We start from the raw sequence: 72,089 nt of genomic DNA on the forward strand, positions 1-72,089 counted from the left end.
TAGATGGTCTAAATAATATGGTATAAAATACATCATTTTTAATATTTGAAATCTTAATATATATGTATATATATTACATCTATGATGGTCAAGGTCAAGATGATTAATTTGAAAGTTTTTCGATGCCAAAACTGAAATTTTAGATGAGTTTTGAGGTGAGGCTTTACGCCTTTATATTAACCTTTTCCGATATTGAAAGACTCAAAAGTGATTATGGATAGGTTGGCAACAGTCCAGCCTCGAGCTTGGCCCTTAGACGCTAGTCTAGGCTTGCCGCTTGGAAGGGGTCGTAGAGGCCCTAGCCCAAAGCCAGGCCTAATAGACCCAAAAGAAAAAACAAATGAATAAGAGAGCCAGGTTGGACTTACCATGTCATAACCCTTGACCCAAGCCCATCGTGTTCAGGGCCTCAGGCCATGGTAGCCACCCCTCAAGCGATGGTGGCTCGATCCTCAAGTCATATTTGGTTGCCAAGGCTCTAGTTTTTCAAGCCGAGCCTGGCCGTCCAACTCATTGCTAGCTTTAAGGACATCTCTAAAGCCAAACTGAATCGGGTTTAAATTGAAATCCACCACCTTCAAGTCCGGATTTTTCTGGAGCCATTGTAGACATGGCATTTAATGGAAAAAGTTCGTATAGAGCCGAGGCTCTAAACAATCAACTTAAAGCTCACATTAAAAATTTCAAGTTGTTTTGATACCCAACTATCTTCAAACTAATCGTCTCGACATCAAGATACATGAACATGATGAAAAAAAAAAAAATTTAAAGTTTTGAAAATATTGCTAACATATTTTTTTACTGTCAATGTTCAAAACATTCAAGTTTTCATAAATCTACATTATTTGTGAATCTTTAAATTTTATAATTAGAGATGAAAAGATATTTTAAGGCCATCACATAAAAAATTCTATTATTATTGAAACCACATTACTCGATACTATTCAAAAGAGCGTACTATTCAAAAGAGCGTTTTACTTCGATTGTTTAGAGCCTCAACTTTCTACAAACTCGCACCCTCAATTAATTCCAAATATTATCACTCCTCACTCATTCTCTCTCCTCTACTGTTCTTTGTAAACTATAATAACTACCGAAGATCCACTCATTCCATCAAAATCACTTAAAAAATTTAATTAACACAATAATCACATTAAAAACTGGAATTAGTATCGTTATTTTAATATTCTGGATATCACTTAATATCATATCTCCTGTGGCTGCAACGGTCACCCATTCGACAGGTATTTGTTATTGTTTGCAGAGAGAGATAAAAGCCTGTGAGATTTTGTTAGGACTTGGGATTTTAGGGTAGGGTTTTCGCAGGAAGATGCAGTTCAGAGAAAGCGTGTGGTTAAAGCCTCTGCTTCTTTCTCGTGAGGCCCGTGTCCATGCCTCGAAGGAGCTTGGGCTACGGCCTCCTACCTCGTTGCGAGAGCCTGGATCTCAACAGGAGCCGTCCGATCAAAGGAGGGGAAGATTTCCATGAAGATCGTTCACGGGAGGGACCATCTGGGCCATCCGTTGCTCCTGCAACTGGTTTTGCTCTGCTTCGCCATGGAAATATGGACTCTGGGGATAATTTTGGTAATCGGACGGTTTTTGGTGATTATAACGCTGAGAAGCAAGTTTTTGGCATAAATTACAGTGGAAATCCTGTCTCCTCAATGAAAAATGGTGAGGATAAATGTGGTCGAGTATTTATGGAGAATTATGGGAAAAATTCATTTCCTGAGATCGATTTTGGTGACAATGATGGGGTGTTCTCAGATGTAAACTACAGTGGAGATCATGTCCCTGTGATTGGTTTTGGTCAGAATAAGTCTGATGAGGTGCTTTCGGGTATATATTACAGTAGAAAATCCAAAACTTTGATGACAAATAGTAGTGGAGAGAAGTGGGGTGGAACATTTTTGGCAAATTCTGGTATAGACACTTCCATTGCTTTGTCTCCAAGGGATTTTCGTGAAAATAAACCTGATCAGGTGTTTATCGGTGTAAATTCTGGGAAAAATGGTGTATTGCCAAAGATTTATATGGGAGATTACTATAATCGCGAAATGTTAAGGGTTAAATCCAATGGAAAATTTCGAAATAATTCCTCTCAGGTGCTTTTGGATGATTCTGATGTCAATCCACTTTTAGCCAGGAACTTCTTGGAAAATAAATTTGATCAGTTGCTTGAAAAACAATATGATGAGGTGCTTTTAGGAAGTGGTTCTAGCGAAAATTGGGCTTCAGGGATGGATTTCAATGAAACTTGGTATAATAGGGGACCTGTGGTGGAAGACCCAGGTAGAAATAAAGTTCAACAATTAGGTTGTCAGTTTCATAGGATATTAGATGGAAGCGACTGTGAAGCTAACCTTAATCTGGATTTACTTCCCAGCCGCTTTGGGGGGATGTATATAAAGGATGATGGACTGAGAGCTAGTGTGTTGAGGACTCAAGAGAGCTATTGGTTACAGATGGCGCACGCAAGACATTTGGCCATGCTGGTTAATGAGGAGAACAATTTGCAAGAGTACGGTAGCAAGGTGGAGGCAGTCTCCTATCGTTTTTGGGTATGTCTTTGTGGCTTTTGTTTTCATATTTCCATGAAAAGACTACTCTTGATGAAATCACCAATTGAATTTGAAATATTAAGTTGATTAGAATGAAAAGTTTCAGATTTGATATCCTTTGTTGAGCGGAAGTAGAGGAATTGTATGCTATCATGGATGATAAATCGTTTGAATTTTATATATTTGATATGCTTCTTAGTGGTTGTAGAATAGAATGCTTTTATTGAGTGATGGATTGCTTGGAATTTGTGCTTCCTTCAAAATTTGAATTTTTGGACTATTGGAAAAGTGGACTAGTTCCTAGGAGTTTCCAGCTGAAGCACTTTGGTTACTGCACTCCCCATGTTTCACAGTTTGCTTTGATGTGTAGAGATTCATATGATATAACCAGTGTTTAGAGATTCGTCTTGGCTGAGGTACTTGGCCCTTAGCCAAGGTGAATGATTCGGGCGAGTCCGAGTGGGCAAGTCCCCTGTACAGCGAAAAAAAGCTCTGGAAAAATTTAAATAATAAAATGAGGTAGATTCTTTTTGGTCCTGTTAGATTCTTTTTGTACATCTTCAGTATACTTCGTAAGGGGATAATCTTATAACCCCATTTTGTATACGGTCTGCTGACCTATTCTTTTTTACCGGGAGTCGTTGGTGTTAGTTACTCTTGGATTATACCTCTTCTCTTGTATCCCTCTCTTCTTTTCAATACAATTGTTAACAGTTATAAAAAAAATAATAATAAAATGAAGGTAATAAAAGTAAAATAAAACCAAACGCAACATTAAAAAGTCCAAACAAGCTTAAAAATTATAGAAAAAATGGACCTAAAAAAATTGATTTATAGATGGGGAGAGTTGAAAAACAAATTTCATAAAAAGGAAAATATAAAAATAGTAATTATAGCAAAAAACACTCACCAATCATCGCCAAAAACATCCAAATCCTATAAAAAAATTATACACAATTCCCATATTTTTTAAATTTTTTTTATATATTTTATAATTTTTTCTTATGTACCTACAATTAGGGGAACTCAATCTCTGCCATAGGGCGAGTTTGAGTAACTTGGTCTAGTATGAGGGGACTCGACTGAGTCCCGTAACATTAGATGTAACTGTGAACAGATGCAGGAGGTGTTTACGTCGTACATACTGGGAAAAGTCTCTTTTCTATGAATGGCAGCATTAACTCCATTTTGTTTCCATGAATCAGTGCCCATATTTATTAATTTGTTTAGAGAGTGTTAACCCAAATAGTTGGGAAAAGGCTCTAATGTTGATGATGATGATGGTGATCATGTTTAGAGATTGTTAACTCATGGCAATAATTCTAATGTTTCTTTCTTTTAGTGCTTTCGGCTTCTTTTTTCATATGGTACTGTTGTGTAGGCATGTCTCTTGGATGATAGGGTTTAAGAATTTTTCAATGAGATTGGGGCTCTTTTTAAAGGCCTCAAGTGTGAGTTAATAGTTTCTTGGCGCTGACCATATTTGATGGTGAGTTGCTTTGAGTCATCAACTGGCCAGTTGGGAGTGTCTTTGGATGAATGAGGTTCTTTATCCTGTCTAATGTATTCTACAAAATTTTTTTTTGAAGAGTCTAGGTTGTGCTGAGATTGACATAGGATAGAGAGCAATTGAATTGACAGATTTGATTTGGTTCTCTTTGGGGTGGCTGGATGTGGCATGAAGAGCAGAGATGTGGTGGATTAGCATCTTTGAGGATCCTATGGGCATAAATGAGGATATGGCATGAGAGAAGCTGAGATAGTCACCGGGGTTAATCAGTTTTGGCTCTTTGGGAGAAGGCGTTGATGTGGTACAAAGATCAGAGGAAAGAAACATGGCTAACCTGCCATAACTCATAGGAGGTGCAAAATGGGGTCTTTATAGAAGGGGATTTGGGGTTTTATGGGTGTTTGGTCTTCTGGTGAATGGTGGCTGGACATAGAGCAAGGATTGCATAAAATGAGTCTGGGTGTATGTTATGATGGTGGCAAGGGGGATGGGTGAAAGGACGATAGCTGACAACAAAGGTCTATTTAAAGAAAGTGGAGTACAGATATAGATGAGATGAAGGGGGTTGGGTACATGCATCTTGAGATGGTCGAGCTCAGTTTCCCAAGATGAGGATAGATGTCAGAATAGAAAAGTGGAGGAGGGGTGGTTGGGGAAAGGGCGGCAGTTTGTGTGGAGGGACAAAACATGGAGTCAAGTGAAGGGTAGTGGGTTAAGGGTAGAAAGGAGCCATTCACGACGCATGTACCTGAGCTGCTGAGCTGGTGGTAAGATGGTGGAGGCACCATTCACAATGCAAAAGGCGATATGTCTGGTCACTGAGAGGACTGGAGTAATGAGAGGCATACAGTAGGGTATAGTGGAAAGAGAACTTAATGTTATGGCAGTGACAACTTGCAACTGGTGAATAATGGTTGGGTGTAGAGCCAGGATTGCATAAAAGGAGTCTGGGTGTATGTTATGATGGTTTGTCAGATCTATTTAGAGAAAGTGGAGTACAGGTATGGATGAGATGAAATGATTCGGGACATGCATCTTGATATGGTGCATCTCAGTTTCCCAAGATGAGGATAGATGTGGAAATAGAAATGTGGGGGAAGGGCTGTTGGAGAAATGGTGCCAGTTTGTGTGGAGTAGGAAAAATGGGGGCAGGTAGGGTGGTGGCTTCAGGGCAGAAAGGAGCCATTCACGATGCATGTACCTGATTTGTTGAACTAGTGGTGATGTTTTGGAGGCACCATTCACAATGCAGAAAGGAGTCATGTCTAGTCGCTGAGAGGGGGTGGAGGAACAAGAGGGCATACAAGGGTGTATAATGAGGAGAGAAGTGAGTGTTATGGCAGTAAACAACTTGCAATTGGGATCGCTTGATAGGAAGGAGTATAAGCCTGGAGAGAAGATCGCAATCTTTGGTTAGAACAATACAAGGCAAGGTGTGGAGCCATTTGTGCAAATAGGATTGAGTTGTTTGATGTAGTAAATATGTGCTTTTGATGGTAACTCTGGGCATGTGTAACAAGAAGATGTGGTGTTACAATGAGCTGAATGGATAATAATTAAATGAAGGAGTTTGGTGTGCAGAAGATACTGAAGGAGAGCAAACGGGCATGGGATGCCTTATGGTGATGTTGACACATGGAGTTCTAGCATGTCAAATGTGGTAAAGGGAAATGAAAGAATGGCTTAATGCCACTGTGATCCTTGTGATTCGCAAGGACAGGGTAAGTGACATGCGAAGAGAGGTGGTTAGATGTGTAAGATGCGTAACATGTAAAAGATGATTGATGTGATATCTGAAGTGATTGACATGGGCTTTTGACAAGGCTATGCTTGGATAATGTTTAGAAAAGAGGCAATGGGGTTTATGGCAAAAGTTTCTAATGAGATTATCTATGAAGGGACAAAAGGGGTATAGATTGAGGGAAGCTGGAGGCTAGATTGTTAGGGAGGGGCGTTTTGGCTTTGGTTCAAATGGGTCTTTGAAAGGTTGCACCAATTTGATGGGTTACTTCAGTGTTTTTCCTTTTGTTTTGATGTACTTGTACTCAAATTTTCTTCAACATTTGAATTTAGTTGGTTTCCAAAAAAGTAGGAAGTCTATGAAAGGGCATATAGTTTAATTCATAGTTACTGGAATCTCTCACCCAAAGTTGCGATTCCGATTCGTAATCCCTATTCCCCAATTCCAACAAGGAATCTTCATAGAAACTGTTTCAATGAAGTCAGGAATATTGATTCCTTGTTTTAGGAATCTCGATTACAACACTTACAAAATCTTGTTTCTAATATCTACATTTGTTGAATCTGGATTCCACATGTAATGATATTCAAATCAATTGTTTTCAAATCCAGATTCCTAAACATCAAGTACCGTGATTCGTAGATGCGAGAAACCCCGAATTAATCAAACATTGAATCTTGCTGCCACCCTCATCGAATCTCAATCTGGGTTTTTTGGGATCGTAATACCACAAATTCAAATACTAATGTTTTAGGTGCATAAATCTGTAACTTATGGATTGGTTTAAATATATATAAATTTCAATTTGAATCATTTGGAAACATGACTGGAGTGTGTAATAAAAATTGTGCAATGAAAGCACTGTATCTTTTGTTTTTTTATCCTATCATATGTAGTCTCCTACTATCTTCTAACATCAAAATCTTTGTGAACGTAATATGCAATCTCCTACTATCTTCTAAATCTCAAAATCTCTATCACTCTTTATCCATTTGTACGCTTCATGTTTAGACTTGCAAATTTTCCCTTGACGTGTGGTACAATTTGAATGTAAGCAAAGTAAAGGAAAATAACAATTCAAAGAACCTGGTTTGCAAGATCATGAAGGCTTGGTATTTCTTAAAGGTAATCGGAATAAGGATTTAGGTTTGATGCCAGTCACGTTTCTAATAGTGCTAGGACTGGCTCGGATCACGGTTCTAAATAGTGCTAGGATTGGCTGCCTTTTTTTAAAGGAAAATGTTTATATAAGTGCGAGGCTCTAAACAATCAAATTAGTGCGCACCTCAAAAATTTCATTAGAATAGGTTGTTTTGATGCCCAAATATCCTCAAATTGATCATATCAACCTCAAGATGCATGGACATGAGAAAAAAAATAGATTTCAAGTTTTGGAAATAGTGCATCTTGTACGGCATTTTAGGACTGTCAGTTTTCAAGATTTTCAAGTTTTCATAGATCTGCTTGATCTACACTATATTTTTTAAGCTTTAAATTTTATAATTAGAGATGAAAATATAATTTAAGGCTATCAAGAAAATACTGATGAGAATTTCACTCTCTGCACATCATCTTGGAGGCATGGAGGTTTCATTTTTGGCTTTAAAAGGGATGTTTCTCATGGTCTCATTCTTGTTGTATCCTTGTTCCTGATAGCATGGATTAGATTAATGGTAGAGAGTCATTGATACAAGATTGTTATTGAGCTGAAGGAGAATGTTTAAACTTTTTCCCATATAATAATGGTTCCCCTAGCCTGTGAAAAAGAACAACACAGGAACAAAATGCACTTCATTTCACTTTTTAGAGACCCCCATTGAGTTAGTGTGATTCTACATTGAAAGTACTTGATTCTTGCCTATGAGGTAGGCACTCTCAGTGTCATGTATGGCATTTTCTTTTCAAGATTTGCTGTCGCTACTCCCCACAATACTCCTCCCATGCTGTCTCTGGCTTCTAAGGGTGGTATGCTTCCAATCAAATGAAGAAAATATAATAAATTCACATGCTGCAACCACTCCCCTTTTTGTACGTAAGGATCCAAAAGATGCCAGACATGCGATCGTACCCACTTCCTTTACCGATCAACGCAGCCTTACTACAGCCATAACCATGTAATGATTCCATATAGACTGGTCAATCTTAAAAACAGCCTTATTCAACGTCGACCAGTTCTGATAAATGTAGTTAAACATTCACATTTGTCCTTCCACAAATTTTCAAAAACAAAAAAAGACATCGTTTAGACTCTTCCCTTAGTTTAGCATCTGTATTTTCATGTTCTCTTTTAGTTTCCTTTAATCTTCCTTCTATTATGGAAAACTAATGGATTTTTCTCCACTGGGTTGATCATTAGGTGGACATGCTCATGACACTATATTTTGTAGCAGAGAGAGATGTAGGACAGTAACCTTCTCATGGGTGTGACAAATCAAAGTCTCACTTACTTAACGAATGAGTTGATTATGATTTGTTTGTGCAATCAATTGACATACTGGTGGATTAAGAATTTCCACTTGGTTGATTGTTGTGCAATTTCATGGGTTTTACAATAACACAGATCTATTTTATAGATTGAGATAATGGCGAGTAATTTATTCTTCATTCTTTGTGTATGCTCTCAGGTGAATGGATGCCTATCATACTTTGATAGGATATCTGACGGATTTTACAATATTATGGGAATGAATCCATATCTATGGATGATGTGCAATGAGATGGAGGAAAGAACATGCTTGCCATCTCTAGCATCATTGAAAGAAGTAGATCCAAATAACTCATTTTTAGAGGTGGTTCTTGTTGATAAAGAACGCGATTCCCACCTAAAGGAACTCCTGGACGAAGCACTATATCTGTACAATGCTACAGTAAGCACCTTAGAGCTGGTGAATAAACTTGGCAGACTTGTTTGCATCTCTATGGGGTACGTATTGACGAGTTTTGAATTTTGACTTACTATTAATTAGAATATATCCAATTTAATGTGCCAATGCTATGTCTTAAGTTTTCTTGAAATTTGAAGGGGCACTTTTCCACTGGAGCATGATCTCTTTATGCACTGGCAAGTGTCTAACAAAAAATTACGGGATTGTCAAGGCTGCTGTGTATTGCCAATAGGGAGCCTCTCCATGGGACTCTGCAGGCACCGTTCCATTTTGTTCAAGGTGGCTATCAAAACCTGAATGTTAACAGCCTTCTCTATATGTATTTGACATTGTATGCAACTTGGTATCTTACTACTGTTACTTTTCATTTATACTTGTCTCCTTATGAAGATATTAAATTTTTAACAAAGATGGCTTTCTTATTCAATTAATTGAACATGTTGTACGAGCCTTGCACACAATCAGTTAAATGAGAACCTCTTGCATCCAAAATACACATAATTATTAACTCATGACATCAAATGATTCATGACACGTAGTTTGAAGATCCTTCAGCTCCCTAACTTTTGGTGAGGGCCAGGGGTGTGGATGAACCACAAATCCACAACACAATTCACACTATGTGCGTCTTCACACACTGGGACCAAAATCCCAAGAACGACATTGAAAATGGGTTTTTTCTTTTGTGAGTGCGAATTGACTCTGCTGCCAGTTTTCCTTAGTATGATTTGAGGTGAATCTTGCTCTATTTCTTCGCTCTCATAGGAGAAGGAAACTGGTCTTGCAAAAACCTGCTCTAACCTATAATACAATGTAGAAAACCATAGAAAAAACAAACAGGTTCAGGAAAATCAGTGAAATGTTTCCTTCATTGATTTATGAATGATAATATACGCATATATGCAATAATGAACTTTTTTTCGTTATGTTATACGGTATATGCAACTATAAACTTGTTTTATGCCTTGGGTCTATGAACTATGCACAAACACCTATATGTGGCACACTTCATAAAAGTTACACAAGTATCAATGTAAAGTATAATGTTGTGCCTGGTGCAACGCGCCAATTATAAACTGATTAAACTTGTTGTATGCAATTATAAACTTGTTACATGCAAGTAACATTTTCTGGCTAAGTTACATGCAATTATAAACTTGCTTTATGCCTCGAGTATGTGAACTATTCCCAAATACCTAATTGCTGCATGCTGTAATAAAAGTTACATAAGTAATAAACTAATAATGTAAATTACAGTGCTGTGCCTCGTGTAACATATCTATAAGAATCATCAGCCTTTTCATTTGTACCAAGGATACTTCTTCTTCCCAGTGCTATATGTTATGTTTCAATGTCTATCCATCAACTACAGGTCCCTAACTTAGTAGGCGTTGGAAAACATTTAAGTTATAACTCTAGTGCTAGCCTTTAGAGAATATGCAGATTGGATGTCTCCCTTGGAACAAGAAATTGACAAACTGCTTCCAACCTTGGCTTGATAGGGCACTGATGTTGTTACTTTTCAATGCATTAAAGAAGGAAATGTTTTGGCAAGGCCCTGGCAGCCAAAACACCCCTTCCCCCCCTTTCCCTTCTTTCCTCCCCCTCAGGATCCATCTTTCTGATAGTATGAGGACACAAAATTCCAACTAAACCCTTGCTAATTCATTTCACCCTAAAAAGGGATGGATTTTTAGCTTCTATTGTGCAAATTTTATTGATCTGGGGTCCATTGAATGGATAGTCTAGATCAGATGTTGAGATAAAAATCGAGATGGACAAATTTTTAGGGCCTCATTCCATCTTTTTTTCCATGATCTTGGTATTGGAGGTTAAGAGGATGGATCTGCAGGTTTTTGGGGCCTCAATTCATCAAAAAGGTGGACTGAGGATGGTTGGGCGCCTTAAAACTGGACCCAATGAAGAAACTAGTTTCCTCAATTTAGTTGTACATGCTTTCCTTTATTATGCAGCGCAACCAATTGGTGTTCTCTTTTTGTTATACATCTGCAGGCACTGGCTGATCATATAGGTTTGCCATGTCGAATTGCTCGAGGTTGCACCTATTGTGCATCAGAATATGCTTCATCATGCCTGGTTAAATTTAGATTTGACAGGTAAGCGGAGTTCGCTTCTTCAAATTTCTTGTCTGAATACCATTTTTCTTTACTTTTTTTTCCCTTTTTTTTTTATTACCAAGGAAATGTAATATGTGTGCAGTACAAAATTACTCCTTATTAGTCGTGAATCTGTAATCTAGTCAATTAATTATTATACTCTAAAGCTGATTGATTTAAAATTTTGATTTGTCAGATGCATCTTTTACAAATTATTTAATTGGAGTCTAGAATTTAGATTATTTTGACCTGTCAGGGTAGTATAGTAGTTTATTGGTTTAAGTTTAGGGTAATATAGTAGTTTATTGGTTAAGTTTTTTTTAGTTGCTAGTCCGATTATACTTTCTTTTATTGCTATCCCTTCTTTCCTCTGTCATAATCTTTAAGTACTTGAGCTTATCAATCGGTTTGTATGTTAAAGAACTCTATTGCAACTGGTAGATCAAATTGGAATGCTGACCATTTCCACAGTTGTCCTTGTTACCGTATTTCAAAATCAACTTCCATATAGGGTTGTATCATTTAGTTCTTTCTTTCTATGATTTGTTGTTCTAAGAACAACCAATACTGTTCTTGTGTTGTATTTGTTCATTTGGGGTCAAAATACTTAGGAAAGGCTGAGCGTGGTGTTGCATTTCCTTGTACTTTGTTCTAGATGCACTAGCTGCATTCATTTTCTTTTCCTTTTATCATCTAGACATTCTGGAATAGAAATATTTTGTAACATTTATACTTCAGTGTAGTTTGAAAAGATTCCATTCAATGGAATCTTCTCAAACTACACCGAAGTGATCCAATATGCAGTTCTTCACATTCCACCGCTTCCTTGTTCATATGCAATGCTTATTGTGAAACGGGATGAACAGCAGGTATGGAATGTGAGCAACTTAATCACCCATTTGTGAGGTCAAATCTGGACAGATTATTATAATGTGATCCAAGACTAAATTATGATTTTCTTGGAGTACCTAATCCCATGGCCTTCTCTGCTCAACAAAATAATGAAATTTTTTTTTTTTTTGAGGCTGGTTTCTTTGGATTTAAATATTACAAGAACTAAAGTGATTATATTTATTGCTCACATATATTTTCTTTGTTTCTCATTTAATAGGGAGTATGTTATTGATCTGGTTGCGGATCCGGGAATGGTCCATAACCCAGGCGCGTTCATCAACGGTCCTTCACCCTCACCAATGTTTTCTCCTTTTCGAATTCCAAATATGAAACATCGTCAACAAGCATATGCAGATAGCGCCTTCTTTGAGCACAAGATTGTGATTTCAGGGGATACTCAGAATCTTGGTGGTATGGTCTTTCATACCTGTCATTGATTGCATTCAATCTCAAGGGTAAACCGGGGTCTTTCGCCGTTCACATTTTTTTGTTCACTGCTGACTTAACATGCATAGTGATTCATAATTGTCAGTGCTTTTTCCCAACTAATTGGGGTTGGCTACACGAATCCCAGTCCACCATTCTGCTCTATTAAGGGCCATACACTCAGTGAGGCCATAAGTCTCCATATCTTGTCTCACTACTTCCAACCATGTCCTTTTGGGCCTACCATATGAGTTGTGCTTGAGTTGAACTTCTAAAAGTTTGAGAAATATATACTCATTTGATATTGCAACTTGTCTGCTGAAAAAGTGTTGTTGCAATCTTTAACTCTTCCTATCATGTAAAAATTGTATGCTGTCATGTTTTTCTGATCATTTAATGTTGTTTTCCCCCCAAATAGGACTCCAGTTTCTTATATGTTATGTGCTCTTTCTAATTTCAAGGGCATTTTACTTTCCCTTTTGTTTTCTTTTTCTCTGGATTGTATAGTGTTTTTTATGGAGCTTTTTAGACATTTGAACTAGTGATAATGTATTCATTCTTCCTCACATTTTTCCTTTGACACTCTATTCCCTAGTTGTCGCTTTTCTTCCTGTTGAATGCCAAATTGTGCTGATTTAGTTATCTATTGATTTTGTTTGTAATGGCATTATTTTCTTGTGATCCTTTGTATAGTAATGCCACAATACCACGATTTAATCAATTCTAGTCTTATCATGCATGGAATAATTTTTGGGTGAATGCGTTCAGTGATCTGTTTTAATTTTTATTGTTGTATCTACGATAAACTTGATTTTCCTGAAGTTTAGCAGATCTGAACTGTTATGTTATTGTGCATGCAGCTCATGTCGCAGGGTCGGTGGAGCTTGATTGTGTCAATAGGGGCAACTTTAGTGGGGAATCATGTGTTACACAATGTAGTAATCCACAGTGTGTTCCAGTTATTAAGAACAGCATTGTCAAGTCCAAGTTAGAAATGCCTAACCAGAGGGATCAAGAGCATGTGAAGAAAGTCAAGAGTTGTGAGGGCTTGAACAATCTTTCCACCACTGTTCCAGGTTATTTGAACCTTGAACCCTCTCTTGCCATGGATTGGCTTGAGATCTCATGGGATGAGTTGCATATCAAGGAGCGCATTGGTGCAGGTATCTTTATGCTTATATCCAAGTTTATCAATCATCAAACATGGTGGTGGAGATTCCTGCAGCTACATTCTTCATATCATGTGAAAGCTCCAGGTGACTTTGTTGATCATTTCATTTTTTGATTCACAGGTTCTTTTGGCACTGTTCATCGTGCTGAATGGCATGGATCGGTTAGTAGCTTTCTCATCAATTTTTCATTAGCTTTTTTTTTTCTTTGAAGAAAACTTTTTATTAGCTTTGTCTTTCTGTGTTCTTGCTTTTGTGCCCTATCATGTTATATTTTCTGTATTCTCTTCTGCATTTATGGCTTGTATAAAGTGTTCTTTCTATGCTTAGCCAAATGAGACTTTCTACATGATGATTTTGCATTGATCTCTAGACATTCATTGATACTTGGGAATATGTAAACTTTGAATAAGTCTTGTACTCCACAGTTCTTTCTAACAATATTCCAGTTTGCTACAGTTTGAATGTGAACAGTAAATGCTTTACCATTTCAATTACTGATTACTAGATGCTCTACCTTCTCAAGTTCTTTTTTTTTCTTTTTGGGGGAAATTGGTGGCAATAATAATAATATATAGGTAATTACAAAATGTGCTCAAAAGGAGTAAAGGTCTCTTCTACAAAAAATGGTTCTGTACAATGAAAAAAAGAGAATCAAAGGAGAGTGATAGGCTATCCAGAAGATGAAGACTCTGCCAATCGATTGAAGTGACAGAGGGCAAAGAGAAGAAAGGAGAGAAATGGTGTCAAGAGAGGGAGAGTGGGAGAAAACTGAGAAATGAAAGGCGGTGAAGACATAGGGATAGGGAGATAGGTTAGGAACATAGGGAGAGTGAGATATATTAGGAAGATAGGGACAGGGAGAGTGGAGAGATAGTGCAGATGGAGTTCTGTACAATTTATAAAAAGAAGCTAGAAGTGAAGAAGCACGAGAAAAGGAAAGAAGGGCCGCCGGGGGGTGGGGTTGAGGTGAAAGTGGATGCCACCCACAAACTACTGATCACTGGTATAGGAAGAGAAGTTGAGGATATCCCAAGACCTATAGAACTTTAATTCCAAAGGGGACTAGAACAGAGAGAAGGAGGACGGCCCACAAGCCAGGTGCTTAGAGTGAGAAAGAGCGGCAGCCCACAAACTAGGCTCTCAGAGCAAGAGAGAAAAGGAGAACGGGCAGCCCAAGCCTGGTGCTTGAAGTGAGAAAAAAAAGCCAGCTGCCAAAAACCGGGCACTCAGTGCAAAATTGAGAGGGGAAGAGAGAGAGAGAGAGAGAGAGAGAGAGAGATTGATGGGATAAGAGGCGAGGATGAGAAAAGAAGAGAAAGGAGAAGACAAGCTTCAGAGATTAGCGGGGGCCCCAAGTCAGCAACACACTCCTTAGCTAAAGCTTCGACCTCCATATTAGACTCCCACCAAATATGATGGAAGCCGACTCAAAAATGCCTGCACAGATGTAAGATGCGGTAAAAAACAGAATGAAGGCACCAAGGGCATTAACTTCTGTTGCCCCAACAATAATATTAACATTATTCCCTTCCACAATGAGATTCTGCTCCCAACTAGGGTCAAACCTAGTGCGTCTTTTGAGCAAAGCATTGGCCTCAGCCCATGTGGAATCCCCAGTATCAAGGAAGTCAGTGAAGGAGAAGATAGTATTACCCTTGTTATCTCTGAAAATTCCCCCAAAACCACGGAGTCACTGGTTTCCAAGGAACAGCTGTCAAAATTTAATTGGATGGAGCCCTAGTATTGGGGGGGGGGGGGGGGGGGGGGGGGGTTGGGGGGTTCACAGGGGAGAGGGCTTAGGGGATTTGAACTTGATGATGTCTGGCCAATGAGAAACGAAGGTCTGCTTTAGCCAGGTGTTTAAGCGGTTTGAAGTTTTGCCAACATGAGGTACATGGTGGCCTAGGTAATATTGTGAAAAGGATGAAATTTGTATCTTTTTTTATCGGATCTTTCATATTATGTTATGGACTTTGGGGCCATGTTGTACTTTTTAGTGTTTGTCAAACAAAGCATTATTCACTTCTTCAGAGATAGAGGATTTCATGTACATTGCTTAAAGAACCGTTGTCTATCCAAACAATTCTTCATACACCAGTTTGGTAATATATTTTTAGGAAAGCAGCCATTTTCTCCGATTTACTTTCTTCGTTTGAGGTTTTTGTGCATTTACTTTATTTTCCTTCCATTTTTATCTCTAGTTGACTGACCTGTACTTAGGTCTTTAAGAAGATGCATTTCTCTTACTGAATATGTGTTGTGCAGGATGTTGCTGTTAAGGTTCTCACTGACCAGGATTTTCATGAAGATCAGTTGAAGGAGTTTCTAAGAGAGGTAATTCAACTTAGTGCTGACCATATTACTCTTACTGTTTTGAAACTTTAGTCTTGTTGATATTCGACATTTGGTTTTGTTCTTGTGGAAGTCGTAAATTTGAATTTCTGAAGGATCAACTAGCTGTGTGGATGTGTACAACCCCCTTTAGTGCTTTTGAAATCTATCTCTATCCGAACCTTTTCAATGGTTTAATATGGCTTGGAGTTAATTATTCAAGAATTCTTTTTGGTATTTATAAGAGACTTGGTTGTCTCCTTTTTGTAAATTTAGACTTGAGAGATGAATTGGTGTAATGGTACTCTCATATCATTTTTGTTATCTGTCATGAAATATAATTGGCATGCCTCCTTAAAATGCTGACCATCTTGCTGTAATGAAATTTCTATGTTTTTTGTTCATTGAGGCCCCAGTTGGTCACCTTAGCAATCATATCAAAGACCTTGGCCACCTTTATTCCTGAAAAACCGTTGTCTAAAGTAGTCGTAGTCATATCGAGGAAGTCCACCACTTTTAGGAATAAACAATATTTTTTCCTTTTAGTCACACGGGAGGTTTGAGGGCAGTTTGGCAACATGCGGGGTTTACGCAAAATAGGTTCCCTATGTGAATAGTGGGGGATGCCTATGAATCTTAAATGGGTGAAAGGAAATATTGGTTTTATTGCTGAAAAATGCTCCCATATGGGGCCTTACCTTATTACGCTGTGATTTTCATTGTGCTTCCACTTGTCTGTCTCAAAACCTCTAAGTTTGATATGGAGAAGTGCTTGGTGACAATGCAGATGTAGCCCCCTAGGACTAAAGCTGCATCCGATTTCTCCATGATTTTGGGTGTTTTGAGATTCAAAAACTCGGCAGATCCATTTGCTTGCCTACCACGACCATGGATCTGGAAAACGAAAACGAAAAATGATTTGGAGCCCTAAAAATGGTCCATTTTGACTGCTGTTTCAAGACTCTCAACATCTGTTCTGGACCATATGTTCCAGATCGACGTGATTGGGAGCTTTCTAGGAGCTCCTAAAACCTTTTTTAATAGGGCGTAAATGGAATTGCATGTGGATTATAGTGGTTTTGGCCTTTTGGGTCGTCAATCCATCAAATAATGGAGTTTTGAGGTGCTGTTTTAGTGCCCTGGATGAAGCCACATCATCACCAAAACCACACCCCTGTACTATCTCCCACATCTGCTTCAGTCAACATACTTATCAACTTCCTTATCAAGAAATGGTCTAAAGTCCATGTTGGCAGAAGTTTGTGTATCACTGAACCCTTGAACCCCTTTTTCAGGCCCTTATCTACATGAAACTCCAGTCCAGCACTCCTGACCTCTCTTCATATCTGGTTATTGGATTTTTAGGTTTGGCCTAATGACACCTCATTGTGACTGACCATCTGACTGTTCCAGCCTTAATCACACATGCCTTATTCTTTGATAAGTAACCTATCCTCTCATGCTTAATTCTAAGAAATATTTTTGGTTTTGCCCCAGCTTTAAAAACACTATTGTTCCTCTCCAATCCTTTCCCACTATTTCTTTATTATTCTTTAATGAAGATATTCCTTGATCGTGGCCCACTTGCCACCATGCTTAGCAGCATGATTCACTTCCTTTCTTTCTAGGGCAGGTTGGTGGAAGTCGGCCCTAGCCTTTAGAAAAAACACAGCTGTGAAGCTCTTAAATGTGTCGGAATTAAACTTAATGTGATGTTGCCTTCATACAATCTCGGCAACATTGAAATATGTGAGAAATGGAAGCAGCCAATTATGGAGCAAGTAGAATCTTTCATGTTAACATTCTTCATCTAGGTGGTACTTTTGTCTGCCTTGAAATGAGGTTTACCCTAAAGAGAACAATATATGATATGTGCATATGTACTAGGTATAAAGATTTAATTAGATTTAGAATAATTTTTGTGAATATCCTCCCAAAGTGCGTTATTTAAGGAATCTACAAATTTTTTACATTATTATGGTCGTACCCAAGTTTTTCGCTTCTTTTAAAGGACAACATTGCCCCTACTTAAGATCCTGAAGTTCCGAAGTTTAACATTTGTGATAAAACACTTAGACCTCTTTTTAGGTCGTTGTAAGGCTTACAAATACTTCGGATTTTGAAATTTTGAAGTTTCCTAAACTTAGATTGTGAAAATCAAAAGTTTTCTGTGTATCCAGCAAACCCACATGCTTGCTGATGGCTAGAGAGAAACTTTCAAAGAGAACTTTGGATTTTCAAAATCCAAACTAAGGGAGTTTGGGAAAAAACAAAAAATCCAGAAAATGGGTATGAACGTAATCTTCATATTTTCAGGGGGATCTTTTTAATAATTGTAATTTAAAGGGATATTTTTTGTAAATTTCTCTTAGATTTACAGATGTTACTATATCCCTTATCAATCTATTAGGATCATCAACAATGCAATAGAAGTTCAATATCATTGAGCACACGACCTTGAATATTTACGTCTTAGAGGGCATCTGGTCATTGTTGGTGGATGGATAGGTAAAAAGGATTAGATTAATGAATGTTTTCTTTACTCACTAATGAAATGTTATATCCATTAAGAAAGACAAAAAAAAGAAATTTATGATTTCTTCTTCACTCTTCTTAGCCAATTTACCCAGCTAATTAACTCCTGAATCCTTGTAGGTTGCAATAATGAAGCGTGTACGCCATCCAAATGTTGTTCTTTTTATGGGTGCTGTAACAAAGCCTCCACATCTTTCAATAGTAACAGAATATTTACCCAGGTAAACCTGGTCCATCACTCCTTATTTATAGAAATAGGGAGATAAAAAATGGAAAGATAGAAAGAATGCCATGGATAGCCTGTTTGTGGTTTTTGGTGAAGCATCCACCCTCCATTCTCAATGCTGATGATGGAGATTAAGTGTATGGAGGTCAATGCCCATCATCAGGAAGCATGGGTAACCTCAACTGCCCAATGCAGAGAACTGCTGATGGCTGTCTTGGCTGCGTACCATACATAAGGCTTTATATGCTATGCCTGATGTTCTTTCTTTTGGTTAAATGAGGAAAATCCTTTAGTCTTTGGCTTCATTGAGTTATCAATAGTCTTGAGAAACTTTCACCTTAATTCAGGGGTAGCCTCTACCGTCTAATACATCGAACTGCTGGAAACGAGATCTTAGACAAAAGGAGGCGATTGCGCATGGTTCTCGATGTGGTCAGTACATGTGAAGTTGTGGTGTTTTGTTAATTTATGTAATCATGATAACATTTTATTATAGGAATTTGTCTGTTTCTTTTCATCGAAATAAAAATCATTCCGTCTATGTTTTAATTCAGGCTAAGGTTATCAACTACCTTCACTGCCTTAATCCTCCCATAGTTCACTGGGATTTGAAATCTCCAAATCTGTTGGTGGACAAGAATTGGGCTGTAAAGGTAAGAGCTAATGAATTTCGTGGACATCTCTCTCTCTCTCTCTCTCTCTCTCTCTCTCTCTCTCTCTCTCTCTCTCTCTCTCTCTCTCTCTCCGATTCTCAAGAGCACTTGTGTGCAGGTTTGTGACTTTGGCTTGTCCAGATTCAAGGCGAACACATTTATTTCTGCCAAATCTGTAGCTGGCACTGTAAGGTTTTCCTTCTGTCATGTCGTAATATAAACGTTTCACTAGTGAGGCTTCAATATTGATTGTTGCATCATCTATATCTCAGCAATATTTTCGGTTGATAAGATGTTAAAGCATTGTTAGCTTGAACAAACAATATTGAATAGTATTGGTTTTCTCTTTCACTTTCAGCCTGAATGGATGGCTCCAGAGTTTCTTCGTGGGGAGCCTACAAATGAGAAATCTGATGTGTACAGCTTTGGTGTCATCTTATGGGAGCTTGTGACCATGCAACAGCCTTGGAGTGGACTTAGCCCTGCACAAGTGCTCTCTCTCTCTCTCTCTCTCTCTCTCTCTCTCTCTCAATTGCATGTATGTTTTGAAGACTCCTGCTTTTTTCTTTTTGCTTCTGTAAGCGAGAGTAACTAGGTTAAGTTTCAGGTAGTTGGTGCGGTTGCCTTCCAAAACAGGAGACTACCTATCCCTCAGAATACAAGTCCAGTGTTGACTGCCATCATGGAGTCCTGTTGGGCCAAGTAAGTCTAGCTGAAACTCAGTTGTAGCCATTGCACGTTTTCCCTCCTAATACTAATTGTTGCTGCACGTAACTTGTCCTAAACTTTTACTGTCAGATAAATATTGATATTTCATGAGAGATTGGTTGTTCTTGTCCTAATGAAAGCATTAATTGGTAGGACTTACACATATGAGACAGAGAGGGAAAGGTGGTATATGTGTTTCGATATCAGCCGAAGACAATTCATGGGAATATTGATTGGTAGCTTACAGTATTTCATATAAAATGAGATCAATTTTTCCCTTTCATTTTTGAATGGCAAACATTTTACGTAGTTTCAATTCCTCAAAATATTATTGATTTGGCTGTCATGCCTATTTCAGTCTTGACCTAATGTCACATTTGAGTTTTGGACAACATTCATAGAAATTTTGATGACTAATGCATTACTTTGTCTGTCAGTAACAACTTTCTCTTTTTTTTCTTTAAACACAAGTTCATTGAGTTTCCTCTCTATATAAATATAATAGGCTGATATATTTGACTGGCATTATAAACATAATGCTCTGATATATTTTACTGGCATATTGGCAGTGATCCAAAGCAGCGTCCATCATTCACAACTATAGTTGACTCGCTCAAGAAACTACTCAGGTCCCCTCAACTTGTAAATATGGGAAGCCCCTAAAGAAGTCCAGGGGGTGCTTTCATTTAATCAGACCACTGGTACCTGGAATGATGCCTTCATCAACCATCCTCAACTCTGGTACATTGTTTTTTCAACTGCAAATTCCCCTTCCCCCCAATTGTTTGAAATGTAAATGCAGAGTGGTTCTCTAGGAATTTTTCAGAAGGGAAAATAGGGTTCAAAATAAGAGAGCGAGAGAGAGAGAGAGAGAGAGAGAGAGAGGATATGTACTTATTTTGTTACTCTTGTCAAATAAATAAATAAGAGAGAGGATATGTACTTCCTTTTCCAGATTATTATGGTTTGTAATAATTAATTTTTGGTCAAAAAAAATAAGAGAGGATATGTACTCCTTTTCCAGATTATTATGGTATGTAATAATTAATTTTCGCTGAGTGAATAAATAAAGGAAAAGTATATAAAGAGATCATTTATTTTTAGTACAAGGAGGTTACAATTATTTTTGTCTGTCAAATTTCAAATCAAGGGATTGTAAGAGTATCATTGACTAGACTGATGTGCCAAAACAAATTTCTCGAACTTTGTAATACACTCATCTAATAGTTAGGAGTAATTGTGACTTTATATTAAAGATAAAACTAGTCTCATAGTATATAATTTCATTAGTAAATGTAAAGTATATAGATTACTTCTTGGAGAAATTGCCATTTCATAGTGCTGTTTGAAAATTTGATGATCTTATTTTATAGATTACTTCTCTTTATTCAGCTTCTCTGTCTGCTTCTAACACCCTCAATTTCTTCTAGGATGGTTTCTCTTTTTACTTCAATTATTTGAGGGCATCCAAACTCTAATCTTTCGCTCTTGTGTTTCTCTCTCATGTTCCAAAAAGAGAAAAATCATAAAACCAAGATTTGCTTGGAGGTTTTATGGGCAATGATCTCAACTTTTAAGCTGGTTTCTTTGGGCTTTGGGGTTTTGGCCTAGGAGCTTTTGGTGTTTTTTGAGGTTTTTGGCTCCCGGAGGCATTGTAGGTTTTAATGGGCTGGGGGGAAGTAAAAAGAAATAGGTTTTGAAAGAAAAATTTTGAAGTTTTTCAAATGCTCATTTGAAAATGTTGCAAGTTTTTTTAATGACAAGCTTTTTTTAATTTAACATCCAAACTAGGTATTAGTTTTTGGAAAAAAAATTGGTTTTTGCCATAATAAATTTGGAAAATTTAAGTAAATAGAAAATTAGATTTAAAACAAAGAAGATAAATAATTCTTTTTGTAATATTTATAATTTTTCCTTGTTCCATGCAAATTTGGGTTCTTAAGAAGAAATATCCCTATAATATCCGGTAGAAAGCTAATATTTTGAGAATCACTTTGGATGATACTTCTGAAAATTTTCCAAAGGGAACTTAGGGCCTAGTCAACTGTTTTATTTTTAAACTATACATTTTTTATTTCTAAACTTAAATGTTTGAGAAATATTTCGTAAAGAAGCTAATATGTCACTCTTCGATCGTCATTCATTCGCACCGAGTAGGTCAGAAGGCTTTTGTTATTAGCCAAAAGATTTCCTGCTCTTGCAGGAGCATGTTGTGATTTTGCTCCTTCAAATAAAAATCAAGGTCACTATTGTTTGGAGCCCAAAGTTTAGGAGAGCAACATCCGAAACCTAAAAGCCAAACTCAAAAAAATAAAAAAAACTCGCTTTATGTGCCTCAAAAAATAATGTCCCGAGATTGATTAGGAATTGTCCAATTTTAGAGGGCAAAATAATTACGTTTAGATGTTTCCTAATTTTGAATAAAAAAACAATTGCTCCCAAATAGCTCTTTGCCCAAGGGGTTATTGTGCAGTATATTCCTATGTGAGCATTGCTCTTGTTATTAATACTGAATTGCTTCAAAGAAGTAAATGTAGCCCCTTGCAGGAAGCTTGCTATATATTTACTCACTGGGTAAAAGACCTACTCACTCCTTTGGTAAAAGACCTACTCATAATGATTTTTTTTGATGAAATTTTCAGATACACTTTTGAATCATTAGATGAAAATTTCCAAGAGAGGGAGAGAACAATTAAAAACAACTACGATCACCTTGTTCCGAAAATGAACTTATTGTATCTTTTCCCTTAAATAAAAACATCTATATTATGAGCTACGAGTAAAATCCTTGGAAGAAAATTACTTAATGAACGCAGGAGGGGGGGGCGGGGTTTGGTTTGGTTTGGTGGCGCTTAACGATTTGCAATGCTACATCTCAAGCTTAATTCCTGCCAAAGTTAATCATATTTGTCGTTCCCATCTCTCCACGCTATGTCCCAGGCTCAATAATTTATTGAGCAACCTTTCAATAATCGAACTCCTGCAAATATATATTCAAAGGTACTTGCTTGCTTCTCATGGTGAAGCTCTCCACCACTTTTAATCTCTCTATCTCTAAATTCAAGGGCCTTTTGAACAATGCAGGTTATAAGGGGAGAGAAATTCTTCCCTCAAAGCTAATCCCTATTCAATGCCATTATTTGTTCATGCCATATTCATAGTCATTGCTTCTCTCTCTAAAAACCCACAAGTTGCCAATTTAGTGAGATACAATGGCAGAGAGAGGATACACATTTTGGGTTTTAGTTGCAACCAGGTTTAGGAGATAAAAGGGTACGGTTTTAGTGGTTTTTCTGGTTAGGGGCTGTGATGGTAAGAGGTTTGGATAGCCGGTCACAAGAGGGCAGGTTCGAGTTCTGAAAATGGCCGGCATAAAACTTAAAAGCAATGTTAGGACCATGGCCATTTCAGTTCACCCCTCCAAAGATCCTGCCTAGGCACCAAGTTATAGTGAGTTTTTTGGTCCTTTGATTTGGTTTGTAAAAAAATATATATATATATTTTATAAAAAAAAATTTCAATAATGGTTATATTAAAGAAGAAAAATGAAGATAGCTCCATGTGCTCACTGTGAGCACCACTAGCTTATCACCGTAAAATAAATTTGTTGGACAGTTATGAAGAGGACGTATTTACGGCACGTAAATATTATTTTCTCTTGTAGATTTGCTTTGTTGACCCGATTTGGAGAAGTCGACCAAGAAGACTTAAAAAGATTAGGGTTTCGGCTTCCCACCAGAAGCAGCTCTAGGGTTTTGGAGAAGAAAACAAAGCAAACATGGGCTTTTGAATTGGATCCAAAACGAGAATTTGCAGAGAAAGAAAACTAAGCATTTCCGGTTCGAAGTAGAAAGAAGAAAAAACCAGGGAGGAAAGAGATCAAGGTTTCTTCTTCTTACCAGAGGAAGCAGCAAAAGCTTTGGGTTTTTTCTTTTTTTATCAATTTTGAACCAGAGCAAGGAGGAGGAGGAGAAAGCATAACCAAGAGAACCTTCACAATTAGGGTTTTTCCAATCCTGCAACTCAATCTAATGGAGCTTGAAACTGGAACTCTCGTCCAAGGCCTTGTGCTGATATTTGCCCTGGCCCTAGCTTTCTTGGCCTACAACTTCCCTGCTCGCGTCCTAGCTCCGTTGCGAGCTCGAGGTCGTTCATCGGCTCAAGCCAAACGCCACTTTATTCAGGGGGCTCAGCTTCTCGCTCAAGCTCGCTCTGCTCCCTCTAAAAAGGACTCTCTCTCGTTAGCCAGGTCCTCACTCAATCAAGCTGATCAAGCCCTGACTCTAGATCCAAAAGACGCAGCAGCTCACATTCTCAAAGCCCTAGGTCTGCAACTTTTGGGGCAACTTCCTCAAGCCCTAGCCTCTTTGGACAATGCGCTCTCTCCTCCTGCTCTGAAAAGCCTAGCTAAATCTGAAAGGGCCGATGCTTTGTTTAAGAGAGCGGAGATTAGGCTTAAAATGGAGCCCAAGAGTCGACATAGGGCCGAGCTAGCCATGGCTGATCTTCTTGCTGGTATTACGATGAAGGAGCTAGAGAATTCTAGGGTTTTTTGCATGTTGGGAGACTGTTATTTGAGGAAGGAGATGGTGGATGAAGCTAAGAAGGCCTTTGAGAATGCTTTGAGGCTTGAACCTTCGAGTGAGGAGGCAAAGGCTGGGCTTGCTAGCATCTCATGAGGATTTGGGGTTTTATTTTCTTGCTGGTTTTAGCGTTTTGGGAAGAACTGGGGTTTGCGGTGATTAGGGTTTTCAGATAAATTAAGTTAATCTTCAGGGGATGGAGGCTATGGATTTTGATCATTCATAAGAATCAGTTCTTCTCTGACCATGAAATAATTAGTGTTTTCTTGTGAGATCTGAGAGCTGGTTTTCTTCAAAGTTGCACGAATATTGCTATGTTGTAATAATGAGGGTTTTCATGGGATCTGAGATCACCCGTTTCCATCAAATTGAGAATTTGTGGTAGGGTTTTCATGGGATCTGAGATCACTGGTTTCCATCTAAATTGAGTATTTATCGTTTAGGATTTATATGAGGAAATTTTTACTTGATCATCCCTAAGAATTAGGTTTCTTTGGCCCCTGAGAACTGGTTCTGTTCGACTTGTGTTGGAGGACTTTAGAATGCTGTGATCATTAATGAGAGCTAAATCTTCTCTTCAGATTTTGAGAACCAAAGAACTGGTTTTGTCAGATGGGTTACCAATAAGTGGTTTCCTGTCCAATGAAACTAGGGTTTTGGGGAATGGTACTTAGATTCTCAGTATATTATTTTGCCTTTGCAGAACATGAGCTCAGAGAAATTGTTCCAAAGAAGTTGCATTTTTTGGAGAAATTTGAAATCTGAAAACTTGAGTTTAACTCAGCTTCCATCAATTGGATTTTGGTTACCGAAGCAAATTATCATCTATGGAGATCTTTCAAAACTGAGACTTGTGTTATTGTTATCATTTTGGCTCCCCAAAATGGCTTACTATTTCCTGTTTCTATGTTTGTGATTGTATCCATGAACAATGTAAGTTTGTAATATTTATTGAGAATTTTGATTTCTTCGTTTCTGTGACTATATCTTCTTTTTTTTGGGGTAATTCAGTGGGGAAGACCGATCCCTACCCTTTTTTTCAATTAGTTTAGGATTTAGTTTTTTTGAAGGTGTTAGTGGCGGGTTGTTGGCGGGAATGGAAATCAAGGAATAGAAATCAAAACCTAGTGACTAAGGTGTGGGGGTACTACCACCATGACCCAGGATTCAATCTTTACTTGAGAATTGAGTAACTGCTTTCTTTTCTAGTATGTGGTTATTTTGCTCTTTTTCTGTAACTTTTTATCAGTCTTTTTTCTTCTTCGTTTTTTCGATATTTTAATGGTCGGAATTGAACTTGAGATAGAGCGCTGCTAAACCTCAGCCGCTAATCACTCAAGCTCAAGCCCAATTCCTACTTAAATGAATCTTCTACAATGTAATGCTCTGCAATACTCTCTCTCTGTGGATGGTATGACATAATTCAAAGGATTGTGGTGTATGCTGCTCAAAGCGTCATCCACTATCCATTCCCTCTAATAAATGGTTCGAATAAATATTATCTATGGCTACATGTTAGTCCCACCAACTCATGTCAAAGGACATGACATTTCCTAGTTTTGAATTGAGGAACTATGTTCGAGAATGATAGGAGCTGGAATCGAACTCGAACAGGAGGAGAAATTCAACTTGTCACTTGGGTCCATATTATCGATATCCAAGTGAATTTTAGCATCCCACTCAGGTTGATTCCCGATTATTGCTGCACTCAATCAACAAGAGGTCCATTTAAGAGTAGCTTGGACTGCACTATTTGGGAGTACAGGCCCTTCTATTATTACTTACTAACAAAAGTAAACTTTATATCTCTCCATTTGCATGATTTACATGAATTTGAAGACACTTGGTTGTTTGCCGTAAATCAGATGGTGAGAAGTGAGTCAACAATTTCATATATTAATACAGCTAAAAAACACAATTGGCGTGCCTATGACATGGTTCGCGGCTCACTCGTTGTGTGGTATTGAGATCAGATAGCAATGGATCTTTGGACATATGTAAAGTACTTGTAATAAGTACTGACACCTCCCTTAACGAAACACCATGTAAATATGCTCATAACTCGGGGGTACCAAAAGATAAAAACAGTTTTCTCAGTTACTTCCAAATGACTCAATTCTTTAATGAAGGTGCTCTGCCTTAATTGGAACTCGTTTGTATGCTTTTCCTTGTTCCTGCTAATCAGATGATGAAAATGAAGTCCCATTGCAGATATCGTACAGGGGTACACCATATGAAACTATGCTCACTCAGTTAAGGAGATTAGCCGCATTGCCCCATAATTACATCCGAGGAGAAAGCATCAGAAAAGGAATGAAAGCAATGAAACCTCTCAAATGTCACCTCTCAAGAGCCTGAGAAACCTCCCCAGAAATACATTGTAGAAATAGGTTGAACCTCCCAAGAGATATGACGTAGAAAAAGATTGTACCTTAACCATTTGCAAGCATGAGAAATTACCCAAATAATAATTTCATTTTATAAGATTAAAAAAACCAATGTACAAAATAGAACCATTTATCTAATCCAATATCATTCTACAGAGACGCCATCAAGCCACTTAAGATTGGGAAGGGCTTTAATCAATATAGTTCTACACTTTTCATAATTTCCAGGGTTCCCTGCAATATCTAACTGAGTCAAAGGCATGTTTTTAAATATCAATATCAGTTCCCAATTATCTGATCTGACCTCTTGATCCCCCACAAAGGCTTTGGAATCCCAAGTGACTCCAGGTGCATGGGTGAGAGGAGAAGAGCAGGTGTACCTTGTCGTGTCGATGGAGTGGCCGCCTATCTCATTGTGAGATATATCCAATACCCTTAAACTATTTATCAGTTTCAGAGGTTCCAATGATGTGAAACTTCCGAACTGATTGTGGCTTAAATTCAAGCAAGTTAGCAGTTGCATTGACTCCATACCTGTAACAAAGTAATCAGCGTCTCACAATCACACATCCCAACCACCAGCATCCAACGCATGCACCCCCCCCCCCCCCACACACACACACACACAAACACATATGCAAGCAGCACCCTGACCACCATCATTCACAATTCAGAGGACACCAGAGTGAACTACTGGCTACAGATCCAGGTCAACCACAGATGGTCTACTCTGTTAAGGTATAAAGTAACCCAAATGCTAATCAAATATAATTACTGTAAATTTGCTAAACTGGACAGCAAATCTTCTCCTTCCAACAAAATGAAAGCTACCATCTTTATTTCAAATAGATGAATGCGAGCTACTTATCCAAAAGAAAAAGACGCTCTTTATTTGATAGAGGTCAATGAATGCAAATTCAAGTGTTCTTCTCTTTTTTTTTTCTAATAGTTAATTTAAGCTTTCAGGGAAAATCGATGATCAAAGAAGGCCCACATCCTAGCACAACTACATAAGAGCAAGGGAGGAAAATAGTCTAAAATGGAGATAAATGTCAAACTGCTTCCTATTTGCAACTAGGCTTATTTACAGCTTTACCATCGCAAGCTGTAAAGCAGCTCTTTTAGTGAACACCTGAAGGGCCAGTTTGGATATTTCTGCTAGACCAAACACCAACAATTTTAAAACCACGAGGTTTTCAAAATTTGGAACAGTTTAAGGAGTCAACCCTCAAATTATAAAAGTAAGATGCACGTCAAAAGCCACCACAAAAAGTGCTTCCAGTGCAAGAAAAACCCTCAAATTGATCTCAACCTCGAGATGTATGGATATGAAGCAAAAAGAAATTCAAATCCTAAAAATAGTGGATCATGGAACACATTATCGGGACCTTCCATTTTTAATATTTTCAAGTAGATAAATCTGCTTGATTTGCCCCATTTTTTTAGCTTTAAATTTTATAATTATGGGCGGAAATAAACTTTCAAGCCATAGTAGAGGTTTCCGGCACTAACATGCATCCTGCAGTAGGGTTTGGTGAGGTGCCTTACATTTGATTAAGGTTCACACTTCACACCTTATGTAAACCGTACCCCAGGAGTTTATATAAGATGACAATCATATATTATAAAAAACATTCAAACAACCCATCAGAGAAAGTTGTTTCAAAGCTAGAAAACCCTTCAATTGATCATCTCGACCTCGACATATATGGATATGAAAAAAAAGAATTTTAAGTCCTAAAAATAGTGCATCTTGCAACACATTAGCTGGACCATCCATTTTTAAGAATTTCAAGTAATTATAGATATGCTTAATCTGTACCGTTTTTAGAGCTTTTTCATAATAGGGGTAAAAAAAGATTTTTAGGCCATCGTAGGGGGTTTCTGACACTCGAACTGCATCTGTCGGTAAGGTCTAAAGGTGTACCTTAATCTTGAATGTTGAAATTCTGAAGGTATCTAAAGTAAAGAGGTAACTCCGCCATGGCAGTCTCGAGCCAGTCATGCCAATCCCAAGCCCGATAAAAGAGGAGGGTTGTGTTAGGTAAGCAACCAGCGTAAAACTTTGCCACATCTTTTTATGAAGGAAAATTGTTTCATGCTGACTGGACCACATTTCTAAATATGCGGTCCAAAAAGTATAAAGCATCCATCTTAAAGATGGATACAAGTAGGTGTTCCATCTAAAAACAATGGAAACTAACGATCCAAATGTTTTCTTACTAGAATTATTATTTCTAGTTCTTAAAATTTATTTATTTTTTCATATTCATGATCTCCATGTTAGAGATTACATGTCCTTAACAATTAAGTCTTAAAAATCCATCTCAAAAATAGATTTATTAAGAGGCCTGCATTTCTACATGTGCAGGCTTGGCCGCATAGAAACCGGGCCCTTTTATGAATCTTGAATCTATTGGTGTGCCTGAGAATTTGGCCAGAATAGTGGAACAAGATTCATGTAACCGACTCTAAATGGTTGGGACAAGGCTCGGATGATGATGATGATCTAAAAGTAAAGAGTAGTGCTCATTTAAATGACGCAGAGAAAGGGAACCACTCCAAGTTAGGAGGTGGGAACTAAACTCCTGCTTTTTGCACTTTTCAAACAAATGTGCAGATCCCCAAAGTAAAGTTGTCAGTGCACATCAACACATACCCGAGCCAAAAACATCTGCGGGCCATAACCTACATGTAAATATTGCAATTGGTAGCAAGTGAATCTATGACTTATATTAACATGGTAATCACCACTTGACTTATATTAGAAAGATAATCAGAGATGAGGCTGACATTGTTTATGCTTTGCACTAAACCAAAAAAAAGAAAAATTTGTTTTTTGCTTTGGGAGTTGGGTGGTATCTAGATGGCCTCATGGCCGTTATCTAGGTTTCTATAGTGGGATAGGCACATCATTCCTTCTGATAGCTGGGATGTGTGTCAAAATGCACGTGCATGTGTGAGTGTGAGTGTGTGTGTGTGTATGTGTGTGTGAGAGAGAGAGAGAGAGTGGGAGGGGGAAGAGAAAAATTCTTGGACTTCCTAGCAGTTCGGAGAATTTCTTAGGGGGAAGTTGCCCCTTTGTAAAATACTCATTAGTGTGAAGCACCAAACCAAGTCACATATGTTAGCTGAAGTTGGTCCCATCTATCAAGAGAGTATGCACACATTAACTGCCCTTAAATATTAACTTCTTAAGCCTTAAGAGCAATAAAATATTATTTCTCCTGTAATAAAACGATAAGTTCAAATGCTGCCAACTATCTCAATCAAAGATAAAATGGTAAGTTTAAATGGTGATAATAACTCGGATAGTATCCATGTAAATTCAATTCATAACGAAATTTTAAAGCTTCCAGTTATCATCGTGATAGAAAACTTCCCTTAAAATAACATGTTTGTGATCTACAAGCAAAATTAGCAATTCGAATCTGAAAAGAAATCTGTGACTCACCTAAAACTTGCTCTAAAATCTCAATAAAGAAAATGAGGAGCAATTTACAAGGAATCAATATGGATATGTTAGAGCTATTAAAATGGATAACGATTTACGATATATTGATCTTATATACATCCAAATTATTGTCAATTTCATCCTTTATAAGACATTTAACATAATTGTTTTTCTTATCTTGTACAACTTGAATTCATGTTACTAATCTTCATAAAAACATATTCTACAATAAATAGTATATTAATTTAACATGCAAAAGTCCTGCTAAATATCACATAAATTCAAGATAAAAAAGACAAACACAATAAGATCCTGATAAATTCCCTACAGGTAATATCCCAAAAAGGGAACAATGAGCATGAGGCACCTATTCTGCCAAACTTTCTCTCAATCATATACTTGACAACAGGAAAACTATGAGTTTTGGTTTCCAAAAACCTGTAATACCAACCAATGTGCAAAGGTAACATTTGCCACCCATGGGAGAGGTATTGTCGTTATCATCTTTCTTTGTCCTCCAAAATTTCTCTACACGTTTCAAGTTCAAAATGCTCAAGATCTAAAACCAAACATTTACCTCTTCATGCACACAGTTAAAACCTTTCAGAATTAGCAGCATGGTGCTTCCTTGGTGTAGCAAAGAATTTTACTTCAAGAAAAATTTCGAGATACCAAGCCAATACCCTCTGCAAGCTCAACGCTTCTCTAGGCAATCTTCAGACGGAGGAGCTACTTCTGCCACTTCAAGTATCAGAACTTGAAGGAGAGTTAAAAAAAATTTAGGAGGATTAAGAACCAATTTCTTACGAGAATCATGGAATGCTACAAACAAATAAAGAATACCGGGTGTTTTGTATTCTTTTGTCTCCCTCACATGTGATACTTATATGTGTTTCTGAAGTATTTGCAATTCAAATTTCTGTTTTATGCTGAGTCCATGTCACACTAAATACTGCCGACAAGTCATGGACACCCTTTGCATTGTCCTTTCTTCAAAAGGCAAAAAAAAAAACACAAATATGTTCCTCATTCAAGCCTCTCAAATATGACAATGGAAGAATGCAAATCAGAAAGCATACCTATACTGTCAGGACAAATCATTAACAACCATTATATCCATTTGGCTATTTGCAACAGGCAATGTAGCAAAGAAGAAAAAGGAGATAATATATCAAAGCCACTATAACTATGACAAGAGGTTAAAGTTATAAGTACAGGTCCGAAGGTACCAACATTTGTAAGACCTTGCATGCATAGAAACCAGGGGGGTACCACTGCAGGTCTTCAGAACCAGGGGGGTACAGATACCAAGAACAACCAAGAGATAATTCATATAATGATACAGTAGATCATATAATGATGAAGACACTGACCTTCAATTGATCGAAGCTCATTGTGACTGAGGTCTAACATCTGGACCCACAATAAGCGCTCAAAAGAACCAATGCGTGATAGTGATAAGTTATTGAGGCGTAGCCATACATTGCTAAGACTGCCGATGGATGTTTGTTTTTCATGGTGCCAACAGTGCTTCAGTAGGGTATCCCTATCAGAAGTTACCTGCAATTTTCCATATAAGAATACGGCCATCTCTCATTGAATTTACAAAGCTTGCCACTGGTGATAATACAAGATGCAACCCATGCTTTCCTCATTTTTTTTCCTTTTTTTTTATTTTATTGTCATATTTTTTCTCCTTGGCCGAGAATGGTCTATTACATGGTATATTAAATTATTAATAACAATAGCATAAGAAAGAAATAAAAATCAAAATCATTCAAACCAGTGTTGCCTGGACACTCCATAAATCTCAGACCTGACACATGGACCATATGTGCCAGGCCATTCTACTGATTTTCAATTGTATTGACACTATATATAGAAGTGTCATCATTGTTCTATACACTAAAGTACTTGTTTTTATAACCCAAGAAGCCATATTATCAAATCCTTGTGCTTGTGAGAGGTTCTTTGAATGACTACCTTTTTTGAACTATTTTGTAGGATGCAGTTTCAAAAATTAATGTCAAGGGTAGGTTTAGAATCTGTGATCTGTTGAAGTGAACTATCTACCACCATGCAAAGTGCTTACATGTGTTGCAAACGAATAATTTTTTATATGTTAGATGATGGTCATTTAAACTAAAACATGAACATAGTAGATGAGAGAAGTCAAACTAATTAAATATTATTAAACACGGCCCAAAACAAAAGAACTCTCTCATAAAACATAAAATTATGATATTTATGTAAATATATTATAAAAATATGATATTTATGTAAATATATTATATTCACTCACTACAATGTAATTATCATATTCAGATTGTTCCACAAAGAGCCTCTATAACTTAAACACGATTTATAGTCTTGACTCTAGAATATAAATTGCACTTTGTTGAACAGTTGAATTCAACCCTGCCATCCCTCTAATGATATCAAATTATATCTGAGTCTACTGACACACCATGAAAGATGTGCAACATGCATTTTGCAAAACATTATTTTTGCATAAATAAAAGAATATATTTTTATATTCTTATTTTTCTTGCATAACATACATTTATATTTCTAAATTTTACATGTTTTATTTGTTACGCTAGTAAATTATATTTTAAAATTCTTTTAATATTTATGTGTGTGCGTGTAGAAGGTTGTATGGATGTGTCCATGTTGTACTGAGTTTTTGGGCAAAAATATACCCCTACCCACGCCTATCAAAAAACATTTTGGCACAAAGCCACACAAAAAGATCAATTTGGGTGATGAAACTACCCCCAACATGAAACTCATTTGCTATGGCGTCACCGGATTGAAACATCACCTGTCCCATGTGGCTTCTTGGAAAACTCGCCCTAACTTTGAAATATCCTCATTCCAAACTAGCTCCCCAAGTTGCTTGGGAGACAAGTAACCCTAATCTCCCCCCCTCCTCCTCCTTCACTTTGGCTCTAAATACCGATGGCTTGGCCATTTGGAGAGGGCCTTGATCATTTTTAGAGGAGAGTGACACTCAGGGCCTTGAAGAGCAAGAAATCAGCACAGAGCTATAAAAAGAAAGAAAGACAGCCCCCAAAAGAAAGACAATTCTGAGGAACCGAAAGGAATTCAGCGATCAGAGCTAGCACAATGTCTTACTTTCAGATATCAAGCACATAAACCACAATTCGACCAAGAAGAAGATTGAAATTTGAGCTTGCTGCAAAGGCACAGCAGACTTAGCAAAGGACACAGCTAAAACACGGTTCCCCATTGTCATCATCTCTCGATACAAACAGAATCATACACTGTGTCATGTCACATATCTGCAGTTCTGTGTTTTTCTTCTGTTTTGCCAGATTTCTCACGTTTTTACAGTCCAATCAAGGGTTTTCTCCCCACCAAAAAGGATCCAATTGTAACAGGCGACTGACGAGCACTTGGAACTCCTCCTGAACGCATATATAAGACGTCATAGTTTTGTGAATTTGGTGGTGAATTTTGTGTGTGTCAATGGTTTTATGTGATTGGAGTTGTATTTCATCAAATACTTCACAAAAAACCAGTTTTCACCTTACATATAGAAAAGAATCTTTTGGATTCATTATATAGAAAAAGTCAGTGTTCGAAAATTCGGCCGCCCAACCACCTAGGCGGCCTAGGCGAAAAAATTTTAAAAAAACCTAGGTGCTGTCTGGGTGGGGTCATTATGCGCCCCATCTATGGGCACCCGCCTAGGTGCTGCCCCATGACACTTTGCAGACAGGTGGAAAAAAACCCTCAGTGAGGGCCAAAAAAGGGTTTTGGGGGGTATTCTAAACCCCCAAAACAAAAACCATGGCCTTTAGAGTGAGAAAAACGCCCTAACAACCACTCCTTTGTGATTTATCGAAAGATTGATAAAATTTTTATTCGATTTCTTCCCAAAACAAAGGCAATAGTTCGTGGGTGGATTTGGAGCTCCTAGTAGTTGATTTTGAGAACTTTTAGCGGCCCAATAGACGAGGTTTTCACCGGCATCAATTTAATTTTAATATTTTAGTACTATCATATTTGAAAGAGGGTTTGATTTTATTTTGCTACAAACATATTATGTTATGAATCATGTGTTTTTTCTTTTACGATATATTTACATGTTTGTAGTTAAAAGATTGACTTTTTTTCTTTCAGGGTGAATTAGGTAAGGGGAGAGGCCCCTACCTTTCGGTAAGAATCAACCATGCGACGTAGTGTTGCTGAGATCGTCGAAGGGCTAACCAATTAAGCCCGGGCTCTTTTCCTAGAGGAGACAGGTGGAGGACCTGGATGAAGGGTTGTTATTCGGAGACAGGTGGAGGACCTGGATGAAGGGTTGTTATTCCAAACCTTTCTTCTTCATTCTCATAAATGGCACCCTTAAGGGTTTCTTTCCCTCTTCCAAGGGCCTCAGGCAAGGGGATCCTCTGTCCCTTCCTTTTTGCCATTGCAGCGGAAATTTTCAGCTAATCCTTGTCAAGTTGGACTTCTTTCAGGCTTTTTAATAGTTGTGTCAAAGGACCAGTGGTCTCGCACCTTCAATATGCCGATGATAGGTCAACTTATTAGCAACTGATAATAAGAAATTCTACCTTTTTAATAAGAAATTCTACCTTATCCATTGCAAATATAAAATACCATCAAACCCTTGGCTTTCGAAAAATAGGTCAACTTCTAGAGCCTCTGGGGCTTGGAAGTCTATTTTGTCTTCTCTCTCACGCTTCATGAGTTGTATCAAATTCCATCCAAGGGGAGGAAATAGAATTTTATTCTAGCCAGATCTCTAGCTAGGGCACACACCCTTCAAAGACTACCCTTCCCTCTATAACCTTTCAATTCTACGATTGCGGAGGAAATGTCCATTTCCGGCCAGCATTTTGGAACCCCTCTTTCAAACATCCCTTGTCTGACTCTGAAACCTTTGAATTCATCTCCCTCTCTTCTTTACTTCACTCTACCTTCCTAGCCCTCACAGGCCACGACTGTCTTGTGTGGACCCCTGCTCTTCAGGACTGTTCACAGTGTCTTCATTTTATAGAAAACTTTTGGAACCCCTGACCTTTCCCCACTATCCATCCTCAGTAGATCCAAACTGTGGTCCTCAATGGCTCCACTGAGAAAACAAGCCTTTAATTGGATTGCTGCCCCTGAAAGAGCTCTTACAGTGGACCACCTTCAATGAAGAGGGATATCCATTGCCAACCGATGTGCAATGCATCTTCATGAAGAAGAAAGCAATCCCCACCTCTTCATCCATTGTGAGGTTGCTTTCAACCTTTGGAGCAGGTTACTGCGATTATTCGGCCTTTCATGGGTAACCCCATCCTCCCTACCAGCTCTGTTCAAACTTTCTTTGGACTTAGTCTGGCCCAAGGCAGGCAGTTTCCTATGGAAGGCCTCCATGGAGGCAACTAATTCGGTCATTTGGACAGAGCAAAACACTTTAGTGCTCTTCCACAAGATCACCTCTCAAGTTATCTTTTGGGCCTCCAACTGTAGGGACTTCAAAGGAGTCCCCTCTTCATCATTCTTGCAAGACTGAGCAGCAATCCTACATTTCCAACCCCCTCGGGTAGCTCATGCTAACAACTGGTCCCCACCACCTGAGAGCTTTTTGAAACTCAACTTCGATGGGTACTCTCTAGGCAACCCAGGTCCTTCAAGAGTGGGGGGATCTTCAGAGACCATTTAGGCAATATTTTGGCCTCTACTCTCAAAATATTGGTCATACCGACTCTCAGCTTGCTGAGTCCCTCTCCTTACTCACAGGACTCAAGTTGTTCAGCAGCTTGTGGGCCCAACCCCTGATAGTTGAAAGAGACGCAAAAAATATAATCACTTGGGCACCTCCACCTTGGTTTCTCGCCTCTATTTTTTATAAGATAACGCATATTTGCAGGGATACAGTCGCCTCATGGACGCATACTTGGAAGACGTCAAACGCCTTGGCAGACCATTTCGCTAAGGAGGGAGCACTCTTGAGCTCTTGGGAGACTTCAACAATCATCACTCAGCATGGTTGCACGACTCTCGGATGTTTTGTTTATATCCCCATGTTATCCTTGTTGTATATGACTGTAATGGGCAGATCTCTTGAGCCCCAACCATTTTTTGTACAGGGACCCTATTAGGGTAGCCTATTTTTTGTGGAGGGACCCGACTTGTGGGTCGCCCCCTACATTTTTTTGCCGAGGAACCCGGCTTGTGGGTCACCTCGTGTGACGCTTATACTCCTCTTCCCCTTTCAATACAGTTAAAACTTCAAAAAAAAAAAAAATCGATTGTTTTTTTGGGATTAATTGAATTTTTTCTCATTTGGACGATGAAAGTGAGCATATATCATATTCTTACATAAATAGTTGATTCCTTTTTTGTACAAAGCGTCATGTTTTGATATTTTATTATTTTTGTTTTACTTTATTTGATAGATAATTGATTATGTGATATCTTAATGTATTACAATGTGTTATGTTTTTTTATTTTGCCTTGTTGACTTTGTGTATCGTTTCTAGTCTAGACTTCTAATTTCCTACAATGAAATTTGGGATTTCAAGCATTTTAATGTTTTACAAGTTACAATCTCTTTGAGACTTGTATCCGTAAATCTGTTACATGATTGCACTATTACATTTTCGTCTATTTCACGATGAGTTTGGGACACTAAAATTGCCTTACAAACTCTCAAGGCTTAAAACCATGCCCTAAAAACTCCCCAAGGCTTAAAACCATGCCGTAAGAACTCCCTTGTTTTTTTTGTTTTGGGGTGGGAGGGTTTCAATTTTGGTGAGGGCACCCTGCTCAGGTGGGGGCGCCTAGGCGGCCAGGCACCCAAACGCCTAGGTGGCCGAATCCACATTTTTTAACACTGGAAAAAATATCAGCCTATTGCAGTTAATTGGAAAAAGGCTATGACAATGATGATGATGATGATGACATAGAAAAAGTATCATCAGTTTGCAACATTTCCTGCTGGATTTGACTTTCCTTGCACTATTATAACATCGGACAGCTGACCGTTGATCTTTTATCCAAATCTTCGACAAATTTTCCCCATAAGCCCAAATGTGTGTGAAGCGAGTACTATTCAAGTATTAACAATGGAGAAGGAATCTTTTATATCCTAACAAAGACAAGATTATGGGAACATCAGCAAGGCAAGAGAATTCCATATTTTTCATATGCTTCAAATACTCCGAATATAATGTATACTTAACCAAGCCTAAGTAACATAGGTCCACCAAAAACTTGTCTCACTATATGCAACTCAGCCAACGAAAACAAAATAAGGCACTCTCTAAGTAACAAGTCAAGATCTCCAGTATATGAGCAGCCCGAAGGAGAACTCACAATAACTATACCATAGGTTACTTCGATGCCCATTATGTTCCTAAATTGCATTGAATAAGAGTGTCTGAAAACCCAGTTACTGAAGTTTGGAGTTGCCCAAGTCACTCAGATCCAGAAACCATAGGATTTTCCCAAGTCTCACCAGGTCATAAATCGAGTTTTGGTCTGATTCAGACCCAGGGCCCTAGCAAGTCTGAGCTTGAATCTGTGCTCTTAACCATGGTTCAATAATTAAGGAAACAAAAAAGAAATGCATTATCATATAATCTTTTCAGGAAGCAAACCTCATTCCATAGTGATAAATAAGTGATATTTGACAAAAATAAATGGACAATATGCAAAAACAGTTCCATAATCATAATACACTTTAAAAAAAAAAAAAAAAAAATGGCAACAAGAATTCTACTAATTTATGATAAAATTAAGCCATAACATAACAGAATCAAAGGAGAAAACAATAAAAGTTACCTGCTCAATCAGGACCATACTGTGTTGATCCTTGTAATAATGAGCATGCGTTGGATCCATCTTTAGCAGACTGCTAAAAAGGTCTAGAACTTCTTCCCACTGACTACCTTTGCTTGTACATGGAAACCCATCAACCATGATATTGTAAGATGTTAATAATCGTGCCAGGGTGAGCCTTCCAATTTTGCTGCGAAGAGTTGAAATGTGGAAAGTAAACAAATATTGTAGGATATATTTTGCATTCTAACAGCAATAATATCAACTATCAAATCATTCAGAAAGGCCTTAAATTAATACAGACTAACCAATCGATGCAAAAGAAAAAAGACTAACCAATCAGTTATTGACAACAAGCATCTGAAAAGATCAATCCCAGATTTCAAAGTGTCCAACTGCCATTCAGTTGCATGGACTCTGTTGTGAACACCAATCCTTTGATGACTAGAAGTTGTTAATGGAAGATTAAGGTCCAGAATAAGGCTATCAAATTTAGTAAAGCATTCATCTTTCCAAACTACCATATCATGATTTACTTCTCTTCTGCTATATTCTGAGGAGGAGGGATTCAACTTAAACTCAAACTTTGTAGGAAGGCCATAGTGATATCCATTCAGGGAAATAATGCCTTGTGAGTCACCAACACTAACATCAAATTGACAGAGTTCTAAAGGATTTGCTACATCAGGAACACTCATATATGTAATCCAAGATTTTGATTTTCCCAGGCCATCTGTTGAAAGTGGCCTCCAATTAAGGTGGCGCTTCTCTATGCATGTAGAACTCACAGTAACAGTGGAATTGTTCACACCTTCAACAGCTTGATTAAAATAGAGAATTAGAGGAAAAACTCTTTCTCTGGAAATAGAAGTTTTGCATCCATTAGATGTGCAAAAACCAGGCTGCACTATAGAGCTTAATGTGAGATTTGAGCCATGAGATGGCCAAGAAGCAGTAAGCAATGGAGCCTTTGGTGCAACTGTTAGATCCAGAAGCCCAAGATAATTAAACCACCCAGCCTGATCTTCAGGGTCACAGAACAGAGCATTGTGCGCAAGATAGTACTCGGATTTCAAGAGTTTTTCACTTTCCTCACTCAAACCACACTCATTTGGAAAGTTTCCATGGCTGTCTCGCTTCACCAACTGCGCCAAAAGTCGACTGAAAAACACAACCAATGTTAGATTTTCATCAAGCACCCAAGACTTTAAGAAATGAATATGATGCTGTGAAAGTGAATTGCAGAGAGAGAGAGAGAGAGAGACTTTAAGAAATGAATATGATGCTGTGAAAGTGAATTGCAGAGAGAGAGAGAGAGACTTTAAGAAATGAATATGATGTTGTGAAAGTGAATTGCAAAGAGAGAGAGAGAGAGGTGGAAGAGAAGATAACCCAATGAATATCTACAGCCACATAAGGCACGTAAAGGGAACAAATCGCACAGCAACACAGGCATATGAAAGAGATTGCGAGAGTTCCTTTGAGAAAACCACACATAATGTTGAGACAAATAAACTTATCAGATTCATGGGATACAAAATAAATAGAACCCCAAAATTACAAGTGATTGGAAAATCCTACATGAACTCAAGGAAATGGCTCTGAATCATGAAAAAGTTCACCCTTCCCTCAATTTATTCACTCAACTGCACCAGCATTGAATGCAAATAAACGAATATTTTGGTCACTTCTAAGAAAAATAATTAAGCATAATCGCACTATTTAAGGCATAAAAAATAAATAACAACATAAAACATTGAGTGAACATCATATTAGAGTAAATAAAAGGAAGCAACAAAATGATACATGCAAAACCATGACTTCTGTACCTGTGATTATGCCATGCAGAATAGTTGCTGAAATCATTATTAATTTTCTCCTCGGAAAACTTTATCTCCTCCTCATCCTTGATATTCTTCAATGCTGCAACAAATCTTACGCCACCCAAAATGATGAACATTTCAGGTTGAGCTCCAACATTCATTGATGACCTCAAAAAATCCAACAGGGAAGTATGACATAGTCCAATGAACCATAGCATACAATACTTAAAGGCTGCATCCACCATCCCTTGCCACTAAGGAATGGTTGGAGATCAGCTAGGATGGATCACATCCATCCTTGTTCATTTAAATTTTACACCACCATCTTTCAGTGAAAACATACAGTGGATTTGGCCTTGGAACACAACATACCATCATCCACTGAAAAATGAATAATTTACCAAATCCAAATAAGATAAGTTAACTTGTATTAAAGCCCACCATTACCAAACCTCACCTTATTAAAGCCCACCATTATCAAAAATGGTAGTTTATTATTTTAAGAACTGCAGAAAATAAACTTGTAGATATTTTCTATGAATTAAAAATTCGCTTGATTATGAGAAAACAATATTAATAACAGAAGTTTATCTTTGAGAAAAAATAGCAACCTCCGGTGATTCCAACCATGGAAATTACGCGAATCTGCTTCAAGAAACTTGTCTAGAAGCCAAAGCTCACGATCAAGAGACGAGAACCCTTTGCCAAGCACCCACTTCCTATGATGCCAAGCACCATAAGACTTATAGTTCTGTTTAAGAGCATTCTCAACCTACTCCATAATTAAACGAAATCAAATAAGTAAACAACCGTGATCATATAAGTACTAGATAGTCAAAAAGTGCATCACACATTATGTGAAGAAAATTCGATTTCTACAACCCCCATCAATTCATCAATTCATCAAAATTAAGCGAGCACCATCTCCATATAAAATCCAAAAAATGAGTAACAACTGGGGGTTCTCCAAAAGGTTTATAAAGGATTAAGAACCAACAAATAAAGGAGAAATGCGTTATACAAGTAAATATATCAGTCTAAGTTCTTTGCCTAGTATGCCCTTGATTAAATCCAACAACTCATTTAATAGGGGAAGTCCAAAATGCTTATAAAAGATTAAAAACAATGAATAAACTACATATTACAATATAGGAAAACAAACCACTCTGAGTTCTTCATCTACGATGTTCTTGATCAAAACAGGGTCGGATACAGCTTCCAGAAATTTATCGACAGCAATCTTTCGATAATTCCAAGCAGTGTAGATCTCGGGGTTTATCTTCACAAGCTCTGCACTCACCTCGAGCGCTTCCCTCGAAAAACTAAAGAAACCCAATTACCTCCATGATCAGAATGTCACCATTAACACTCATTCATTCTTCTTTTGCTTTAAATCAACAAAAATACGAAATTTTCGGGAAAACATGAATAGACAATTCAGAGAAAATGCATAAATCGCTTCATGATCTGAATTGTATGATTTACAAAACGAAATATGGAGATCAACCTCACAGAGATCAGAATCTGAACATAATTGTCGAAATTAGCTAAAAATGACAGACACCCAAAAAGATTTCCACTACAAAGCAATGACCCAAGTCAAAGTGAACGAGAGAGAGAGAGAGAGAGAGAGAGAGAGAGAGAGAGAGAGAGAGATATTAAAAAGGAAAGGAGCGCTGACATTTGATTGCGGTGATAGTTCAAAAACTGGTTTTGGAGAGAACGAAGCTTGGAAGCCTTGGCAATGGATTTCGCATCATCCTCTGCTTTCAGGGGCTTGCGAGGACGGCCGTGCATTGTACCTTAAACCTCTTCTCGCTTTCGCTGGATTTCCGAACCCAAGAGTAACCCACCTCACCCCTCTCTCTTTCTCTCTCTTCTCTCTCTCTCTAGGAAACGGGAGAAGAGCAGTTTGCTACTTTACGAAAATCCGGAAAAATATATCGGCATGGAGAAGAAACTTTTGTAGTATCTACCTCCAGACAGCATCTATCGGTCTTAGAAACCATCCGATGTCAACAACCAACGGTTAGAGTTAGCAGCGTACTGTTGATACCGAAATGCTGCTTTAAAAACGACTTGTAATATTTTATGTCAGAAATTTTCCCATGCATATATTGAAACCATGTACCTTGCATACAAGGAGGCTTTTTTTTTAAAAAAAAAAAAACATTTTATAGTGTCGAGGCTTTAAACAATCAAATTGAAGCTCATCTAAACAATTTCACTATAAGATGTTGTCTTGATGCTCAAATATCATCAAATTGATCATCTCGACATCAAGATACGTAGACATGAGAAAAAAATGAATTTTAAGTTTTAGAAATAGTGCATTTGATAAGCATTTTGAACTCTCAATTTTCAAGATTATCAAGTTTTCATATGCTCGATCCACACTACTTTTTAAGCTTTAAATTTTATAATTAAAAATAAAATATATTTTGAGGCTATCAAAAAGATTTATAGTACTGGAACCACATTTCTCGACCCTATTTGAAGTTGCACTTTATTTTGATTGTTTAGAGCCTCAGCTCTATACAAATCACATCCATTTTTTTGGTAAGTAATAATACAAGAAGGTTACAATTACACAATTACTTATATCATCCAATATGAAACTTGATAGCATGAGTGTGTCATAAAGTTTGAAAAAATTTATTTTTAATTTGAACTTGACAATCAAATAAAATGAGACCAGTATATATGATTTTCTATTCAGATGACAATAGACGGCTATCTCAAGGCACATCAAGACCTACATGCAAGACGGGTGAGACCCGAGAGGGCAACCAAGCCAATTGGGAGTAAGAGGATCCATAATACTTGCTGCTTTCTAAACTTCATATTCATTATCGCCAATCCGAATGAGACCGGACTAAGAAGCTGAGGACTTGACCATCTTGAATCCCATAGGAGACCATGGGCTGACCGGTGGCACACAATCGACAGGGCATAAGACATGATGCATGACCGAGGTAGTGGTACATGTACGAGAGATGGCGATACGCGCCCACAGGCCAAGAGCATTGTCAGCACTTTACCCTTATGAGTATGCTCTTCTACTATATGGCAATGAGACAGGCTAAACCTAGTATCCAAGTATTGCATGCTTGGGCGTCAAGGCGGCGGCTAGGTGGTGAAAAAGCCCTCGTGACACAGACCGCTGTGGTGGTCCCATCTGACCTCCATAGCACATGGTCTCACACCGAGACTAATAGGTTGGAAAATCTTCACTTTGAGAATTTTTAGATCATCTTTGTTTAACCTTGTGAACAATATTGGAAAAAATATAAATAAATAAATTTTAGATATTACCTACATATTTTACATAAGAAAAATGGTTTGATAGGGTTTTAGGTTTATCAAAATAAGTAAAATGTCACCTTATAACTCATAAAAAATTGTAATTTAAATATTTTAAAAACATTTATATCGATCATCTTGGCTTGAATACTATGGTTGTAAAAAAACAAAAAGAAGTAAGATTTTAAACTATAAAAATAGTGTATATTGTAACAAATTATCTAAAATGTCTATTTTGCTCTAAAAATAAATGTTCACAAATTCGTAAAATCTGTACACTTTTTAGTTTCAAATTTATTGTCAATGTTGGAAATTTGTTTCAGATCCATTATGGAGTTTTTTGTTGTCAAAAGTGCTATCTAGACAAAGATTTAAGGCGAGGATTTATTTTGTTTTTCATGAAGCCTATGCCTTATAAAAGTTTCATCGTTTATATAAATAATGCCATTACTAAAATTCTCCTTGATTTTTTATATTACGTGCATATCCCTTTTGTCTGACATTTTTTATTCCAATTTTACCTTATGGAGATTGAAAATTCAAAGGCACAAAAGACTTCAATTTTTCAATGTGTGTAGTTATGTTATGTTTTTAAGGTACTTTTAAGGAAAAAACTCAAGTTGTTTTAGATTTTGAAAATCTGAACGTTCTGAATATACGAAATTGACTTTTTGTTTCCCTGAAAAGGACTTAATGAAAAAAAGAAAAGAAAAGAAAAGATGACATTGAAAATCCGAAGTCATCAATTGTTGTGGTGACTTCGGATTTCCAATCTTTGAAGTGAGGATGAAATTGGAGTGAAAATCAACAACAAAAGGGATATGCACATATTATATATATAGGAAAGTATATAATTAGACTATTTATTTTTGGTGCACAGTTACAATCAATTTTGACCATTAGATGTAAAATTGAGTGGCTACCTTTATTTCATTGACCAAACTCAAAGTTCAAATAAAAATTTTTCCAACTTTTTGATACACCCAAGTTATTAAATTTCACATTGTATAGTTGTAAGTAATTGTGACCTCTGTAAATGATCTCATTGTAAACAAGCCTTATAAATATTATCATCGTAATAATGGGATAAACGGATAAATTGCTCTAAATTTTAGCACTTGAAACTCCAAATGACTGCGATCCCTCTATGGACAGTTTTTTTTGGGGAGATTTGGCTTAAATGTTTTTTGAGCAATAAACCAATTTCTTTTTCTTTTTCTTTTTATTTGTTCCTATTCATCTTACATATGAGTAAACATGATAAAAAAAAAATTATATTTACCTCAAAAAAATCAGAAACTTTTCACATCAAAAAAATGTTTTTTGGGCAAGAGACTTGTTGATGACGGCCTTGAAAAACCATTAATCTTTCCCAAATTTAAAATGATTTGAAAATTTAAAATCAAATTTAACTAAAAAAGCACATGAATCCAATAAGAAAACTAAAACAGAGGTAAATACCATTTTCTATTTTAAGTTTTACAAAAAACCTAATCCCCTCTCAATATACATAATCCGGTGAATGACAATAAAAGTCACAATAACAAAAACAGGAAAAAATAAAAAATAAAAGGAAAAAAAAGAAAAGAAAAAGAAACTCTACATATGATCCGCAAGCACATGTGATGCACAGTGCACTAAAGCCCTCCAATGCCCCACGATCTAGACAATTGAATCTGAACCGTCCATTTCATGGTACAAGATCTCCTTCCTTGCATCCATGTCATGGTGCGAGAATAAATCCCATCCGTCCATATCTAGCATTTGATCCCTGTCCTCTTGGTGGGAACCACTCCAAATCAATTTTGGCGGAAAGTATAATACACACCACCCGTGTATGATGTTCAGCACGCTATCGAGCATATACCATTGGTTGTCAATAATAAACGGTGTGGATTTTCCATTCTCAAGGTGGGTGTACATCATCAAGATTGAGATTTAAAGCTGATCCATACCATCCATCACCGAGAACGACGGTCGATACCCCAACTACGTAGCATCTACCATAGTGTTTCACTAATTCACCACCATGAGAACCACTTAGAAAAGAGGCTAGCTCTCCTTAAAGAATGAGACCCCAACAAATTACTACCCGACCAGGATCTCCGTTTTCCAGTGAGTTTTCCGGCCATCCTCATCGAATTTCCGGCAGGCGCCGACGCTGTCCTGTGCGGCCGAAGCAGATGCACCCGAGGCGGCGGAATCGATCGAATCAAAGGCCATCGAATTGACCTGAAAAATGGATGTTCCTTAATTTCACAAGCACCCTTCTCAAATCCCAGTCTTCTTCTAGGATCTTTGGTCAATAATCTTTTTATAAGGTCCATCACAGCCAAAATCTCACCGGAAACGTGATCTTCGCCTGATTCCGGCCACCTCAGCGGCTTCGATAAAATGTTTTTCAGTGTGGCCTTCTTGGTGGGCCCCTTAAAGGGGGTACGGCCATATAAAAGCTCATATATGAATACCCCCAGGGCCCACCAATCGACACCGGCACCATGACCTTCGCCGGAGATAATTTCCGGCGCCAAGTACTCGTGGGTCCCGACATACGACCTGGAGTGGGCCCCTTCAGGCTCGGCCATGAATTGTGGGAGCCAGTCGATGGATGACTGGGGGTGTGAGAAGCAACAAGCCGGGGTGAAATCCTCTAAGTTTGTTCCGCCGGAATTTGTCCGGAAATGGAGCTTCGGGGTGACATTGGATTTGAAGCTGAGGTCGAAGTCGGAGAGCATGATATGGCCGTTTTCTCTTAAGAGGACATTTTCCGGCTTCAGATCACGATACACGATACCTAATGCATGGAGGTACTCCAAGGCCACAAGTACTTCAGCTGCATAGAATCTGAAAACAGAGAAAATGCACCATGTTTTTCAGCTACTGCACCATGTTTCTGAAGAGAGAGAAAGGGAACATGAGAGAGAAAGTAGCCACCCACCTCACAGCATTGATCCCGAACCGACCGCCCGGCTGTCTGGCCCGGAGCCTGTGGAGATCCCCGCCTGGACAGTAATCGATCAGCACGCACGAATGCCTCCCGGCCTCAATCCGACCATACAAAGTTGGCAGAAATGGATGATCCAGCTCCCCCAACACCTCCGCCTCTTCCCAGCCGCCGCCGCCGCCTCCTCCCTTAGCTCTCGCCTTCTCCTTAACCGAAGGCGCGTCTCTGTCGACTACCTTGAGCGCATAATCAAATCCCTCGAGCCTGCACTGGTAAACACGACCGGAATCACCAGAGCCGAGGTGGCGAACAATGTGGAGGTTAGAGAAAGAGAGGGGAGGGCTCAAGGGGCTCAGGGTCTGGATGGGAGCCCATGCCGGGTCGGAGGAGCGGTGGGGGAGGGGGAGGGGGCGGGTATGGGAGGAGGAGGAAGAGAGAGGTTGAAAGTCGGAGAGGCTGAGGCTTGTGCGAGCGGAGGAGGTGGAGGTGGTGGCGTCGGTGGAGACTGAGGTGAAGCTGAAGTCGAGGTCGGAGTCGGGAGGGAAGGAGGAGGAGGTATCCATGGTTCGAGTGCAGGTCAGGGGGGAGAGATGAAGGTGGGGTTGTTCGTTATATATAGAAGAACCAGAGAGATGGGAAATGTAGAGAGAGAAAGAGTAGGGAAATGTAGAGAGAGAAAGTAGGGAAATGGTGGGGGCGTGTATTGGGAAGAGGGAAGATGAGTCAGGTGGGGGTGGGACGGGGTTGACCGAATTTCACCACTAAAATAAGGGCCATTCCTCAAATTAATTAAATAAATAAATAAATAATTTATATAAGGTCCAACCTTAAAAATGTAAAACTAAAGATATACCTCAAAACCCCATAGAAAAACACTTGTTTTAATATTGAAAAAAAAAAAGGAAAAAAAGAAATTGAGACTTAGAATTAGTGCATCTTGTAACACATTATCTAGATAGTCAATTTTCATGATTTTCATATGTTTATATTAAATAGTTTTGGAGTTTAAAATTTTATAATTAGATATGATAATAGATTTTCAAATAATTTTAAAAAATTTTTACACCAAAATTACTATGTTATGGTAAAATTTGGAGGTATACTTTAATTGGATTGTTTAAAGTTGCAACCTTATTAAAAACCATACATATTAATTAATTAAAAGCTTTAGTCAGAGTTTTTTTTTCATGCTAGGTAGTGTTTTAAAATCCGGCACTTTCCGATCTTAGTGCGCCTATTTAGATGCGGAATCGAATAGGACTAAATTGGTTCCAAAATGGTATGGATCCATGCTAGGTCCCCTTAAACCTCCATTTCATATTTTTTCCATTGTGTTTATCTAATGTTTTCTTAAATCTCTTCTAAATCACCACCTTATAGACCTCTATTTTAATTTGTAGAAAATTATTTTTATGGTTTGGGACTGCATTTCTACATTTGCGGTCCCTGAGGTATAAGTTACAAATAGGTGATCCATCTAAAAATAATTGAAACCAACGATCCAAATGTTTTTTTAATATAATTATTATTTTTAATTTTATTTATTTTTTTATATTCATGATCTCCATCTTAGAGATTACATGCCATTCAAAATTAGGTAAAAAAATCCATCTCAAAAGCATATTTTTAAGAGGTAACTCATTTCTTTATGGAGTCATAGAAACAATGTCATTAATTTATATTTAATTTTATTTACTTTTTAATATTTTTTAGATCATCGATTCAAATCAATCCCAACCGATTCAGATGGCTGATCCAGCCAATTTGGATGGGCAAGGGTGGTGAACGTTGAGCCGCACCGATCCGATTTTTAAAACATTGATGCCAGGTGAGTGGAGCGGCCAAGAAGTATATCCAATTTCAATCCAGCGGTTATATTTAGAGAGAGAAAGATGGGCGCCTCTCCATCTATGTTAAATTTTAGTGAGAGAAAGAGGGGACATAGTTATAAATTTGCAGGGTTTAGAAAGAGTGGTCGACTAGTTGAATGCTAAACATTGGACAGAGTTCAGTACTTATTATTAAATTTCAGTTGGAGAGGGGTTTTTCGATAGAGGGAGTGAGAGAAATTTATCATGGTAATAACCGTAACTCTCACGACGGAGATAAAAGATTGTAGATAAAATTTGATATATAATTTAGGAAAAAGTTTAAAGGTAGAAGCTTTAAACAATCAAATTAGGACGCATCTCAAAACGTTCACTAGAAGAAGTTGTTTCGATGTCAAAAAAAAGCCCTAAATCATATTATCTCGACCTTGAGATACATGGATGTAAAAAAAAATAAACTTCAAGGTTTTGAAGTAGTACATTTTGTAATGCATTATCTAGACCATCAATTTACAATATTTTTAAGTGTTTATAGATCTGCTTGATCTATACTATTTTTTAACCTTTAAATTTTATAATTAGAGATAAAAATAAACTTTCTGACCATCATAAAGGTCTTCAGTACTGAAATGACATCTTTCAACGCTATTTGAAGGTGCGCCTTACTTTGATTGTTTAGGGCCTCAACCTTATACAAACCACACACTATGATTTATATCCTTTTGCTATAGGTGTGAATGAGTGTTTCAAAACTAATGTATCCGGCTAGGAAATTGGTGATTTGGACTTCGAATCGGTGGGACCGAAGCGGTTCAAGAGAGCTATAGGTACTGGCACGATCCCCCTTAAACCCCTCTTTTCATATTTTTTTTTATCCTTTTTATTTAATAATTTTTTAATTTTTTTTTTTTCTTGTATCGCTAATTCAAACCCGTCCAAATCGGCAATCTAGAGATCCAACAAAGATTTGTGGGGTGGACGATCAATCACACCAATTGGGGTTTTGAAAAATTGGCTTAAATAAAAAAGATAGGTATTGGAGATAGAAAGAGAGACAATTGAAGAGAGAGAGTAAAAAAAAAAATTGTTGTATTTATATGGAGGTTAAGTAGTTCTCAAGTACAAGAAGTGAATAAATATGCATTAAAAATTGAAGAAAAGAGTTATTGAGGTGATAAGCATGAAGATTGAAGAACAAAGCGCGTTTTGTATAGGGAATAGTAGCGGTTCCAAGCAAGCAAGGCAGCCTAAACTGAGCTGCTTCTATTATTTTTATTATTATTATAAAAGTTATATTTTTTAATCTATTTATTTATTATGCTGTTAAGAAAAGGGGGATCCAGGAAAATGCCAGCCATCTCAAAACATCAACTTTCACCATTTCCATGTCTCACAGGAACTAGGAAACTACCCATCCATTTCTTATTTGACCTTTCATCTTTTCTTTTTATTTATTTGGTTATTTTTGACAAGAGCATGAAATTTTATTGATGAAAAATGATTACAATGAGATTACAAAATAACAGATGGACCCAAGGTCTTTTATTGTTACACTTAATCAAAGGGAAATTCCCCCTCACCCCCCCCCCCCCCCCACATGTTTGAATTTTTTTTTAATTTTGTAGTTATCTAACCAGCATTAGGATGGAAAAGTAATCAAAAGGGAATAGTTTTTATAAGGTGTCATGCTTATAATGTTGTGCCTCAAAAATTCATCGAAAAAGGATATGCCAACGCCGGGAAACCCATAAATCGATCATTTTGACATCGAAATGTAAGGATAAAAAAAAGAGGATTTCAATTCATGAAAAGAATGTATCTTATTACGCATTATCTACATTGTCTAATTTCAATGTTTTTAATTATTTATAAATCTGCTTGATCAGTGTCATTTTTAAAGCTTTAAATTTAAAAATTAAGGGTGATATTAGGTTTTTATGCTTTTTCGATGCTAGAACTGAATCTTTCAACATAGTTTAGAGGTGCCCCTTACTTAAGTTGATGCCTCACACAAAACCTCACCCATTACCCAATGCACACTTTTATTTCATTCATTAAAAGGAAGCAACGCCAATTGTGATGTTTTCCTTTGGAGCTTAGTACGACTGCTTTGTGCTCCAAGTTGTCAAATTATTTCGTGTTATTATTTCAAGGGAAATTAAGTCTTTTTTTTTTTTTTTTTTTGGGGGGTAATGGAGTGGGGAAGAAAGGCCCTTACCCGTATTTTTCAAATAGGTTAAGAATTAATTTTTTGGAGGTATTAGTGGTGTAGTGTCGGTGGGATGAAAACCACAATGTGGTGACTAAAGTGCGAGGGTACTACCACTATTAAAAAAAAAAAAAAAAAAAATTTTTTGGAAATATAAAATAAAATCGCCACTTTTTCACTTTTTGGTTAGCAAAACTTCCACATGCCTTTATAGTTTTCTTGGGCATCTCCCAAAAATTAATAAAAAAAAATGGTAAAAATCTCTAAAAAAAGAAAAAAAAATGTCAAAAACATTTTTTAAAAAAGACAAAAATATTTCCTACATTTTTAAAGGGAAATTTATATCCCTTATTTTTCTCTCTTAGGATGTCACAACATTTAAGAGAGAGAGAGCGAGTGTTGATTCTTTTATAGAGATGTTTTTGTTTTGTCGAGGTTTTTTTTATACAGATGTTTCTGTTTTCTAGAGGTTTTTTGTATTTTTCTGATATGTTATGTTCATTAACATGACTTAAAGAAACATATAGGGGTTTATGTTAAAAATAAAATGGTAGTCTTATTTGATATTTTCAAAAAAAAAAGTTCAGTTTTTTTAGTTATCCATCCTATCATTAGAGGATAAGACGAAATTTCCTTTAATTTCAACGCCTCATGGCATCACGTGATGGTGTTTAGTCATGATTCACAATAATAGTTGCCAAAAGATATTATACTCCTAGGTGAGTAAATTGTACATTTACTCCCTCGGATAATAAAACCCCATCTAGATTTAGTTTTGGATTCTAAATTTTACAGATGTAACGTCTTCAACCTATATATTAACCTTAATAAAAAAAATATTTTTCTAATTGCATTCTTTATGCATTTGAAAAAAAAAATTTATTGAGAATGAATAAAGGCCATCCAATTTTAAAAAACTCAAATTTCTTTTTTTGTTTTGTTTTTTGTTTTATTAAAATAATCGTGATTCTAAACTGCCATCAAAATTTTAGATTGAAAAAAGATCATCCCGCTCTGATTAAAGGAGTAAAAATAAACCATGGTCCCAAGAGCATAGCATACGTGCTCATAAGTCATAATACTCATTTAGTTTAATTTCATTGAAAATTATTAAGTAGGAAGGCAAATCTAGCAATGGCATCAAAGGAGCCTGGACCCATGTGATGGTTGCCCTTACTTAAACGTGGGCCACGTGGCACCCTGTATGATGCTGTCTGCCACGTGGGCAGCATCGGCCCTACTTTGTCGCCTCCATGGGCCCACCCTCTCCATAAAATTGAAATTACTTTTAAAATGCCTAAAAATAAAAAAAAATTCTTAATTCCCAAAAAAAAATAACTCTCTCTATAAAAATATCTCTTTCTCTTTTTAAAAATACGCTCGTTGTCACCAACCTAACTTCCATGCCAACGATCACAGCCTCTAGAAGAATGGAATTATTACAACAATGCCACTATACTACGTTAAAATACAAAAATTATTTATTTGATTTATTGAGCCAATTTTTCTATATGAAATAAGTTCGATCTTATATGGTGTTGGGTTTCAATTGATTTATTTGAAAGCAAGAGATCTTAATTGAGAAATTGTTCTTGAACTGGAATGGAGGTAGAAGATTTGAGGCGAATGTAATCTTTCTTTTTGGATTAATAAATTTATTTGTCAAAAAAAAAGAAAAAAAGAATTGATATGTTTTATATAACCAGGTTCTCTTAGGCATCACAATATCTTTTTACTTGCAAGTTGCAAATGAAATGGTTGTATGCTCATTGTAACAACTAAGAACAATCACTTAGAGAGAGAGAGATTATGATTCGAAGGAGTAAACAAGGAATTATGGTTGTTAGAATTCGGAAAGAGGGGGGGTTAGGAGGCAAATCAAAGTAATTATGGTTGTAATACAGGGGTGTTAGGAGGCAAAGTTTAGAGAGAGAGAGAGAGCCACTATCATTCGAAGGACCTAACAAGTAATTATGCTTGTTAGAAAGATAGGTGTTAAGAGGCAAATTTGAGCATATTTTTTAATAATAAGCCCATTCAGAGAGAGAGAGAGAGAGAGAGAGAGAGAGAGAGAGAGAGAGAGAGAGAGAGAGAGAGAGAGAGAGAGAGAGAGAGAGAGAGAGAGAGAGAGAGAAAGCCATTGTCATTTAAAAGGCTTAAAAAGTAATTATTCTTGTTAGAGAGATGGGTGTTAAGAGGCAAATTATAGAATATTTTTTAAAAATGATTCCACTCAGAGAGAGAGAGATGAGAGAGAGAGAGAGAGAGAGGGGCAATGTGGCACTATGATTCATTAGGACTTTAACTAGTAATTATGGTTGTTAGAGAGAAGGGGTGTTTAGAGGCCAAGTGAAGCATATTTATTAATAAGCAGCCCCCTTATCTTGAACAAAATAATAATGCCCTAAAGATGGTGTCCTCCATCAAATCCATGAACAGCTCATTCTTCAATGCCAAATCTCAATATTTATCCAAGAAACAAATACATGCATCAAACCAAAGGGTCCTTCCATAATTGGCAGCCCCACCCCTCTTTCTCCAAGTGCAGTGTATTTCCTACCTTAATTCTTATTGTTTACACACAAACACAAAAGAGAAGCTATACTCAAATCTTATTTCCTATTCTAGTTAGGTTTGTATAAGGTGTCAACCTTATACTATTGAAGTAAGGTGCTCCTCAAAACTATACCGAAACCTTAGTTTCACTGCTGCAAAAGCCATGCGATGATATGAAAATATATTGTTGCCCTCAATTATAAAATTAAAAGCTTTAGAAATGGTGACGATCAAGCAGATCTATAAACACTTGAAAATCATGAAAATGGACGGTCCAAATAACATGTTAGAAGATGAACTATTCTTAGGACTAAAAATCCTCTTCTTTTGTCTATGAATATGAAGTCGAGATGATCGATTTGAGCGTTTTTCCAACTTTTCTAGTGGGTTTTTTAGGTGCACCTTATTAAGGTTGACAACTTGTATAAACGTTTTCCTTTAACTAGCCCCTTTCATGCAAACCCATGTCACATTTCTTGGCTCAATGTCACATGCACATACTCATCCAACCCCTTTATTCTCCACACTCTTCCATAATGGGGCTCCAAACTATAACTCCAAAAGTCAAATCACTAGCTTAATTTATTCATAGCAAACCATATAAACTCCTTATTTTTTGAGTTTTACATATATAAAACTACTTTTGTTAGGCTCTAATATACGAGGATTCCACTCTTTTAAAAGAATGGGTATGTCTGTGTCTGGCCAATGGGGGTTTAGAACAAGGTTCATTAATGGTGTAGAACCTGATTCCATCCAATTGATGATTTGAAAGTGGCCATTATTCACTCATCTGTTTGTTCATTTGTTTATGTTTCTATTATTCAGTTAGGTTAGCTTGGTTTGGGACAGGACTAATGAGCCCATGATGCTACTGGGCCCAACAACCAACCCTTTTGAGGACTTGGGTGTGAAGAAATTGATCAGTGAGTTGGTTAGATTAGGCTACATGGGTTCCACTATGGTGGGGCTTGGACCCTTTATAGACCTTTGGGTTGCCTTAACAAGGACCAGCCCACATGGGGTTTGAACAATTGATCAACAAGTAGCTCCAAATTAGGCTATGTGGGTTCTACCAAGTTGGGTGTGGGGTTGACCAGATTTGGGTCCGGGTCTGGACACTGTGGCTCAGTTCTTGGTCAGGCCAGGACATATCGGGTCAGGTCAGGTCCAGGTCGGGGTCGACCCATCCCCCAACCTGACCCATTTATTGCCCTACCTATATGGTCTCAAGCCAGACCCCACTGACATATACCTTATTTGACTATTTTTAGAGCAAACTGAAAGATTAATGATTTTATAACATGCAAGTTGTTTGGTACATTGGATGGATCCTAATCCAAGGCCACAGTATTATAGGTCTTGTTCCCTAACAACTGATCCAAGAGGCTGAGGTCTTTAATTTGTCATGCACCCAAAGAATTAATAAATCCATTTTTTGAGATAATTCTCTTTGCTTCCTATCAAAAACGCCTAGAGGCATAAACCCAAAATACTATAACACCAATGCCAAAATATATCAATATATTTTGAGACAAAAACCTATATTTGAATACATAAAAAACAAAAACAAAACTAAGGTTCTAAGATGCAACATAGCCTAAAGGATTACTCTTTTTGGAATAAAGAAACTCTGGAGAAAATACTAAATGATGCTTGATATCAATTTTCAATAAACTGATGTAATTTGCAATAACAGTCTTTATAACGCCAATAAATCCTGACTTTTGGTCAAAATTTACAAGGATGAATGAGTTTTCATGCAAGGTGAAAAGTTAGGGATAATGCCCTGACCGGTTTGGGCATGAACTAGTATCTAACATTATCGGCTGATATATCGGCTTTGAAATGGAGAAACAAAATAATAAATATTTTTGAAAAAAATAACCGATGTAACAAGATATTTAAAAAATGCAGTATATAACGATGTAACAATGGATATAATGTTTGTAACCGATGTAACAAGATATTTAAAAATACAGTATATAACGATCTAACAATGGATATAATGTTTGTACTACTCCTCTACCAATATTTTATAGAAGGGCTTGGTTTCTATAAGATTGCAACCTTAAACAATCTAATTAAGGCACACCTCCAAATTTTATCATAACATATAATTTTCTTGTAAAAAATTCTTAGGATTACTTCAAAATATATTTTTATATTTAATAATAAAATTTTAAACTCCAAAAATGGTTAAAATCTTGCAGATATATAAATATATGAAAATTTTGAAAATGGACGGTCTAGGTAATGTGTTGCAAGATGCACTATTTCTGGGATTTAAAATCAATTTTTTTTTTTTTTCATATTCATACATATCGATGTTGAGATGATCAATTAGAGGGTTTTTCAACATTCAAACAACCTTTTCCAATGATTTTTTGATGTGAATCTTTAATTTTACATTTTAAGGTTGCAACCTTATATAAATTTTTTCTTATAAAAATTTATGCTAATGTCCATTACCGTTGTTTTAAAATCTCCTAAAATAGATTTGATTTTATGTTGATATGTTTTTTGAATTTTTCATTTTTTATTGAAAATGCCTGTACCATGAAGGTATGAAGTTTAATCCTTTTTTGCTCATAAATTTAATTTATACCTGGAAGGCTTGAAGTTGTTCCAAACTTCAAACAAGCCCCTTCAAAGTCCAAAGTCGGTTTTTGTTTGTATGCATCAACTTTGGTCTTTCAAAGTTCAAAGTTGATATGAACAGCTTTGATTGCATCTTTATAAAGCAAGAAAAGTTGTCCAAACCTATACAAAACACTCAACAAGTAAAGCAAGAAAATTTGTCCAAACCTATACAAAACACTCAACAAGCAGCTCATTTTCCAACATACAAAAGTATATGAATATAGGAAAATAATAGTGATAATTAAATTGAATGTGCTTATGTAAGTTGTCTATTCGTATTCAATTCGTTTCTCAACCTTTACAAATATTTATGTAAATAAAAACCAATAAAAGCATAACAAAAGCGTCTCACAAATATGTCATTTCGAAAGTGAATGGTCAATTGGTGATGAGGATATATATTCAAACTTTTCAAGTAAATTTCGAAACTTGAAAATCTATAAACCAACTTTGGACTTTCAAAGGCTGAAGTTTGATGTTTGAAACAATTTTGGACTTTTAAGGCCCCAATTACATTTATGGCAAATAAAAACTAATATTTGGACATTCAAGGGTAATTTGGGGGAAGGGAAAAAAATCCTCAAAAAAACGGTTATGAATTTAAAATAAAATATTTTGAGGGGATTTAAGGGTAATTAGGAGAGACATAGAGTAAATATAAAAGGGAAAAGTTTATATAAGGTTGCAACCTTAAAATCTAGAATCACATATGCACTTCAAAAATCGGAAATGTTGTTTTAATGTTGAAAAAACCTTCTAATTGATCATTTCGACATTGAGATGTATTAATATGACAAAAAAAAATGTTTTCGAGTCCCGAAAATAGTGCATCTTGCAACACATTCTCTAGACCGTCCATTTTCAAGATTTTTATATATTTATAGATCTACTTGATTTTAACCATTTTTGGAATTTAAACTTTTCTAATTAGATATGAAAGTAGATTTTAAGATAGTACTAAGAATTTTTTATAACAAAATTACATATTATGATAAAAATTTAAGGTGCGCTTTGATTGGATTGTTGAAGGTTGCATCCTTATTGAAACCGCACCCAATATAAAAAAGGTGTGGTTTCCATAAGGTTGCAACCTTAAACCATCCAATTAAGGTGCACCTCCTAATTTTGTTATAACATATAATTTTGGTGTAAAATATTCTTAGGATTATCTCAAAATCTATTTTCATATCTAATTATAAAAATTTAAATTCCAAAACTAGTTAAAATCAAGTAGCTCTATAAATATATGGAAATCTTGAAAATGGATGGTCTAGATAAAAATTTAAGGTGCGCTTTGATTGGATTGTTGAAGGTTGCATCCTTATTGAAACCGCACCCAATATAAAAAAGGTGTGGTTTCCATAAGGTTACAACCTTAAACCATCCAATTAAGGTGCACCTCCTAATTTTGTTATAACATATAATTTTGGTGTAAAATATTCTTAGGATTATCTCAAAATCTATTTTTATATCTAATTATAAAAATTTAAATTCCAAAAATAGTTAAAATCAAGTAGATCTATAAATATATGGAAATCTTGAAAATGGAAGGTCTAGATAAAGTGTTGTAAGATGCACTATTGTTAGGGCTCAAAATTCTTTTATTTTTAATAATCACATTTCTCGATGTCGAGATGATTTATTAGAGTGTTTTTAACATTAAAACAATATTTTCTGATAGATTTTTGAAGTGTCCGTAGTTCTACATTTGAAGGTTGCAACCTTATATAAACTTTTTCGATAAAAAAAGGTAATGGCTTTATATCCAAGGTAACGGCTCACTTTTAAAAATCAGAATATAACAAGTTTTGCCTCTTATTTTCTCAAATATCGGCCGCGATGGCAATGCTAAAAAAGCTGATATTAACGTTAAAAGAGTCAAAAGATCACACGAAACGGATCTATGCACGGGTGCTAGACCCTTTTTTTTTCAAAGTCCCGTAAAAATGAAACTTGAGAGGTGGTGATATAAAAACCCAGCAACTACCGCCTTGACCAAAGCCCAGTCCTAGAAGTGCTAGACTCTTCATATGGAATGATATATTTTTATTTGGAAAAATATTGTTAAAGAGCTCAAATTAAAGGGCTCAAAAGATCATTAAGGGGTTCCAAATATCCCATTTACGAGGACATGATTTACCTTTTAAGCAATGGTTTAAAAAACGGATCGGTGACCCGGATCGGGCTTCCAAAAAACCGATCCGGATCAGTGAATCGGCGATCCGGATTGGGAATCGGGTGAATCGGTCAGAATAAAGCTTAAAAAAAATCCGAAAAAATTATTAAAATTCATTATAAATATTGTTTTTTAGGAATTCAATAAGAAATGAGGGTACTCCATTAAGAATTTTCATGTTTTTGAATGAATATGCGAATATTGATATGTTCTTTCCCTGCATGAACCGCCATTCAGCATTTAATTTACATCACACAAAAGGATAAACATAGAATTATCATGGAATAAGTATATCAACATACATGGACTACAATAAAGCATAAAATTAGTAACATATGATCTAAAAATAAAATGATAGACGATGTTATTGTTCTTCTTGGTCACGCTGGTGCCATTGATTGAATTCGTTTAACAATTCATTGATTCGATCTAAAAACGAATCATCGATATTAGCGGGCGTCTGACTATTCCCAAATCCCTGAGTGTTAGTGTTTTGTTGTGTTCTCAATCCAAAATCCCCGAAGCTTGTCTATCCTTCATGCTCACCTGCACTGTCGTGCTCATCCCTACACTGTTGCTGTTGGGACTATGTGAATAATATGGCTGGGATAGGGTGGCCTCAGAATCATCATCTCTCTCATTTTCTCTTTGACCCCCTTCCCACTCTCCCTCATTAGGTGCAATATCACCGACATATTGTGGATACATTGGCTGGCTGCTTCCTCTTTCATGCTGCTCATCACTTTCTTCAATATCTTCATCACCTATAGCCTCAAGGAACGCTCTCTTGTGCAACACTGGCTCTTCCTCTTCTACTACCCATTGGTCTGCTGTGTCTGTGACAAATATTGTGTCTAAGTCTATCGGCCCATAGTCTTCAAGCTTCCTTCTTATTTGTCGCTCTCTTAGGTTTAAATTATAATGAACGTAGGCTAGTTTATGAAGCTTCTCAAAAGCGAGTCGATTCCTCCTAGTAGTGTGCAACAATTGGAACGTACTCCAGTTGCGCTCACAGCCAGTAGCAGAACATGTCTGGGAGAGCACCTTGATTGCTATCCTCTTTAGATGAGGTGCATCAGTACCATATATCTCCCACCATTCAGCTGGATTAAAATGTAAAAAGCATTGTAAGGGCAAGAACAATTCATAAGATTAAATATATGAATGAACAAAATATTAGCGAGGGGATAACCTGGATCCATCATAGTTCGAGAATTTCTAGCAAGTCTAGTTCCGAAGGATCCTATAGCATCCCTATACATAGCAAGCTAAAACAAATATATTACGTTTTAGTGCATTATTCCTCACAAATATAACAACTCAATGAAGTTCTTACCCAAACATTAAATAATACCTCTTGTATTGCTGCTACTTGGTTTCGATGGCTTCTTTCCAACCTTGCAATAATGTATCTGACCCCTTCCATAATCTTATGGGGTTGTTCAGGTGTCAAATAGAAAAATTTTGGGTTGAAGTAGTAACCTAAAAAAAATATAGGTAGAAAAATGTCATTTACAATTTCATAAAAAAATGATTTAAACTGAAACATTGTAATGATATAAATATATTTACCAGCATAATGAATTGGACGTCCAAATTTGGTGTTCCACCTCTTTTCTATAATCTCGATCACTTTGCTAGCAAAATTACACTTCTCCCCAATAGCTGATTTCGCTCTCTTAATACCTTCATAAAGGATACCCATGGTAGCTTTCTTGTCAGCATCCACCATTCTTAACACCGTGACCAAAGGGGCAGTGGCCTCTACAACACTGGAACATCGAGACCAGAACAGCCTATTTGAGATTATGTTGTCCACTTTTATACCGATACTGGACTTCGAGAGGCGGTCATTTAACCACTCTTCACAAGTAAACAATCTCTTTAATGCACCTTCAGATTCTCGAATGGAGTCCACAGCTAAGTAATCGGTCGCAAAGCGGGTTATGGCAGGCCTGATTATCTCTTTTTTCTTAGAGTTTTTTCTAAACAGAAATAAAATTTTAGAGTAGTTGTATATAAATCTCGACACCAACCTTGCTTCATCTAGAGTCTCCTTCACAATTTTGATCTCACCGATCTCCTCTAACATAAGATCGATGCTGTGTGCAGCACACGGGGTCCATACTAGATGCTTCCTCTTATCCATCAACTTGCTGCCCGCAGAAACACATGCACGCGTATTGTCCATAATAAACTGGATTACATGCTTATCTCCCACCTTCTCCACTATCTGATCATATAGTCGTACGTAGAAGTTTGCATCCTTCTTCGTCCCTGATACGTCTTTGCTAAACAAAAAAGCTGTACCTTTTGGGGAATAGGCCAAGAATTTTAAAAACTCCTTTTTGCTAACTTTATTCAACCAACCATCACTCATGAGAGTAATTCCTGTCCTTGGCCAACTCTGTTTATATTCTTCAATTCACTTTTTAACTTCCTCTACCTCTTCATCTAATATTGGCCCACTGAGCTCATATGCCGTCGGGGGTTTTACCTCGGGCCCGACTCTCTGGATTGCACAATCATAGGTGGAAAATATGGGCTATTGGCTGCATCAAAGGGAATACCTTTATCGTAGAACCATTTACCAACATATCTCCCTAACATGTTTCTTGTACCTTTAACCATGCCTTTTAGGATCATTTGTTGTGACTTAGGCTTTAAGAGAAATGAGTCTTTACGACCATGACCTGCAATACTGGCACTCCTAGGTAACTTAGAAACAATTTCTTCAACAACTGATTCTCCTTGATACATATTGCCACCAACCCCTCCATACATATTTGAGCTGGGCCCGCCATATATGCTTGAGCTGGGCCCGCCATGCATATCTGAACTAGGCCCACCATGCATATCGGAGCTAGGCCCACCATGCATGTCTGAGCTAGACCCACAGGGCATTCTAAACCCACGCTCCTTCTGATATTGTTCATGTAAACTCAATCTTGTGGCCATGTCCAGCTCATTATTATATTGCTCTTCTAGGTCATTATTATATTGCTCTTCTGTATCATTCCTGCTTGATGGTGTATATAAACTAGCTATCTCCTCATTCATTCTATGTTTGGCAATTTTTTTACCTTTGTTAGCATTAAGAATTACCACCATCTGTTTTTTTCCATTACTAGGGACACTAGTGCATGCAGAAACTTCTCCCTTAACCCCTGCCAAGTGTTGCTTGAACCTATGTACCCCACTACTTATTACTCTTTGACAGTAATTACAAATAATTTTGTCTTTCTTGTTGGGATCAAGTCTGACCCCATGTTGCCATGCAGGGTCTTCTGCAGATCTTGACATGATTCAACTGTTTTAAGATGTAAAAAGTATAAAATTAACCTGACAGTTCAAAAAGAAAAATAATCACTATGCGTAGTGATAATATGTTGCGGTAGTTCATGTAGTCATATTCGTTGTTATTTGTTATTGCAAAATACCTTTTTTGACAATAATATTTTCGTACATATCAATTGCAAACATTCAGAATTATAATACAAAATGCAAGCTCCAAACATGGCTACAACTCAATTATCAAGAACATACATTTTTTGCATTAAAAAATTAATAATAAAAACAATTCTTCAAAGAGCCAGCTAACATCAGTCATTCCAACTAAAAAATCCATGAACAACAGATAAAAAAAATACAGTTTTGTATTAAAAATATAATAACATGCATTTTTTTGCATAAATAATCCATCATCATACAATTTTTTCAACAAAAACTTTAACAATAAAAATTTAAAATATGGTTTAATACCTCATGATAATTAAAACCTTGTCACGATTTTCACATCTTTTCGGAAAATCATCATTTTTCAAAAAATTCGATCATGGAAAAAAAAATAAAAAAAATTACAGCAAACTCAAACAATAAAAATTAAAAATTGTGTTTAATACATCATGATAATCAAAACTTTATCACGATTTTCACATCTTTTCGGAAAATCATCATTTTTCAAAAAATTAGATCATGGATAAAAAGAAATAAAAAAAAAAGTACAGCAAATTTTCAAAAAATTCGATTATGGATTAAAAAAAAAAATTAACAAATTTTCAAAAAGTTCGATCATGGATTAAAAAAAAAAAAATCACAAATTTTCAAAAAATTCAATCATGGATTACAAAAAAAAATTCGATCATGGATTAAAAAAAAAAATCACAAATTTTCAAAAAATTTAATCATGGATTACAAAAAATTCGATCATGGATTACATAAAATTTGATCATGGATTACAAAAAATTCGATCATGGATTACAAAAAATTCGATCATGGATTACAAAAAATTCGATCATGGATTACAAAAAATTCGATCATAGATTACAAAAAATTCGATCATGGATTACATACAATTCGATCATGGATTACATAAAATTCGATCATGGATTACAAAAAAAAAAAAACATAAAAAAACAAAAAATTCGATTGTGGATTACAAGAACAGAAAAAAACAATTCGATCATGGATTACAAAAAATTCAATCATGGGTTACAAAAAAAAACAAAAACAAAAAATTTGATCATGGATTATAAGGAAAAAAAACAAACATTTCGATCATGGATTACAAAAAAGTCGATCATGGATTATAGAAAATTCTATCATGGATTACAAAAAATTCGATCATGGATTACATAAAATTCGATCATGGATTACACAAAAAAAAACAAAAAATTCGATCGTGGATTACAAAAAAAGAAAAAAACAATTAGATCATGGATTACAAAAAATTCAATCATGGATTACAAAAAACTCTATCATGGGTTACATAAAAAACAAAAAACAAAAAATTCGATCATGGATTACAAAAAAAAAACAAACATTTCGATCATGGATTACAAAACATTCGATCAGGGATTACAAAAAATTCTATCATGGGTTACAAAAATAAAAAATAAAATTCGATCATGGATTACAAGAAAAAAAAACAAACATTTCAATCATGGATTACAAAAAATTCGATCATGGATTACAAAAAATTCTATCATGGGTTACAAAAAAAAAAAAGAACAAAAAAAAATAAAAAATTGTTCTTCACAGAGCCGTTTTACATAAGCGATTTTAACTCAAAAATCCACCTCTAAGTGAATAAATTACATCGAATTGAATATATTTTCTGATAAACAACAATATAAGGAATCAAAACCCTAAATTTTTAACACATTATTTCTAATATATCATGAAAACAAAATCAAAAGGCGGAAAAAAAAAAAAAAAACAGCGGAATTTTGGTTCCGCAGACATCTCAGTGTTCATCTCAAATTTCATGCTGTAATTGACCAGATTACGTAAAATTGAAAATTTTAAATCATACTAGACACAATAAAGATTAAAAACCCTAATTATTGAACTCATTATGTTCAAAATATGCCGTGAAATAAATCAAATGGCGGAAAAAAAAAAAACCCAAACTTCTTACCTGATTTTGTGAACCGAAGCCTTCAATCTCCAAAAAACTCTATTTTTCTCGACGATTATCACAAATTAGTAACAAAATGTTTTGATTCACAGCTTTATGATCAAAATGCCTACAAATTTTGAAAGATTCATGCCCTATTTGGCATGAAACTTTCAGAAAAGGCGGAAACCCTAAACACCAAATTTTTCGTGATCCAAAAACACCAAAATTTTCAACTATTTAATCCTTGAAAAAGCTGAATAAAGCTGTTTACAGCCTGCAAATTAGATCACATGCCAAAAATAACAAGAAAAATGATCAAAAATGACAAATTTTAAAGAATCCCGGGAAGAACACTGTGCAACCCGTGTTCTTCATGGACTCGCCGATTCCGTACAGTGACTCGGCGAGTCACTATGCAGAATCGTCCAGTTCTCTCTAGAACCGGACGATTTCCGATTTTTTAGGCGATCCGACCCCTTTTCGCGATTTTCGAGTTGAACCGGGCGAGTCCGGTTCGACTCGGCGTTTTTTAAAACACTGCTTTTAAGTTTTATTTTATAAATGTACCCTGTACAATAATTTGTTCAAAATAATTAGGAACCATGGCGTATTGGTGATTTGATCCACTTCGAGCCCATGTACCTTATAAAGAATTTGTTCCAAATTCACAAATTACCCGTGTTTACGATTAGGAACCATGAATATCCAACGGCGGTTTAATAATTTGACCCACTTCGATCCCTTTTATAAAAATACCCCAGTTTTCTAGAATTACGGCTAGCAATGGGCAAGCTAGGCGGCCCGGCCAGCCCAGCCTAGCCTGGCCTGACCCAGCTTAAAAAAGTAGGGCCTAGGCCACGAATTGTGGCCCAAGGGTCGGGCTAGGACTAGTGTGGGCCCAATTCAGCCCGTCTCTGCCCTCTCTTTTTCTTGTTTTCTCTTTTATTTGTCTTTGTTGATTTTTGGGGTGACCCGGACCTAACAGGGCCATGGCCAGGGCCAGGCTTGGGCATCCCTATTGGGCCAAGGGCCAAGGCTAGTCTGGCCTATTGCCACCCTTATCTAGAATGGCACAAATAAGTGTCTCACATATTGCGTGCCGGTGCGAGGCATATCATAGGACACGCCTGACCTTTCTTATGGAGCAGTATTTAAAAATCTGAAGGTGGGTCGAACTGATCAACGCCAGTTCTGGTTCAAACCGGCCAATTAGAGGAGCCGGCTCTGCTAAATTGGTGGAATTTATTAATTGGCAAGTGATCAAAATACACCTTAATTATCAACAATTTAACATGTTATCTATTTTCAACTATTCCAACTCGTGATCTTATGTATTTTGATATGATTTTTTAAATCAAATCAAAGTCTATGGGCAAAATGTTAAATAGGTAATCTCTTAGGCTTTACCTATTTTTGATAAATTTTCCTTTATTAGAAAATATAAAATTTAAATATTAGTTGTTTGAAATTTTTAGCCAAGGTGTAGAATTCTCAAATTACTCTAGTCTGTGAAATTAATATTCAAAAAAGAAAAAAGGTTATATAAGGTTGACACCTTAAATTGTAGAATTAAAGTATATCTAAAAAATCTATCAGAAAAATGCTATTTTGACTTTGGAAAACCATCTTTGATCATCTGGACATCGATATGTATGGATATGAGAAGAAAAAAAGAAAACAAAAAGAAGAGATTTAAGTCCCAAAAACGCACGTCTTGCAACATGTTATCTGGAGCGTCCATTTTCATTATTTATAGATCTGTTTGATTTGAGTCATTTTTAGAGTTTAAAATTTTATATTTAGAGAAGAAAATGGTTCTTGGACCATCCTAAAAATTTTCGACACCCCAGCAGTTTTGGTTCGAATCGGGAAAACTTACTGAGATTTTTGAATCACTCTTACGGACTATGGTGCTACGCACTACCGTTCTTGTGGGCTATGGTGTCTACGGCCTACATTGGGCACTGTAGGTACATTTGTGGTATGATCCACATAATGGCAAGAGAGTACTACATTTCTATATTTACAATATGCTGCCTATAAGTTCAACCGTCCGTTGTGAAAAATGGTGGTTGGGATGAGCTATTCCTCCACCCAAGTGTATCAAAACCCACTTGCCTAGAGGAATTGTTCATCTCAATTAATCATCGTTGATTTTGACAACATATGGCTTACGTGCAATGCAACGTGCTGTTGTTGTGCTGCATTGCATCGTTGGGTACTTTATAGTGATGCAAGTTCTTTTGGATTAGCGCCACTCATAATAAATATAGTAGGACTCTGGGTTTGTCCGGTGTTCGAAAAATCGGATTGGCATAACAAATCAACCATATGAAAACTGGTCCAGATTGGAGAGATTGGTAAATGGGACCAATTTTCATGGTGAGAATCGCTCCATAACAATATAGAAAAAGTAGGAGAAAATGAAAGAATATAATATGTAAAATAATATAATTTGGATCATTGGTTCCTGAAAAAACTTGCCTAGTTCCTTAATGGAATCAGATAATTTCGTGGGAACCATATGGCTCCTCGATTCTGTCAAGAAACTAGGTCAATTTGGTCCAATTCTCCATCCAGATCAATTCCGAGAGAGAGATATTACCACTTTGGCCACACATGTGTATGCAAGTGCTTGCATGCACATGTCCACCTAAACACGATAGACAAGAGACCACGATGTGCTTTTGTTGCATGTGCACATAAACAAAAGACCGTTTCCCTAATCAGCCGGGCACTAATATGCTCCATAGTGGAATTTCAACTACCAACGAGAGCTAACATCATAAGTACCATCACATTAAGGATGCGAGTCGAGTCTTTTTTCTAAGTTTAGCATGTCCCCGGCCATTTTATTTCAATGATTTTCTATTTACAATATGCAGATGACACTGTTGGCATTTCGTGATGCATCACTTATAGAGGTGAAGAATCCGCTGTTGTTGTTCCTATAAGTAGTTTTGGGCCTGAAACTAGATTAAGAACAAACTATGAAGAGCACGATGCGGTAGTGTAACCGACAAGAGCAAGCTAGACACTTGAAAGGCAAAATTTTTGTCCTTGGAGGGTGGAATCACTTTCATTAGATTCATCCTTGCTAGCATAAAGTGCGCACCTTATACTGTACGATTAAAACACACCTCTAAGATATGTAAGAAGATATTAGTTCTGGTTTCGGAAATCTTACAATGATTTGAAAATACTTTTCAACCTTAATTATGGAATTTAAAATTTAAAAAATGTGCATATCAAGTAGATCTATAAACACTTGAAAATCATAAAAATAGATCGTCCAGATAATTTGTTACAATATGTATTATTTTAAGGGCTTGAAATCTTTTTTATTCATTTATATTCATACATCTAGATATCAAGATGATCAACTAGAATGTCTTTCAACTTAAAAACACTCTTTTCTACTAGAATTTGACGTGCACCGTACTTCTATAATATAAAATTGGAACCTTATAACCCATATTACATGTGTTCACTATTCCACTTTAAATATGGGATAACTAGAAAGCACTGTGGGATCTTTTTTTTGGGAGAAGCCTCATGAAAAGGTCATAAATACCATCTGGCCTAATGGACATGGATTGCAAGCCCAAGGTGGATTAAGGTTTAGGGATATGGATCTAGATATGGATCCAATGTATACTTTTTGGATTCATATCCAGATCTAGGTGGATCCTGACGATCCGAAAAATTCTTAGTACGAGTCATGGAAAAGAATGTGAGTATCAATCGTGTCCGCGTGTTGGAAGCTTCTACCCCTTGGCCACCACCGCTTTCTTAACGAAGACTGGTTCCAGATGGATCCAAAATACTCAGATCTGGATTCGGATCCAAAACTATATATAGGATTCAGATCAATTCTAATTTTGTACATTATGTAGTAAAAAAATAATTATAAAATAAAATAATTATATTATATTATATTAATAAATATAAAAATTATAACATATATGTTTATATAATACTATATATTGTTTTAAAAAATTGGATCGGATCCGGATAGAATCCACCTATACCTCGAATCTAAATAGGATCCAAATTTTGAGTTTCGCATCCAGACTGGGTAAATTCTCAACCCTACACTTGAGGACTTCGCCTCAGCCCGTCTTATAGAGATCATTGGCTTGTAATTCAGGATGTTGGTTGCGTTGAAGGGGGCCTTTATCGTAAAACCTAAAAGTTGGACTATTGATCAAGCATGATATATATAAGTAAAATTTTTTCTTATTATTACACTGGCAAGACCACTTACACTGTCGAATTACAAACAAATAACTCTTGAAACAAATAGATAAAAGAAAAGAAACACAGTTCTCACTTGCTACTACTATTGAATAGAATTCACTAAATCAAAACCTTAACTCATTGCTTCATGGAAATATAAGAGCTCAACACTCAATCGGGCTTAGTACACTCCACGTCGAGTCTCATTCTTTTGATGATACTCGAGATCTATGATCTGTCTCTTGATTCTTCTACTTATTGCAAAACCCTCTCAATGACATATAGATATCGATATAGAACCAATTACCTAAGGCTTCAATGTCTTAGTTTTGCTCAAGTCCCCTTAGATTGATCTTTTAGAGAGATGACAAATAGAAATCAAAGAGAGAATGAGAGATCTATTAGCATGGAGATGCTCCCCTTTGCTACACACAAATCAAGAACCAATCCTAAGCTAGGTTGTGCCCCTTAAAACCCATAAGAGAGATATAGAGAAGATAGCTTGGGCGTGCCCTCTTGGGAATTCAAAGAGAGTAGTCTCGGTTGGGGCATGCCTAGAATTCTTGGAGAGAGAGAGAGAGAGAGAGAGAGGGAGAGAGATGTGAGACATCAATTACTTTGATCCACCGTCAAGATTGAAAGGAAAATACTAGAATCTTATCATCAATTTCCTAAACTTATTTCCATTAAATCTTTAAATAAGAAAAATATATCTTTTACTTTCTAATTTAGTATATTCATTCCTTATTTCTTGAATCAATCAATCTTAATTTATAAGACTTACTAAATATTTAATTTCATTGTTCAAGTCGGTCTCATCCAAAATTAGAAAACCAATTTGCATGTAATAATCATCACTACATTAGGCAAGTTTGAATTGGTCGCCTTTCATGGGCCTCGCCCAATTACCACATGTATTAAACAAGCTCCTATATTTTATGGAGGGTCCCACATAATTTTAAAAAATATACCCTTGATTTTTAGAGTTTAAATTTCTTAGTTTATTTAAAAATATTGGAAAAATATTTTCTATTAATTTATAAATCCAAATGACAAAATTAAAATATAAAAAAATTCACAAAAAGTCAAATTAACATTCTAAAAATATACAACATAAAATTAATTAATTTTGATAGGGAATCGAATCCATCTAAGTCTAAGAATTTATCAATGCACAAGAGCATTTCACCTTCAACTGCATATTATGATCCACCTTTCTTTCTCAAACTGACCCAGCAGTGCTCATGACCCACTGTCTACTACAAAGGCTCATGATTTGACCACCAAAGTCAACCAATAGGCTAAGGGATGCAATTACAGTCTGTAGATTTCAGCTTCACCCCTAGAGACAAATCATGGTCAACCTGACCATGATGCAACCACGACTCAATGTTGCATAGCGGTAATCTCTCACACTTGTACACGCTTTACCCTCAATGGTGAATCTCAATACGACTATATATGTACATGATGTGTGATAATATAACAGTTAGGTTTTAGCCCTGTCTTTAAATATTCATCACACACAAGGGTCACACAGTCTTTCTGCTCTCGTTCAAGCATACTCATACCTCATCAAAGGCTAATCCACTAAATCATTCTCGGTTACATCCTTGTGTCCATGTACCTTGGATTTTTTCAAACTCGGCGGTCCTGGCACATCGAGCCTAATGCAAGTTAAGCACATTTGCCTTGTATGGTCTACAAGAGGACCACACTCCCACTGAGTTTATGTTTCACTGTATAAAATATTTTTACAACCTCTCATAAGGTCTTTAAATGCCACATAGACCCAACAAAATCCACTTTGGAACTAACTCCTTTATGGCTCCCTCACACCCTTAAACAAGCTGGTGTGAAGGCAAAGCCACCATTCATATTGTTGCAAATCCAATTTATTATGAGCAGAATAAGCATATCGAACTAGACAATCATCTAGTTCGAGAAAAGATTCAACGAGGACTAATTTGAACAGCTTATGTTCCCACCAAGCATCAACGTGCTGGCATATTTAGAATTGCTCTAGGCAAAGACCAATTTCATTTTTTAACCTACAAGTTGGCCATTCTTGATACTCATGCTCCAAGGGGAGTTTTTAGGAATTCAAATATTTCAAATATCTTTGTAACTTACATTCCTACTATCAAGGGATTGATTGTTGATCATCATCTCTATAAATTCAAATATTTCAAATATCTTTGTAATTTACATCCTTACTATCAAGATATTGATTGTTGACCATCATCCCCACAATTAAGAAATTACATCTCTGTATCAAGGGATTACACATGTTGTACCTCTATATTAACGATCTTTGTAGAATGAAATTGTAGTTGAATTGGAAGCTTTGTTCCTCTTTCAAATTTTAAACGTTTTCTTTCTATCAAATTTAACAAAAACTTTCAACCTTTCTCTCTCTCAATACATACTTGACTCTGCTCTCACACCCATCATCATTTTCTTGTCCTCGTAACCTACTTCCCCTCTTCTTAACATCCATTTATTCCGCATCTCAATTTTTACATCTTTCCCACATCCAAACCAAGAGCTCATGCAGTGACTTTCTTTATGTAGAAAACAAAACCTGCCCCAAATAATGTCAAACACTTCAAAAATTTCATGAATAAAGTATCTCTACAAAACAAACCCCACCCTAATAACAAACACCCCAGATTGACACCCAAAGAGTTAGAGAGGGAAGTTGGACAACGCGGTTGAAAGTGGATTCATAAAGAAAAAAGAGAAAAGAGAAAAGAGGCAAAATGGACAAATGGGTAAAAAAAGCAAGAGGAAAAAGAGCCAACTGGGGCTTCCTATGCCCTAGTACCTTTCGTTGACCGCTTTAAGCAATCTGAACCATCCATATTAATGGATGATGTTGGATGATGTAGATGGATGCAACCCTACTTGCACTATGAAAACATTTTTCATATATAAAATGACCAAAAAATACATAAAATAAACAAATTTAAAAATAAAAAATAAACTTTTTGATTCCTTTAAAGTCACAAAAATGCTACACATTTTAGTTGAGATTTTAAATATTTTTGGGAGGAGGCAGAGTTTGTGAGATTTCAAGGAGCCGTGTTTTTGAGGGGACTAATATTGATTGGTAAGAGGAGAGGAAGATGGAGTGTAAGATGTGAAGATGGGCTAATCATCATTTTTTTCACTTTTAAGGGTGATAAGGTTGCAACTTGTTCGTAGGAGTAGGATTGTACTAATATGTATTGTCTATTTTAGTTGGATGTTGTAAATTTAAATCATTGTAATATATATATATATAAAAAAAGTCTTTCCAATGCTTATAGGTAAACATAAATAGTGATTTCGCCTACTCTCGTCACTGTCTAAATTTCATCACGAGTCACGATTGTCCGGTAGTGTTTAATTTTTCATTTTTTTTCTATAAATTGAAATAACCTGAAATTTAGAGGGTATGTATGTCTTACTAAGGTGCATCTAATAACAATATAAAAAAAAAAGTATCTGCAAAAAATAAATTGATCAAAATACCCCTGAAACTTTTTGGGGGTATTTTGATCAATTTTTTATATAAATGTTTATATATATATAAAATTTTATAAGATTCCCCTATTTTTGATAAATATACACTCCAAATTTCAAGTTATTCCGATTTGTAGAAAAAAAATGAAAAATGAAACACTACCGGACAATCGTGACCACGCGATGAACTTTGGTCGGTGATGGGAGTAAGAGAAATCATTGCTCATTTTCGCCTATAGGCATTGCGTAGTGTTTTTCATATATATATATATATATATATATATATATATATATAGACCATTTACTTTTGATTCAAAGTGGTCACAATTATTTTTATCCATTATTTTTTAAATCAGGTTGTCATAAGAGTGTTATTTATTAAATTAAAAAAAAAAAAAAAAATCTCAAACTGCATTCATACCTCCCTCAAGCCATCTAATGGCTAGGAGTAAGTGTGAACTCCTTGTAACAAAGATAATAGCATCATAGTATACAATCCCAAAAAATAACACATCTTTAAAGATAATGTCAAATCCATAGCATTCAAATAAAATAGATCAACCTTACTTCCTACAAGCAAGGTTGCAACCTTCCATAAACCTTTTCCTGTACTTTAATGATATTTACTTGAGGGGTTCGTAGTGGTGGACTACTAGGCCCGTGTCCCTTTGAAAAGCAACGAAGTAAATGGTGGGATGACCAAGGTCACAAGGGGCCATTGGACCTGTTAATCATGGATAAGGTTGGTAAAGGGCACAGGTTGGCCTGTGGGCTTTTGTGGTGGGGTTCGGTTCTGGCCTCATGTCAAGGTTTGGGAGCTAAGCCTAGGTCACACCTATTTGGCTCGAAACATTTTTGACCAAGGACCCTTAGGCTAATGTTTTAAATATATGTACTAAAAATACATAGACCAAGGACAAGTCTAGCACTGGTTAAGCCAGCCCTTAGACTATTTTTTAGAAAATATATATACTGAAAATATATAATACCTTTTTCATATTTGAATAGAGCCGTTATGCTAGATCCACCCTCTTTTTTACTCAAGTTGGGCTTGAGTCTCATTATCATGAATCCAGACACGACCGGTGTTGGGCCTGAAACAAGATTTTGGACTGGAGCCCCACTCTACACATTTCACCCTAGGCATTGGTGGGGCTCCATTGAAATTTTAATTTCCTATCTATAGCATTGTGTATAAACACAATGCTATAGATAGAACACAGAACTGAGATACCATACCGAAGGGTCATCTCTGTGGGCTTTTCTATTGCGCCTATAGAGGACTCAATAGTGTGGGAATTGAGCAGAAGGCGAGTGTATACATTACGATCACTTCATAACACTATACCCAAGAATGATGTCTTCTAATTAATACATCAGTGGCAAAGGTATGGCCATGGAAAGTCCCACCGAGTACAAGTTTTCTTATGGCTGGCGAGTAGGGACAAATATCTATCAGTTAAACTT

At 36.6% G+C, this 72,089-nt stretch overlaps 4 protein-coding genes across 8 annotated transcripts; 2 read left to right on the top strand and 2 right to left on the bottom strand.

Moving 5' to 3' along the window:
• The first annotated feature begins 1,283 nt into the window (after window positions 1–1,283).
• LOC18442635 (Protein kinase superfamily protein) lies at window positions 1,284–20,833 on the top strand. Of its 4 annotated transcripts, none has more exons than XR_016046777.1 (15): window positions 1,284–2,564; window positions 8,440–8,738; window positions 8,838–8,979; window positions 10,714–10,817; window positions 11,929–12,122; window positions 12,998–13,300; window positions 13,430–13,470; window positions 15,575–15,643; window positions 18,296–18,396; window positions 18,749–18,833; window positions 18,956–19,054; window positions 19,173–19,246; window positions 19,413–19,544; window positions 19,662–19,756; window positions 20,332–20,833. XR_016046777.1 is itself a non-coding variant. In XM_088854782.1 (15 exons), exons 1-15 carry the CDS (start codon window positions 1,392–1,394, stop codon window positions 20,423–20,425), a joined length of 3,000 nt encoding a protein of 999 aa, XP_088710908.1. In that variant the 5' UTR covers window positions 1,284–1,391; the 3' UTR covers window positions 20,426–20,833. The 4 variants fall into 4 exon arrangements, 2 of the variants coding, with proteins under 2 accessions (XP_088710908.1, XP_088710909.1); XR_016046778.1 differs by having other exon boundaries at window positions 11,929–12,166; window positions 19,173–19,241; window positions 20,332–20,609; XM_088854782.1 differs by having other exon boundaries at window positions 19,173–19,241.
• Window positions 20,834–23,457: 2,624 nt separating this feature from the next.
• On the top strand, window positions 23,458–25,321 carry LOC18442636 (Tetratricopeptide repeat (TPR)-like superfamily protein). The gene has a single exon (XM_011628122.3). The coding sequence runs from the start codon at window positions 23,794–23,796 to the stop codon at window positions 24,439–24,441; it is 648 nt and encodes a 215-aa protein (XP_011626424.1). The 5' UTR covers window positions 23,458–23,793; the 3' UTR covers window positions 24,442–25,321.
• Window positions 25,322–26,801: 1,480 nt separating this feature from the next.
• Window positions 26,802–41,901, bottom strand: RGTA1 (RAB geranylgeranyl transferase alpha subunit 1). 2 transcript variants are annotated; one of them, XM_006852852.4, is made up of 8 exons: window positions 41,497–41,901; window positions 40,978–41,137; window positions 40,427–40,587; window positions 39,822–39,926; window positions 38,329–39,153; window positions 37,996–38,182; window positions 31,560–31,746; window positions 26,802–27,266 (listed from the first exon to the last, which is right to left on the bottom strand). In XM_006852852.4, the coding sequence occupies exons 1-8, from the start codon at window positions 41,610–41,612 to the stop codon at window positions 26,878–26,880; spliced, it is 2,130 nt and encodes a 709-aa protein (XP_006852914.1). In that variant the 5' UTR covers window positions 41,613–41,901; the 3' UTR covers window positions 26,802–26,877. The 2 variants fall into 2 exon arrangements, with proteins under 2 accessions (XP_006852914.1, XP_088710910.1); XM_088854784.1 differs by lacking the exons at window positions 39,822–39,926; window positions 40,427–40,587; window positions 40,978–41,137; window positions 41,497–41,901 and adding an exon at window positions 39,574–39,690.
• Window positions 41,902–44,640: 2,739 nt separating this feature from the next.
• On the bottom strand, window positions 44,641–46,632 carry LOC18442639 (serine/threonine-protein kinase WAG1). The gene is made up of 2 exons (XM_006852854.2): window positions 46,057–46,632; window positions 44,641–45,962 (listed from the first exon to the last, which is right to left on the bottom strand). The coding sequence occupies exons 1-2, from the start codon at window positions 46,623–46,625 to the stop codon at window positions 45,140–45,142; spliced, it is 1,392 nt and encodes a 463-aa protein (XP_006852916.1). The 5' UTR covers window positions 46,626–46,632; the 3' UTR covers window positions 44,641–45,139.
• Window positions 46,633–72,089: the final 25,457 nt, after the last annotated feature.

Source organism: Amborella trichopoda, chromosome 13 (assembly GCF_054954075.1).
Source record: "Amborella trichopoda isolate Santa Cruz 75 chromosome 13, AtrichopodaSantaCruz75HAP2 v2.0, whole genome shotgun sequence".
Lineage (NCBI taxonomy): Eukaryota > Viridiplantae > Streptophyta > Magnoliopsida > Amborellales > Amborellaceae > Amborella > Amborella trichopoda.

Bases quoted from the DNA above. Each gene is read 5' to 3' on its own strand.
- RGTA1 (XM_006852852.4), bottom strand. From the start codon at position 41,612: ATGCACGGCCGTCCTCGCAAGCCCCTGAAAGCAGAGGATGATGCGAAA. The intron at 39,927-40,426 runs GTTGCTATTTTT...GGGTGGCGTAAG, and splicing joins CATGGTTGGAATCACCGGAG to ATTTGTTGCAGCATTGAAGA. The intron at 38,183-38,328 runs GTTAGTCTTTTT...AACTCTTCGCAG, and splicing joins TTGTTGTCAATAACTGATTG to CAAAATTGGAAGGCTCACCC.
- LOC18442635 (XM_088854782.1), top strand. From the start codon at position 1,392: ATGCCTCGAAGGAGCTTGGGCTACGGCCTCCTACCTCGTTGCGAGAGC. The intron at 10,818-11,928 runs GTAAGCGGAGTT...CTCATTTAATAG, and splicing joins GTTAAATTTAGATTTGACAG to GGAGTATGTTATTGATCTGG. The intron at 18,397-18,748 runs GTAAACCTGGTC...ACCTTAATTCAG, and splicing joins GTAACAGAATATTTACCCAG to GGGTAGCCTCTACCGTCTAA.
- LOC18442639 (XM_006852854.2), bottom strand. From the start codon at position 46,625: ATGGATACCTCCTCCTCCTTCCCTCCCGACTCCGACCTCGACTTCAGC. The intron at 45,963-46,056 runs GTGGGTGGCTAC...CTCTGTTTTCAG, and splicing joins TTCGGGATCAATGCTGTGAG to ATTCTATGCAGCTGAAGTAC.
- LOC18442636 (XM_011628122.3), top strand. From the start codon at position 23,794: ATGGAGCTTGAAACTGGAACTCTCGTCCAAGGCCTTGTGCTGATATTT.